The 71393-nt window shown below is 33.7% G+C and overlaps 7 protein-coding genes and 1 pseudogene across 9 annotated transcripts; 4 read left to right on the top strand and 4 right to left on the bottom strand.

The window, feature by feature from the left end:
- Positions 1-1071: 1071 nt before the first annotated feature.
- LOC21400835 (thioredoxin Y1, chloroplastic) lies at positions 1072-4696 on the bottom strand. 2 transcript variants are annotated; one of them, XM_024173637.1, is made up of 5 exons: positions 4398-4696; positions 2738-2826; positions 1753-1930; positions 1480-1549; positions 1072-1382 (listed from the first exon to the last, which is right to left on the bottom strand). In XM_024173637.1, the coding sequence occupies exons 1-4, from the start codon at positions 4587-4589 to the stop codon at positions 1484-1486; spliced, it is 525 nt and encodes a 174-aa protein (XP_024029405.1). In that variant the 5' UTR covers positions 4590-4696; the 3' UTR covers positions 1072-1382; positions 1480-1483. The 2 variants fall into 2 exon arrangements, with proteins under 2 accessions (XP_024029405.1, XP_010108619.1); XM_010110317.2 differs by having other exon boundaries at positions 4395-4696.
- Positions 4697-6015: 1319 nt separating this feature from the next.
- LOC21400836 lies at positions 6016-10729 on the bottom strand. Its single transcript, XM_010110318.2, has 4 exons — positions 10366-10729; positions 7414-7808; positions 6806-6999; positions 6016-6718 (listed from the first exon to the last, which is right to left on the bottom strand). The coding sequence occupies exons 1-4, from the start codon at positions 10668-10670 to the stop codon at positions 6320-6322; spliced, it is 1293 nt and encodes a 430-aa protein (XP_010108620.1). The 5' UTR covers positions 10671-10729; the 3' UTR covers positions 6016-6319.
- A 4059-nt stretch (positions 10730-14788) lies between these two features.
- On the top strand, positions 14789-17730 carry LOC21400837 (citrate-binding protein). Its single transcript, XM_024173644.1, has 2 exons — positions 14789-15114; positions 17013-17730. The coding sequence occupies exons 1-2, from the start codon at positions 14833-14835 to the stop codon at positions 17391-17393; spliced, it is 663 nt and encodes a 220-aa protein (XP_024029412.1). The 5' UTR covers positions 14789-14832; the 3' UTR covers positions 17394-17730.
- Positions 17731-19555: 1825 nt separating this feature from the next.
- LOC21400838 (citrate-binding protein) lies at positions 19556-21055 on the top strand. The gene is made up of 2 exons (XM_010110320.2): positions 19556-19765; positions 20675-21055. Exons 1-2 carry the CDS (start codon positions 19556-19558, stop codon positions 21053-21055), a joined length of 591 nt encoding a protein of 196 aa, XP_010108622.2.
- Positions 21056-26200: 5145 nt separating this feature from the next.
- Positions 26201-27441, top strand: LOC21400839 (citrate-binding protein). Its single transcript, XM_010110321.2, has 2 exons — positions 26201-26413; positions 27049-27441. Exons 1-2 carry the CDS (start codon positions 26201-26203, stop codon positions 27439-27441), a joined length of 606 nt encoding a protein of 201 aa, XP_010108623.2.
- Positions 27442-28410: 969 nt separating this feature from the next.
- Positions 28411-36996, bottom strand: LOC21400840 (sterol 3-beta-glucosyltransferase UGT80B1). Of its 2 annotated transcripts, none has more exons than XM_024173623.1 (14): positions 36169-36996; positions 35025-35146; positions 34168-34410; positions 33551-33662; positions 32908-33078; positions 32654-32717; positions 32211-32268; positions 31912-32089; positions 31432-31562; positions 30667-30769; positions 30003-30079; positions 29510-29557; positions 29181-29330; positions 28411-28843 (listed from the first exon to the last, which is right to left on the bottom strand). In XM_024173623.1, exons 1-14 carry the CDS (start codon positions 36404-36406, stop codon positions 28631-28633), a joined length of 1908 nt encoding a protein of 635 aa, XP_024029391.1. In that variant the 5' UTR covers positions 36407-36996; the 3' UTR covers positions 28411-28630. The 2 variants fall into 2 exon arrangements, with proteins under 2 accessions (XP_024029391.1, XP_024029390.1); XM_024173622.1 differs by having other exon boundaries at positions 33551-33665.
- Positions 36997-41954: 4958 nt separating this feature from the next.
- Positions 41955-43492, bottom strand: LOC21400841 (UPF0496 protein At1g20180). The gene is made up of 2 exons (XM_024173634.1): positions 43456-43492; positions 41955-43027 (listed from the first exon to the last, which is right to left on the bottom strand). The coding sequence occupies exons 1-2, from the start codon at positions 43490-43492 to the stop codon at positions 41955-41957; spliced, it is 1110 nt and encodes a 369-aa protein (XP_024029402.1).
- A 13329-nt stretch (positions 43493-56821) lies between these two features.
- LOC21400843 lies at positions 56822-58818 on the top strand (annotated as a pseudogene).
- Positions 58819-71393: the final 12575 nt, after the last annotated feature.

Genomic DNA, 71393 nt, shown 5'->3' on the forward strand with positions numbered 1-71393 from the left:
GGAGAGAAACAGTCTGGTTCTTTAGAACCTGGAGCGAACAAACATCTCCTTCATATCTCCGAGGGACAACTCCTTCACACACATTTTTTTTAATCCATATAGAGTGTTAATTTTAATGGATAATATGTAGTTTTTTATTCATTTGTTGTATTTAACTTTTATTTAGGCGTTAAGAAATATGAAATGTAGTTCTTGTGAGTTACTGACACAATGGCTACTCATCAGTTTTGTTTTAAAATGTTCCTCGTTCTCTATAAATTTATGAAACGTAAGTGCATTTAGAATTCGTTCTAAAATAATTTTATTTTTATATGAAAATAAAAACGAAAACGTTTTTAATTTCAAACAGAAATCATTTTTAAAAATATATTTGATAATTTTATTAAGAAATTATTTTCAGTATAAAAAAACTCATTAATATCTCTTTCTCTCTCTCTCTGCTCAAGAGAGAAAAAAATAAAAAATGAAAAACGATTAAAAATTATTTTTTATTTATCTCTCATTTTACACTAAATCAAAAAATTATTTTCATTTTCGTTTTTTATCTTTATTGCGCCAAACACCATTTTAAAAACGTTTTCATTTTTTTTTACTCAAACAAACGTAAAAAAATAAAAACGGGATCAATTCCAAACACAACAAATAAGCCACAAATGGTAGTACCCCATTTTCCTCTTCACAGGCCAAAACCTCCCCTTCACTTGCCCATCCCTGGAAGAAAAACGACTGCCACATGAGCGGTACTTTTAGAAAAACGACATCACCTGTGTTAGGCCAAGGGGAATCTCCATAGGATAAAAAAATATTCCACAGATTTACAATGGGGAAGAGAATGATGTTTCTGCAAATTTGTGATAGTTACATATGATGAGTAAATGAGCACTCCTATGTTGCCCGAAATGATACGAAATTTCACATAATTCCTGTGCAAGCTCTTAAAAAAAAAACATCATTCAAAATTTGATTATCAATTTTTTGTTTGTGATTCCATTATATTCATTCATAAGGACTGGAGAAAAGGAAATAGGACGAAATTGCACCTTTCCATTATGAAGCTATATTACTGCTCTATGATGAATGAAACGGTTCGCTTCCTTTAGGAGCAAAATTCAAAGGAAGAACTTTGGAAACAAAACAACATTCCCGTCGAAATAGTGCAAACTATCAGCAAATTCATCAAGAAAGAAGCTGTCCTGAAAAAGTTGTTTTCTTGACTTGATCTATCCACTGAAAGCAAGTTTAGTCATAATTTGGGTATAATGCCAATTACATACGGAAAAAAAATATCTAGCACAGGTTCCTGAAACGAAAGTTATGGTCTTCCTATGCATTCTTGATTGATCAAACGAAAATCCAGTTTCCCATCAATGTTCCTCACAAACCTGGTCCATAGTTAAATCCGAGCTGTTCAATTAACAAGCAAAAATATAAAAGTATAAAGGAGAATTTTGCTGAAATAGGGAAGACTTAAAGGCTCACCGGTCTATTGCTTAATCTTCAAAGCATCTTCAATTCGTTGGATTAGCTGAGCAGCAGTCATAGCACCCTCCTGAACACAATCAAACCAACTTCTTCTAAATTTAGAAGTTTTAAGGAAACAGTATTTCGATTCTATCGCTGTGTTGACAAGACACTCGCGACTTGTCACTACACCTACACAACGATAGAATAAGTTATAACTGATTACGTTATTATAGAAACATAGGTTGTTCAGAAACGAGGAGAAAAATACGGAACAAAAATTCAACTTACAAAGCGATCAAAAGGTTTTGCATCCTTGAAAATGATGAATGTAGGCAGAGCCTCTATATTGTATTTGTTAGCGATGCTAGGGTACTTCTCGGTGTCAATTTTGACCACTTGGATTTTATCGTTAAGAGAAGCACTGACCTCATTGAGGATGGGAACCATAAATTGACATGGGCCACACCTGTCCAATAGCAATTACATTAATCCATCTTCAGTTTTATGGTTTTAGATATCTGCATCTTCAACACGAGAAATGACAAGACAGAGGGCACATGAGGATAAAAGAATTAAAGCAAGTCATTCACATGATAGCCAGAGGGCTATAATCTTCTACCCGATATTATCATCCAACACTTTCAAGGCACCATACGCCTCTAAGAGAGTATAAAACTCTAAAAAGCACTGGGATCATACCCATCCCACAAAGAAAGACAAATCTCAATAAAAGGTGCAAAATATGTGTGTGTGTGTGTGTGTGTGTGTTGGGGTCTGGTTGGAAGGAACTAGTAGAACTTTTGAGGGGAGTGAGGAATAATGTGGTGTCATATGGAACAGGGTTAAATACTCGACCGCTCTTTGGGTATATCAAGAGAAGGAGTTTAAAAGCTTACTTTTCTTTGATCTTAACAACGGATTGGGATTTTTGATCTAGTGTCAAGTGAGTTGTTCTTCAGAGGAAATCTCTTCGTCTGATTACTTTTGTACATTATTTTTTGTCATTAATGAAATTTTGTCTCTTTTTCAAAAATAAAAATTACTTTATTCGGATCTTCAGTTTTACTTCCAAGGTAATCAAAATTTATAAAGTGAGGAGAAGCTAAGAGCCTCAGACATATTCGATTAAGCTGATTATACAGGCTTATTGGGGAAACAATCTCCCAAATGATCCTCTATTTAGATAAACGATATAATTTTGTAAAACCAATAATAGGGAACATAGTAATTAAAAAAGAGGGGTGAAGTTGGATAAATAGGTGGAAGATCTTACCAAGTTGCATAGAAGTCTACTAGCACAGGTTTATCAGACTTGGCTAGCAAATCATCGAAAGAGGAAAAAGTTTGCTTCTTTGCTTTGACCTACAAATTTCATTCACCAAACATGAACGTAAATCTTTATATCCCAAAAGCAGTTCAGAATTCATGCCACACTTGAATACGCAGAGCACACGAACAGACAACAACCTAAGACAGCTTGAAAAGTTGTGAAAACTCCATTGACAAGTGCACAAGGGGTTTACTGCAAATCAGCCTCTTGCCCTCAAAGCTCACAAAGTGGGCTCGGGGGATTTCTGAGTATCAACAAAAAAAAGAAAAAAAAAAGAAAAAAAAAACGAAGGTATCAAATCTTAAAATGTCAAAAAGTTGGCCACTTCGTGTTCATGAGGCAGGGAGATAGATCAAATCATCATGGTGAACTTAAAATCGACATTATCAATTTAAGATAAAGATGAAAGAGAAAGTTATACAACTTATTAAGCAACATTTTTATTAAGTAAATTCATTGCAAAATATAAGATCCACCTATTGGTTCCAATATACAAAGAAGGGGGACAAAGGTGCTCGTAAACAGTAACAAAATAAATAAATAATGCGGTTGGAAGGTAAGTAGATCATGGGGCAGCGGCTGGGCACTAGAAATTTACAATACTGATACAATCATACTTTAATTCGTTCAATGGATTAGAAGAATATCGAAAAGTTGTTTCCTTGAGTTGATGTATTTTAAAGTAATTTGAACTAATAGATGTATTCTGTCATTTTTTTAACATGAAACACCATTTGAAACAGGAAAATTTCCATATCCAAACTGAAGCATCAAAAGATATCATTGAAATAAGAGGGCAAATCCTTCCCTTGCCCATGTGACAGAGATTGTGTAATTGATTAGTTTTAAAATTTAGTTCTTATTTCTGTATTTCATTAGGAGTTTTATGGAATTAGGCTGGTTTCTCATTATCAACTTTTTCTTCTTTTACTTTGGTTTAGTTTAATAGTTTGTTATTTGATTTGCCCATAAACATGATAGTTTGTAATTTGTTTTCTTCTCTCCAGATTCAATCTTTTCTATCTTGGTAGTACATACTGTCTTAGTTTGATTTATAATTTATATTTTTCTGCTAATCCTCAAAAAAAAAAAAAAAAAAAAAAAAAACCATATATTTCTTTGGACGGTGTAATGGGATTTTCACAATATTATCTTAAGATTAATCTTGTGAGAGCACAGCAAACATATCTACCAGTAAACTTATTGATGTAATATTATGGAAAATGGCAATGGGGACTAATTTGGTTAGTTGACTTTGCAAATTTTTCCTACATAATCAGAAGAAAAAAAGGAACAAAACCAATTCCAGCAAAGCGTAAAGGAAAACGACAATAAATTCAAAGAAACTGAAACATGAGGATTTTAATTCATAAAAAAAAAAGTCAGACCAAAAGTTGAGCTTCACAAGAATTATACGTATTTCACATTAATCAGCGGTGGGAAAAATGAAACCTCCAAGCAACTGAAATTCCGCAACAAAAACACACAAAACTCAAAACATTTGACCTAAATATTAAGGAATATATATACACACACTTTTCTCGCTAATTTCCTCGGCTAATAGAAAGTAATCTGAGAAGAGAGAGAGACAAAGTGCTACCACGGGAAGAATTCTTTTCCTTCGCGAGGAAGAAGAAAGTCCTCCGGTTCCAATTCGCAGGGGAAATAGCAGAGAAGAAGAATATGAGGACAATCTCAATCCCGGTGATGAAGAAGAAATAGCGGAAGTAGCAAAGCGATTTGAACGGTCAGAGTTGAGAGAAGGAATCGAGGAGGTCGATACAGATACCGCCATTGGAGGAGCTCAAAAACAAGGCTTTTCTTTTCCCTTGGATAATCAGGACACAGGAGAAAGGGAAATATCCGGTTTTTGTTTGTTCGGTAAGAATCAAAATGTGAACTGAAAACACAAGAAAGAATAATAATAATAATAATAATAATAATAATAATAATAATAATAAAGGCTCCAAAGAAAAAGGAGTAACACGTAAGCAAATATGGTGTACAAGTTTACAGGATGTTTTGCGGAGTTTTTTTGTTCTTTTGAAGTGTAATTTAAGCGTAATTTTTGAGTTAAATTTGAGTTATAATTTGAGTTGAAGTTGAAATTTGAATAAAGTTGAATAAAGTTGAATAAAATTAAAACTTAAAAGAACGTAAACTTGAATAAAGTTGAAACTCGAGTTGTCTTTTTTTGAGTTTTTTAGACAAAAGAACATGCCCTTGATCTTCAAACATGGGATTTGAGTCTCCTTATTTTATCGAATTTAAATTTTTAATTTAAATTTTATTACATTTAAAAGTATTTATAAAAAATTACATTTAACTTTTTTAATACAGTAAATTTTTTTTATATAAAATCACATCTTAATTCAAATTAAAAACTTAAATTCACAAACTAAATGAAACTGAAATTTAATTAAAAACTTCGTTCAATTCGCTAATTCGAGTTGAGATGTGATGTTGTGTGAGAACTTTTTACTGTAGCAAAAAAGTTAGATGTGACTGTTTTTGAGAGCTTTTTACTGTAACAAAACTTGAATTCTAAACTCGAATCAGCAAAAAGAACGAGGCCTTAAATCCGCGAACTAAACGAGACCTTAAAATTTGATTAGACGTTTTTTTTTTTCAATAAAACAAAGTGAAGTAGAACAAATGTCGTTTAGCAAGGGATTTGAACACAAATGTCGTCTTTTAGGAAGATATTAAAAGAACGAGGCCTTAAATCCGCGAATTAAACGAGACCTTAAAATTTGATTAGACGTTTTTTTTTTCAATAAAACAAAGTGAAGTAGAACAAATGTCGTTTAGCAAGGGATTTGAACACAAATGTCGTCTTTTAGGAAGATATTATCTAAGCTCAAGTAGCGTTCAAGTAGTATTTGAGATTGGTCATTATCGCCATCTTCAATCAAATATAGGAATTTTTTATTGGGACTATTAAGACAGAATTTTTATTTTTATTTTTTTTCCTTTTTGCGCTGAAAGAAAACAGAAATTCCGTGGATTAGAAGGATATCTACGCTCGTGCAAGTCATAATAGGCATGTAATTCTCAAAATATACATGCAAGAATAAAAGTTCGTATTGTATTTTACAATTCCACTGCTGGCTTAGCAACTATAATCAAGTATGACAGAGAGAGAGAGGGAAGTAAAAGCTCACGGAAATAATCAGTTATTTTCCCACACACAAGTCACCAAATACAATTCCACTGCTGGCTTAGCAACTATAATCAAGTATGACAGAGAGAGAGAGGGAAGCAAAAGCTCACGGAAATAATCAGTTATTTTCCCACACACAAGTCACCAAATGAATGGTCAATGAACTGAAGTAACTAAACATATCCCATGAAGAAACCAGTTTTTACCAAACCAGTAAAAGCGTGTAGAAAAAAAAAATCTAATCATAAAGAGAACCTATAAGATCGTAATACTCAAAAACTTATCACCAAGGAAGTGTGAATATCTCATTGAATTACAATGTCTACCACCTAATTCGTGGAAGGAAAACCTTGGCAGAAAATTTATCCGTCACTCGTCCACGTGAAGGCCAAAAGAACAATGGTGATGGAGAAGAAAATGGTCGCACAAGCAAACAACCACATTGCCCTGCTTGGATCTCTACTCTGGTTCTCTCGGCTGCCCAGCTCGATCTCCTGCAGAAGCTCTCTCACTTCATCAATGTCAGAGTCCTTGGCAGCATGAGTTAGTTGACCTTGAATCTTCTCGAGCATCTCTAGCCTCCTTTCTTTCACGGTGTTCTTCGCTGGCCAGATGAAACCTGTCATCTTCCAAAGGAGGATTCCCACGTAGATGGCCACGATACAGTCCACAGTGTAGTGATGGCGTTCTCGTACTTCCCTCTGCGCACTATGCAGCACGAGCAGCCATATGAGAGCCGAGCTAAAACCTCCATAAGCTTCCTGCACAAGTTAACTTGTCCTTTAGAAAGCCACAGTGGCAATAGTTATTAGAAATAGATGCTTCAAATTTCAAAACTGTAGGTATACCGTCCATGCCATAGCAGTTAATACAGCAACCAGCATGTGGCCACTGTATATAAGGTCATTACAGCCACCGCCGGCTTTCTTCAGCAAACTGTACCAAGAAGATCCTTCTGATGCCGTGGGTCGCAGAAAATTGATTAGGAAACTCATTGAGCCCCAATCTGGTCGAAAGTCAGTTAAGTATTCTCCAGGATCAGCTGAGAAATAAAGGAAACAGGTTAAACAGTAATTAAACACCACCTTATTATACCAATTTAAGGGACAAATGCAGAAGAGTGTTTGTTTCTATGGACTAAAGAATCAAAAATTCAGAAGAATGAACATAAACTTCAAACCTTTTACCAAAATATCGCAACTATAAGAGGAAAAAAAAAGTGAAAATATTGAGATGCTTTAAATTGCCAGATGACATAGAGGGGAAAAACAAAAAGAGAATGCCAATTTGATATGGGAATCATGAGAGGAGATAAAATCAATAAATACTAGGAAAATATAATTGGCCCGAATGAAGGGTAAGGATTAAGCACTATTTTTTAGCTTAAAGTTGCATATCAAATAATCCAAAGAAATAATGTCCAGCAGACCAAGAACAGAAGGAACATCAACCTTACCATAAGCTACATCCTCTCTTATAATCTGGTGTATAGCATTAGCATCTGATGCATAAGGGACATAATATTTTTGAGCCCAGGGATGAGGATACGCAGGTACTCTGAACCGAGCATTTGCACACCAAGGCCTGGCTGATGGAAGAATTGTTGATACAAAAGTTATGGCACGAAGAAGGCGGCCAATAGCCATGGTGAACATGTATCTTGCACCAAGTCCAAGTCCAGGAGCTTTTACGGAGTCAAATAGAACAGAGAATGCCAACATCATAAACAACATGAGAAAGTGGTGCAGTCCGATTATACGGGCTCTCAATATCTCAACTATTGCATGTGGAAGTTTCTCATTAAGAGCAAGGAGCAACCACTGGCCAGTGTCTGGAAGAGGAGGTGTGTCACTGTCAAAGATTACAAAGCTGTCAATAATCTTTTGTGGTATTTTTAGCAGAAATGAAGACCCGGTGTAGCATGTGTGGAACAGGTATTTTTTCAATCAACAAGTTTAAATGAGTGAATGCCAGGCATTTTACAGGTAATGACATTTACTATAAATCAATCTATTAATATTAACACTTTTCAAGTTGGTCCAATTCCATAAAGGGTATCTTTGTGAGGTGGAATATAAGAGAGGACTAGGATAACATAACAATATCTTGTATTTTGGGCTAAAAGAATGAACTTTTGGATTGGAGCAAAGTACTCCGTCCCACAAGAACCTGAGTATCTCGTCAGAACTCATCCCACACCAATGTCACAAATCCGGCAACATAATGCAACGAATATTGTTCTTTTCAGTAATTATTTTTTCCTTTTCTTTTACTAAATATGATTGTTGATGTTTTGCAAAAGCCAAAACGTTTTTCTCTGATTTCTCATTATAGGGTGGAATCCCCTTTACAATGTGCAACTTCACACGCAAATTATCAAAAACATCTAGATTAAAATTGCAATAGAAAGAAAGATTAAAGCATTTTTACGCAGACTTTGATAAACATGGTGAACAGCAATTTCACACACTTCAAATCAGAGTTTCTTGTAGTTCTTTTTGTGTTCAATTAGAATATACACAACATTAAGATAAAAATTAGAAATTAGATAATCAATTTAATATCCCACCACTTTGGATATGTAGGCCTCGATCGTTTCGCTTGTTCAAGTTGAGAATTTGAGTTAAAAAGTGAATTTATGTGGGAGAAAATACTGTAGCAGAAAAAGCCAAATTTGAATTTTTGTGAGAGAAAACATTGTAGCAAAAAGTTGAATTATAGTTCGAACTCGAAACAAATGGGGCCATACTTTCTCCCATCCCTCAATCCAATACTGCCAGTATTAGGACTAAGAAATATCCATTCCCCTCAGTATCCTAAGTCCCAGTCTTATCTAATGCCATGTAATCCTATCAAACCAAATACAGCCAAAGTGAATCACGAAAGCAGGGTAAATTTGAGTATTTTCTCCGTCCCTGTCCCTGCCTCTCTTCCTTCTACTATTATATTTTACTTTATTTTTCATTTGGCTTACTTTATTAAGCAAACAACTCAAGCGGAGCAAACCTTTCATCTTGTAATAGCAGTTGATATTCCTAAATGAATTCACAAGGCCATAATCCAAATACGAATACAAGACACAATCATAGCAACAAACAGAATTACACGCTCAAGAGCTTAAACAAAAACTAAGGAAGCTGCTAAATTAGGCCGGACCTACCAAAAGTAAGTGCAAAAAGATTCACATGCCCGAGAGCTTAAATAAAAACTAAGTAAGCTGCTAAATTAGGTCTAGCCTACCAAAGTAACTGCAAAAAGATTCACATGGCAAAATCTACTAAAAGTTCTTTCGGAAAAAATATGAATGAACCTCTAAGGAAGACTTCATTCTTTTAATTTTTACACTCAGCAATTGAAAAACTAATAGATTACATATAGATTACATGTTCAAGAGCTGGAGCTCAAAACCAATTGGTCCAATTCAGCAGCTAAACTTAGGTTTGACCAACCAAACTAAGAAGGGTAAAAAGATTCATTCACAACTATAAACCTGAGCCGCTGAGCTATAATCCCATTTTCCAACACTGAAATCAAAATCTATAATTCGAGCATATTCCTAAGAGTTTTAAGCACTTGTCACTTTTTCTCGACAATTTTGTACTTGAATTTCCAAAGTAGCACCAGTCAACTCTATAAAAGTGTCAAGTTACGGATGTTCACAAGACACATGGGCTACGAAATTAAAACTATTCCGTCCAAAAGTTGTTTCTCGTTAGCATTAGTGTTAATTTTTCATTATTCTACATCCAATAACTAAATTTTAACCAAAAAATTAAATCAAGGAAGAAAGTGCCGCATCATGAGAAATTCAGTGGACACGAAGTGCTAACAATCCAATTCCTAAATCCCAAAACATCAGATCACATAATTTAACGACACTTAGTCAAGTGGTTGCGTGTGTAAGTGACTGATCTGGAGTTCGAATTCTAGTGGCTTCATTTCGTCTTAATATTGTGCATGTGTCATAGACCCCAGACCGTATTCAAAAACAAACATCAGATCACATAAGTCCCAATCAATGTAATAGCATCCCTAAATTAACAAGGGCAAAAGGATCCATTCGCGTCACATGCCTAAATCTGAGCTACATTCCATATCAGGAAATATTCAACTCAAAATCTACATTTTGACGACAAATTCCTAGCTCCCAAAAAATAAAATCAGATTCATCCAATCAATGCACTAAGCGAGAAACTAAGCTATAATTGAACTTCCAAATCAACAAATAGCCAAACAAAACTCCACATTTGGACTATAATAATTTCCAAATCAGCATCATTTTTCCCAAAAATTTCCAGTTTCAATCAATGTAACAAAAGAGAAATGCACAAAAATCAAGAAACTTGATGAAACAGAAGGACGAAATTAAGCTGAAATCGAAATTCCAAAAAGCTACCACTAGACCTACCTGTGCCAGTCGAGGCCGAGCACGGCGGTGACGAAGCGAACGGAGAGAGCTTCGAAGAGGAGAGCGGAGAGCATGAAGATCATCGAGGCGAGGAACGGCAACGCCGATCGGAGCTCCGCCGACCAGTGGCGGTAGAACGGGACTCGGCTGACGGCCACCACCGCTAGCGCCGTCCAAAGCAATGGCTGCAGCCGCGCGTGCCACGCCGGAGACACGTGGCGCAGGTAGTCGACTGCCACGTACGAAATGGCGGCGGCGCCAAGGCCTCCGCCGCCACCGGGCCTCGACGCCGGCGGCCACGGCATGGGACAAGGAGTAGAGTGGAGTGGAGTGGAGTGGGGGGTCTGTTTGCTTTCAAGGAAAGTGGGAGTTTGTAAGTTTGGTTTTTGGTCGGGGAAGGTGGGCTTTTTATGGAAGTCACAACTCACCATAAACATTACCATTAGAAATTATCTGTTTAATTAATATTGTTCTTATTACTATTATTATTTTGTAAACTTTACTAAGTAAAAATATTTATAAAATAACTGAGTATTAAACGATATGACTTGTTTCATTTATAGGTTTGAACAAAAATTTAAATTTTATAAGAAAAAATACTGTAATAAATAAATTTAAATAATAGTTCGAATATATGAAATAAACAAGTTAATAATAGATTCTATAGAAATAATGACAAATAAACAAAACAATTTAACCACTATTTTTAAGGGTTACTTTTCTTTTTATACATTGTATTTTAAATTTATTCAAAAAGTATACATTTGATTTTATTTCATAAAAGTATTTCTTTAGATTTCATTTAATATATAAATTTACACATTTTTTACCAATCAACACTTAATTTTGACCTAAAAAATGTCTAAAGTACCCTTAAATACGAGAAAGAAAAAAATAAAAAAATATTTAAATATATATAAAAATAGAAGATCTTCAAAGATGCTCTTTCTCTCTTTACATATGTTAGTTGATAATAAGTACAAATTTTACATGCGTTTAAAATTTGAATGTATAATCTTGAGAACATCTAGTTGATCAAAGTGATTCGGATTATAAAGAAAAGATCGAGCCCGTTTGGTTCATGCATTAGAATCATGATATTAGAATCATTTTCGATTTACGTATATTTTTTGTGAAAGAAAATACTATAGCGAACCATGAACCATGATTCGAATCAGAGAACGAATCCTCCAATCAAACGGGCTCATGATCAATACGAGGGATCAAAGAAGAATGAAGAAACGAGGAGAAATATTTAAAAAGGATGATAATATTTTTTTTGTTTAGATTACAAGAGACCAGGCATGATTAGAGGTCCAATTATGACAACTCAAAAAAAAAAAAAAAACAGAGAGAGATAGTAAGAAGGGCAAAAATGACGTACTAAAAAAAGGTTCGTCTGGTGTGTTTGGTTGGTGGATTCGTGTCATGATTCGAATCATGATTCGTGGTTCGTTACAATATTTTCTCTCACAAAAAATACACGTAAATCGAGAATGGTTCTGAATCATAATTCTGAATCCATAAATCAAACGTCTATAAATAAATTTGATCTTGAAAAAATCCGACGACGAAGAGCAATGAAAAATTTTTAACTCGCGTGTGTTTCATGTTAATTGATAATCATGAGATAAGATCTCTTTAATATCTAATAAGGCACCTACCTCAATTTTAAGTAGGGCTCTTCATAAACCCGCAAAACTCGCAGGTCAACCCACCCCATCCCAACTCAATTTGAAAAATGTAATTTTTAGTATTAAATTTTTCTTTTCGGCCCATTCAATGTATGACCCGAAGTTTTGGGGCCGGGTGTGGGTTAGGCCTATAATGGTCCGCACACCCCAACTTAATCTGCGCTCTAACTTGCCTCATCTAATATCTAACCTTAGGCAGGCAACTCATTTTCACTCTCTAGTTTTTTCATGTTTGAATTAAACATCTATGTTTGCTTTATGTTAAGACTAATTTATGAGTGTAGACTAATTTATATTTGCTTTGTGTTTGATGTTGGATGGACCACTTTGCTTCATGTTTGATGTTGGATTGAACTTTGAATTTCTATCTATTTGAATATTGGAGTTATTATTTCTATTTGATGATAAACTTTGAATGTTGGATTAAACTTTGAGTCTTTGATTCTTTAAATGTTAAAACCGACCACCCAATCCATCCCTCACCGCCCCAACCCAACCCAAACATCATTGGGTTGTGAAATTTTTATAACATCGTTAGGACCAAATATGTGCAACCCACATCCTTTGAAGCGAGAAAAGAAAAAACCCTATCCTACCCTAATACAACCCATGAGCGGCCCTAATTTTAAGGCATAAATACCTAACAAGTTTTTTGCCTACATTACATTGATTTTTCTTTTCGTAATTAATTTTGCTTAATATTTACCATTAATGACGTTGACATGACTAGTACAGGACGTGTTGTTTTAGGTAACAACTTTAATAACTAATAATTAATGCTATTAAAATTTGATTTGAAAAGAGAACTTATTTCATAATTTCCTCTAGTAAAGTAACTCAAACTAGTTAAGTGGGATGCAAATATACTAACTCATACGTATTTTCCTATCGGGAGATACATGACAAAATTTTAATAATTGAACCAATGGTACTTATGCACATGTACCCTTAATTAATGAATAGCATAGCGTAAGATATGATTATGATCATACTGACAACTCTAGCTTCTACTAAGTTCGAAAGAATATCTCCAAACATACACTAAGAAATAATAAGGAGAGTAAGAGAATCCATTTTTCATACCATTAAATCAAACTTAAAAATAAAAAAAAAAATAATTTCATGGTCCGTTAAAACTTTTATCTTGAATTGTAAAGTAGCAGCTGGCTAGCTGATAGATTTTTAATTTTAATTGCTTCATATTATTTTTTCAGTGGTTGAAAGTAAAACAAAAATACTTGAGAGCCGCGGGTGCTGAACACTACAACTAGTTATAAGAAGTGATTATCTTATATGTTATGAAGCTTACTTTCTATTAAAATGTTGCTAAGATAGGAATCATTTGAAATTGGTAGTTTAATGAAGATTAATAATTATACTCTTGCTTAGAAAGAGATAAAAAATAGTCTAGCGCTTACGCCTATTCGCCGAAGCTTGGATAAAATTAATTTGCGAAAAAGCTGTGCCTATTTGATTTCCCCCCCAAAAAATAAAAATAAAAATGCTCTTCATGAGTGCAAAGAAATTCAAGCTATTAAAATGGTCGTGTTAATTATGACTAATAATGGTGGCAAGAAGATGAGTCTCATATGTCGAATGTTGCTTTTGCGAGTGAAATTATCAATCAATATTAGTTTTATATGCAGTTATGCACGTCCTATTGTTGCTTCTGATCAGAGATTATGTACTCTTTTATCTGGGATGAATTTGGTTTTCATGCTTGGGTTTTGATCATGAGGATGCCTTTTCCGTTTATTCAGTAACGAAGCAAGAAAAAATTTTCAGGGGCTTGAGTTAAACTAAAATTTTGAATTCAATTAATTGTATAATAGAGTATTTTAAAAAAAAAAAAAAAAACTATGGTTAGATGCAAAAGTTAAGAGTGCAAATGAAAAACTTTTAAACTCTTGCATAACATCTAGAGTCAGAAAATAAAACTTTACAATTAAGATCAAAATTAAGGATTTAAGTGAAAACTATTATAACATTCAATATAGAATTTAAAAATAAAAATTTTAGGGTGGCTAAACAAAGAAAAAATGAGGTAAAACAAGAATTTTACTGAACAAATTAAAAGAGCTAGCTTGGCTGAGGGGGGGCCCCCTAGGCTTAAGCTAGCTTCATCTCTACGTTTATTAATTAAATTTAAGAGAAAAATGATATCTTGAGAGATTTAACCAGTTTTTGCTTCATTAATTTTAATTTATGTCTAATTTGTAAGTCTTTTCGGCCTGGTTAAGCTTTTGATACCCACGTAGTTTACTGTTTCTTTTGATTCATTATTATATCTTGAGAGATTTAACCGGTTTTTGCTTCATTAATTTTAATTTATGTCTAATTTGTAAGTCTTTTCGGCCCGGTTAAGCTTTTGATACCCACGTAGTTTACTGTTTCTTTTGATTCATTATTAGTTTTGTGATTTTCTTTAGTTTACTTGATAATTTTGATAACGCTTGATGTGGGATTAAAATTTTAGTATGTGGCAACATTATTGAGATGTGCTCTCTAATTTCTTGATATCAATTATTTCCCTCTTTTTATATTGCTTAGGGAAAAAAGAAAATTCTGTCTAAAGCAACGTCTGGCTTTAGACGTCAAAAAGTCCACGACTATGGGGCAAAACCGGCCACTTGTAGATAATATCTTATCTTTGAATTTCTTTTTTGATCAACTTTATATTAATTATAAGTTGTGTCTTCCTTATCTTCGACTTCTCAAACTCCTATATAAACATATCTCATTAAGATAGCAATATATACATGATTACTAGAAAATGATGTTGAACTATTTCTGCAAAAACTTTCTGGTTCAGCTCGTTTTGAGCTTCTTGAATGGCCAAGACAATCTTTGTGTGTTGGCCCTTCCTACGGATGGATTCACAAGGGTGAACTTGTCGCCGAGCAACTTTCAGTTGCATAAGCCATGGGACCAGCCTACCGGGAATCGCTACAGTCTTGTCGATGAAGGCTCTGTGGAGAAGTTCTGGGTCTACCGGACTGACCAGCCCTTCAAACAAGGCAGTCCGACCAAGCCGCGCACCGAAATGCGCATTTCGGTATGCATATACAGTCTTTTCAACTTTCACGTAACATATAATTATTAGAGGTATAATATATATGACATTTATTGTTCGATACGTATAATATTGACATTGTATAATAATAGTTTAGACTAATTAAATTTTTTAATTTTACATCTTTCTAATGTAAATGTTATAATTATTAGAGATATAATATATATGACGTTTATTGTTCGATACGTATAATACTGACATTGTGTCATAATAGTTTAGACTAATTAAATTTTTTGATTTTACATCTTTCTAACGTGTTTCGCACTTTTATATGCTATTTGTAAGTACAACCCTAGCAATACTTCTTCTTTCCCATTTTCACAGACCATCATTTTGGACTTATAGTGCTTGCAGTAAATGTCTAGGTATTTGACTTATTACTGCACCAATATTCTTGCACTCGGTTCCCATTTACATCATTATACATATTAAATATAGATATATTACTTCTGTACCAACAATCAACGCAAGTATTGTGCTGGAAATCTAATTTAATGCCTGCCGAACTTCCTAAAGATTTATAAAGAGATATAGATAATCTATCATTTTAATTTGAGTAACTAATTACTATTTGGGTGTAAATTTAGTTCGCATGTTTCCTAACTACGTTAATTTTATTCTCTTACATGCAATAGTTTTTTTTTTAAATCACTAATTTTATTCTGATGTTGGGCTTCATCTTTTCTGGCTGGAAATAGCATGTATAGAAAATTCAATATTGCAATTTTTTTTTTTCAGCATTGGATAATAATCTAATTAGCATTAATTAGATACTTTGAGTTATAGCTATAATATTAATCTTGATAATTAATTGTTTTTTCTTAGGATATTTACATTTTTATACCCTCTATTTTAGGTTAATTCAAAAAGTATACATTTGGTTTTTGATCTCATCAAATATATATCTTTAGATTATGTTTATTACACAAATTAATACTTTTTTAAAAAAAAAAAATTTGACCCGAAAATACCTAGATTACCCTTAAAACAGTAAACTCTAAAAATAAGGAAAAAAAAAAAAGAGCATAGAACTGAAAAGGGATTTTCCTCCCATGTTCATCTCCACGCACAGCATCCCAACCTCAACAAGCAAAGCCATCTCGTATACTTCTCAACCAACATATCAAAAGACCATAGTTCTAGACCCAACAGATTCCCCATAACATTTAACAACACAAAATCCAAAACATCAAAAGGAGACTTCCATATTTATCGTGCAATCAATAACGTCATCACCTACAAGGAAGAAAGAATTCGATCGAATTACAGAGTTAAGCTGATCGAGTTAAGATCGCCGAGCTTTATAAAGACATTGACGATGAATATTGGAAGGGTTTCTATGAGGCTAAAGACGCAATTGTTGATTACAGTCCAGGAGTCAAACTTAACCTGTCATTTGATGCTGCAATAAAGGGTGCCTCTCGCTGCGGATCACCTGCTGTTCAAACTCCTTCCATCCCTTCCTCGCCTGCTGACAACCTTGAATATGAAGGTGATCCTGAAATGATTGAACCTATGAAAGAGCTTCAAAGATCATTTGGTGTTGACCCCCATCTGCAGACTTTGGTTGGCGGGAGTTGGGCGAGATAAGGGGGTTAGGTTTTCTTTAAGTTTCAAGTTTTTTAGAGCTCTTTTTTTTAAAATTTTTTTTAATTTTATAGTTTTTCTAATTTTTTTGTTTGTTTGTTTATTTGACGGTATTCTGGGTATTTTTAGGTTAAAATTGAATGTTGACCTAAAAAAGTATGAATATGTGTGATAAATCTAATTACTATGAATGCATATATTTAATAAGATTAAAAACTGAATGTGTACATTTTGAATTAACTTAAAACAAAGGGTATAAAAATGTATATAACCCCTTTTTTTCTTTTCTGTAGGGACATGACTATACATCTGGAGTGTGGCAATTCGAAGGCAACTTTTACGTGCCTAGCGGGACCACCGGTGCATGTATAATGCAGGTGTTCGGTGCAGCCAGTCAAGCCACAACTCTGCAATTAAGAGTGTATGATGGTAACCTGAGAGTTTACCAGAGCCAAGGGGTGGCTTCTAACATCTACGACAAGTGGTTCAAACTGAATGTGATCCATGACGTTGGTAATTCTAGAGTTACAATCTTCATCAACAATGTGCAAAAGGTTGTCGTTGGAGGCCGAGGCCCGTCTACCTTTTACTTCAAGTATGGAGTTTATGCTCAGGATGGTTCTAGTAACTACATGGAGTCAAGGTGGCGTGGAATCAGAGTCTTCAGAAGATAATTATAAGGGTCTTTGATCCTATTTTAGAATAATATTATTTTTTGTTTGTAATAAAGTGTGTGGGTATATATACGTATACATATATATATATATATATGTACTATCATGACTAGGGTAAGACCCTAGATATAGGAGCATGGACATGCAGAAGTTAAAACTTAAAACACAACTATTGCTGCTTGATGGAGACATGAGAAAGCTGTTTGTGTCATTACTATGTATTATTTTCTGCTAGTTAAACCTTGTTTGTTTGTTGCCTATCTATCAGTTTCTTTTAGCTTAAAGTAGAAGAAAGGATTAGAAATCTAAACGTGATATAACAAGCTATTTTTCATTAGTTTCAAGTCTATTTATTTAATTATTGTTAAAAAAGTCTATCTATTTATTTTTTTTTTTTAAATTGAGAAGTAATTAACATAGGGTTTGTTTGGTATTGTTTATGGGGTTAATCTCACTGTCGCCACTAAACTTTGAGGGTCAGTATTTGGGTAGACATTTTGTTTTAAGACATTAATATATTTTCATAGGTAGAAAATTATATTAGACCAGATTAAAGTTGACTTGTTTAAATTAAAATTTATGTTTAAAGAAAAAAATTCACTTTAAACAATCATATGTGTTCATCTTAATCTTGAAATGGATTATAGAATACATATTCTTGACTTATATTTTTCATGTACTAAAAGTGACGTCTTGATAATAAATTATAAGTGATAGAGGTAAAGTGATATTAAAAAAAACTTAGGACCCGTTAAACAACTCATTATATATTATCAAAACCTCATTTCAATTTATTAATAACAAGAAAAAGTAAAAAAAAAAAAAAAGAATAGAATCTAGTCATAAGGGCTAACCAAACAAGAAAATAAGAAGAAAAGCTTACGGAAAAGACGATTAAACAACGGGAATCAATAATGTTAGTGTAAGACCTAACATCAATGTTTTATATTGGTTATATATAATCAAACATTGTTTATATGGAATCAATTTTGTATTATATGTATATTAATAAAAGTACTTTTAACATATTGATTATGTATTCAAATCAATGTTTGGTTTTAGCTAGTGTCAGACCTAACGAATATATTTCTATTGACTAAAAATGAGAGGCAATTAATCAGATAATCAGATTCTTCAATTAGAAAATTACATTCTTTGATAAAAAAAAATAAAATTAAACAACCATACGAAATAAAACGTTTGATGTTACTCGAAGCCTCTAGCTCGGCTTTACTCCAACTAACCTACTCCAAATAAATTATTTTGAATGCTCTTGAACTAGGTTAGAATTATAATTCTATTAAATTAGAATAACTTTTCTTAAATTTATTAGTCCTCATAGGTTCGACCTCCTTCTCTATTAATTTATATTTCAATCTATTTGTATGCTTGTGATTATAATTAAATTTGCAGAACACCCACACCGATTATGTACTAGTTAATACACCATTAGTTAAAGGTAACATTGCTCCAAAATAAAAATATAAAAAAAAGGCAAGGTGACAGCGCTTAAAAAAATAGCGAAAATTACACTATACTCCTTAACTTATATCCAAATTATATTAATAAAAACATATTAATCCCCCGCGCAAAATAAATAAAAAGAAGAGCCGTTTTGGCCACTAAAATATGCACAAATATTTTTATTTGTATTATTGCACATAACAGTTGAGTTGTATAAAAAGTTATATTATCTAATCACTATAAATGACTTGCACGTTAAATCGCTCATCAACTATAAGTTCTTGATTCCTGTTTACATTTACTCATGTTTAGGGTTGAAATCTAACTTGGACATATATAGGAAAATTACGCAAAGTTGAAGACAAAAGGATCAAACTTATGAAAATCTGTCAACATTATTGAAATTCAACGTGACCCAAATATTTCTTCCTATAATTATATAATGGTGGTGGTAATGTAAAACTAAAGGAACCACACAATGTGGAAGCAACGTCATTCAATGCAAAACTCATATATATATATATATATATATATATAGCCACGTTATATAAGGAGTACTTACCAAAAATATAGAGAGAAGAAATTAAGCTAACAGCGGAAGAAGAATAATAAAAACAAAAATGAGACTGGATTGGTGTCTCAATGACTGCAAGAAAATAGTATTTGTGAGTTTGTTCCTGCAGTTATGGTTATCGATGATGAGGATTTGTAGTGCACACGATCCTACTGATGGATTCACTCTTGTTCCGTTAACAGCGCAGGACTTTAGGAATGATAAACCTTACAATGAACCTCTCAAAAATCGCTACAGCTACAAAGATGGAGTCAGAAGGTTCTGGGTCTACAACAACGACAAGCCTTTCAAGCCTTCTAGTACCACCAGACCGCGTTCTGAAGTACGCATCAAGGTAATTCTCTCTCTCTCTCCCTCCTTCACTCCCACCACCGGTGGTCCTAATGGACTCTTCTAGTGGGCACTAGGTTAGGAGTGTGAAGATACTTATTGATTTTTTTTTCGTCTCCCTCCTTTCTTCACTCCCACTACCAATGGTCCTAATAGACTCTTCTAAGAGACGCTATGTCAGGAGTGTGAAGATACTACTAATTATTTTTTTGAGAAAAAAAAAAACAATATATATCCATATTAAAAAATTCAAAACCAAACTTAATATCCATAATTTCTTTTAGTACAACTTATGCCTTTTTCTATTATTATAATTTTTTTATGTTTTATGACAATTCATGTTAAAGGATCATGACTACTCTTCTGAAGTTTGGCAATTCGAAGGCTATGCTTTCGTGCCCAAAGGTACCTCCGGCGTTACCATAGTGCAAATCCAAACGCAATATTCAGGTGGAGTCGATATATAGGGGCTTGAGAGATTCGGGTGAGGGAGGATGGGAGCGTCATCACGCATCTAGGTCGGTTGTTGTCCGTCGCAGATTGGGGGGTTAAAGTATGGGTTCACTGTGATGGGTTACAATGAGGGCGAGCTAAGGCGGTGGTGGGGGGTAGGGTTGGCGGGAGTTGGGTGAGACAAGGGTTAGGTTTTCTTTAAGTTTCAAGTTTTTTAGAGCTCTTTATTTAAAAAAAATTTAAAATTTTAGAGTTTTTCTAATTTTTTTGTTTGTTTATTTGACGGTATTCTAGGTATTTTTTAGGTTAAAATTTAATGTTGACCTAAAAAAGTATGAATATGTGTGATAAATCTATTATGAATGCATTTAATGAGATTAAAAACTGAATGTATACTTTTTGAATTAACCTAAAATAAAGGGTATAAAAATGTATATAACCCCTTTTTTCTTTTCTGTAGGGACATGACTATACCTCTGGAGTGTGGCAATTCGAAGGCAACTTTTACGTGCCTAGCGGGACCACCGGTGCATGTATAATGCAGGTTTTCGGTGCAGCCAGTCATGCCACAACTCTGCAATTAAGAGTGTATGATGGTAACCTGAGAGTTTACCGGAACCAAGTGGTGGCTTCTAACATCTACGACAAGTGGTTCAAACTGAATGTGATCCATGACGTTGGTAATTCTAGAGTTACAATCTTCATCAACAATGTGCAAAAGGTTGTCGTTGGAGGCCGAGGCCCGTCTACCTTTTACTTCAAGTATGGAGTTTATGCTCAGGATGGTTCTAGTAACTACATGGAGTCAAGGTGGCGTGGAAATAGAGTCTTCAGAAGATAATTTTAAGGGTCTTTGATCTTATTTTAGAATAATATTATTTTTTGTTTGTAATAAAGTGTGTGGGTATATATACATATACATATACATATATATATATGTACTATCATGACTAGGGTAAGACCTAGATATAGGAGCATGGACATGCAGAAGTTAAAACTTAAAACACAAATATTGCTGCTTGATGGAGACATGAGAAAGCTGTTTGTGTCATTACTATGTATTATTTTCTGCTAGTTAAACCTTGTTTGTTTGTTGTCTATCTATCAGTTTCTTTTAGCTTAAAGTATAAGAAAGGATTAGAAATCTAAACGTGATATAACAAGCTATTTTTCATTAGTTTCAAGTCTATTTATTTAATTATTGTTAAAAAAAGTCTGTCTATTTAATTTTTTTTTTTTTGAAAAGTGAGAAGTAATTAACATATGGTTTGTTTGGTATTGTTTATGTCATGACTGAGAAATTTATCGGAATTATTGTATAGGATAATATTCTCTAGAATCCTTTGTATCATTAATATAAATACTTTTATGATAAATATTTACTGATATAAGTATGGAATAGCAAGTTATATGCTAAAGTTCAGAAATTTCAGACTTTTATGATACGATGCAGTTACCCTTTTTTAGATTGTATTTAAGAAAGAAGTATGGAATGTTGTGTTAAGCCCACAAGTGAGTAAACACATGAATGATAAGTTTAAGAAATGGAAAACGATTGAGAGACATCAATTCTTGGGTTTTAGAAACAATCGAAACGAAAAACGGACGAAAAAGGGGTTCGGAAGGCCGAACCGAGAAAATTAGGGTTTCGACTGATTTGAGTTGACCGAGTCAAAATTTGTTAACCAAGAGTCGACCAAAACGTCGCCCTCAAAAAGTTAGTCAAGAATGGTCAAGGTTGACTAAGTTGACCATTTGTCCGAAAAACACGTATAAAACGCGTACCAGATATGAATTAAACTAAACCAAAATAGGATAATTATTAAATGATCAATGGTTGAGATTAAAAGTGAAAAATTGGATGAAAGGTTGAGATTGAGCCATGTGGCATCTAATGTGGCCGGCCAAGCTTGGAGGAGAGGAAAAGGAAAGATATTTTTGGGATATTTTGTAAAATTTTGTAAAAAGGTCATTGGAAAAGTTAAAATTTCATTTTTGGACTTTTGCTTTATGTATTGGTTGGTTCATTAAAGGTATATTAGGTGAGAAATGGTCATTTCTCATGCATAAGAATAGAGAGCATCAGCCAAGAGAGAAAGAGAGGAAAAAAAATTTCAAAGTGAAGAAAAATGAGATTTAAGTGGAAATCGACGGAATTATCGAGGAACAGCATCACCGAAGCTTGTTCTTCACTCTCTAAGGTGAAATTTCAAATTTTTCCTCTCATTTCTTCACTATGGCTGCACGTGGGATGTTGTAGAAAGCATGAGGAAAATTTCACTTAAGTATGGTAGTTAGTTTTTAATGGTTAAGGAACTTAAAAATTGATGAATCAAGGATAGATTCTAGGTTAATTGACCTTTGTTTCTATCAATTTTTGGTATGGAGAAATTTTATGGAAATATGAGGAAACCCTAGAAATTGTGATATAATTGAAAGAGAAAGTATGTGAATGGTGTTTGATGGTGGAAACAACAGATAAAACGAGCTAAGGTTAGCTCGAAAAACATGTAGAAATAGGCGGAACTCTACCGAAATTTAGTTTGAGTATTTTGAACTAAAACCGGATTTCAAGAGCAATAAGGGATTAAAGTATGAAAAGAAAGGTGATTCGATAATCAATGATGTGTAGAAACCGAACACAATGAGAATTCACAGTTCTGGACCGAAACTGAAAAATTAGGCCCATGACTGAGGAACGTGCACGATTTTAGTGCAAATTCTTGAGATATGAAATATTTTGGGATTGAATACCAAATATAAGGATTGTAGACCTTTCTGAAGTAAATTTCAATGTAATTATTGGTCTTAGATTTTGAATCTAATGATAAAAAATTTATGCAATAGGATCGATTAACGATCGAAGTTGGAAAGCATCAAGTGAGACAACGGATGCATCGTTAGCGAAACTTTGGTAAGTATCAGTAGTTTTTCTTGTCTACAACACGAGTAAATTTATTTCTCTATGTTGCTCAATCCGAGCATATTGTAGACAAAATGTATGCCAGAATGTGAAAGATGACTCCTGAATGTTAGATACAATGTTATGTATGTATCTACAAGACTTAAGTCGTCGTAGAACTTGATTCTGGCAAAAGTATGTGTCGATATTAAGTCGAGGTCAAGTTAAGAGAAAAGTTAAACTTTAACAAAAAGTCAATCTCATGATAAATTGCTCAAAAAAGCACAAATTCATAAGATTTAACTAAAGTTACCGTTTCAATGAGAAAATTGGTAACTGGTAAGAGACCAAACATCCTGTTTGTACCAGCCTTCGAAGGAAAGGTTATTATGAGACTATGAAAGAAATGAAACCGTGACTGAGTTGGATTGGTTAGCTACTCCACTCCTCACTAGTTATGCACGCTATGGTACAACAAGACAGAGCCCATAAGAAGTAAAAGACAATAAAATGAAACACAACAAAAACCGTTTTATATAAAGGTACGGTATCTGTAAAGAAGAATGAAAAGAATGAGAAACACAAAATGAAAGTCGTTCAGAACGTAAAAATATAATATGAACGACTAAAATGAGACGAAAGCTGAAAAGTATGTGATGAAAGAAGAAGAACATAAGTCATACATGTTTTAGTAGTATAGAATGTAATAGGATATATGACATGAATGCATATATGGGTATGCATAATTATTACATCTATTATGACCTATTGATACTTGCTGAGTGAAAGCTCATTAAGTTTGTTCGTGTTGTAGGAAGCTCGGGTAAGGCACCGGCTCCCTGAAACTTGTTGCTGGGCATGCAGAGAGGATGTAGTAACGGAGTGTGGGCAAGTGGGTTGTAGATGCATCACATGTTTTGTATAAAAAGTAAATAGTATTTTATGAATATAGATGACTTATGTAACAAAAGTTGAGTTTACGAGACAGTGAGGCTATGCATAGCAACCTCTAGTCACAATGTATGATTAATGTAATAAAATGCTAGCTAAATGCTACAACATTTTACGAATGGCTGAAAATAGAATGCTAGCTAAATGCTACAGCATTTTACGAGTGGCTGAAAACAGAATGCTAGCTAAATGCTACAGACGTAAGAATGAAAAAAAAAATTGGCCTGAATTTTTAAGAAGTTATAACTGGTAAGTAGTAGAGGTTAAGTAATGTTAAGTATGAACATAGAATAATGATCAAATATTAGGGTCGTCACAATTTATGGGGTTAATCTCATTGTTCCCACCAAACTTTGGGGGTCAGTATTTGGGTAGACATTTTGTTTTAAGACATTGATATATTTTCATAGGTAGAAAATTATATTGGACCAGATTAAAGTTGACTTGTTTAAATTAAAATTTATGTTTAAAGAAAACAATTCACTTTAGACAATCATATATGTTCATTTTAATTCTGGAATGGATTATAAAATAAATATTCTTGACTAATATTTTTGATGTACTAAATGTGACGTCCTGATAATGAACTATGAGTGATATTAAAAAAAACGTAGGACCCCTTAAACAACTCGTTATATATTATCAAAACCTCATTTCAATTTATTAATAAAAAGAAAAAAGTAAAAAGTAAAAAATAAAAATAATGGAATCTAGTCATAAGGGCTAACAGAACAAAAATATAAGAAGAAAAGCTTACGGAAAAGAAATGATTAAACAACCGGAATCAGTGATGAATTATAAGTCGCACTCTACTCTTTTCCCGCCTATCAAAGAAGAGCGCTTTCCGGATGACAGGCACGTTGTGTTAATCAATGTTTGATGTTATTGTAAGACCTAACATCAATGTTTTATATTGATTATATATAATCAAACATTGTTTATATGGAATCAATGTTGTATTATATGTATATTAATAAATGTACTTCTAACATATTGATTATGTATTCAAATCAATGTTTGATTTTAGCTAGCGACAGACCTAACGAATATATTTCTATTGACTAAAAATGAGAGGCAATTAATCAGATAATCAGATTGTTCAATTAGAAAATTACATTCTTTGACAAAAAAAAAAAAAAAAAAAAAATTAAACAACCATAAGAAATAAAATGTTTGATGTTACTGCTCGAAGCCTCTAGCTCGGCTTTACTCCAACTAACCTACCCCAAATAAATTATTTTGATTGCTCTTGAACTAGGTTAGAATTATAATTCTATTAAATTAGAATAACTTTTCTTAAATTTATTAGTCCTCATAGGTTTGACCTCGTTCTCTATTAATTTATATTTCAATCTATTCGTATGCTTGTGATTATAATTAAATTTATAGAACACCCACTCCGATTATGTACTAGTTAATACACCATTAGTTAAAGGTAACATTGCTCCAAAATAAAAATATAAAAAAAGGTAAGGTGACAGCGCTTAAAAAAATAGCGAAAATTACACTATACTCCTTAACTTATATCCAAATTATATTAATAAAAATATATTAATCCCCCGCGCAAAATAAATAAAAAGAAGAGCCGTTTTGGCCACTAAAATATGCACAAATATTTTTATTTGTATTATTGCACATAACAGTTGAGTTGTATAAAAAGTTATATAATTATCTAATCACTATAAATGACTTACACGTTAAATCGCTCATCAACTATAAGTTCTTGATTCCTGTTTACATTTACTCATGTTTAGGGTTGAAATCTAACTTGGACATATATAGGAAAATTACGCAAAGTTGAAGACAAAAGGATCAAACTTATGAAAATCTGTCAACATTATTGAAATTCAACGTGACCCAAATATTTCTTCCTATAATTATATAATGGTGGTGGTAATGTAAAACTAAAGGAACCACACAATGTGGAAGCAACGTCATTCAATGCAAAACTCATATATATATATATATATATATATAGCCACGTTATATAAGGAGTACTTACCAAAAATATAGAGAAGAAATTAAGCTAACAGCGGAAGAAGAATAATAAAAACAAAAATGAGACTGGATTGGTGTCTCAATGACTGCAAGAAAATAGTATTTGTGAGTTTGTTCCTGCAGTTATGGTTATCGATGATGAGTATTTGTAGTGCACACGATCCTACTGATGGATTCACTCTTGTTCCGTTAACAGCGCAGGACTTTAGGAATGATAAACCTTACAATGAACCTCTCAAAAATCGCTACAGCTACAAAGATGGAGTCAGAAGGTTCTGGGTCTACAACAACGACAAGCCTTTCAAGCCTTCTAGTACCACCAGACCGCGTTCTGAAGTACGCATCAAGGTAATTCTCTCTCTCTCTCTCTCTCTCTCTCTCTCTCTCTCCGTCCCACCACCGGTGGTTCTACTAGACTCTTCTAACTCACCGATTTTTCTTTTTTTCCTTTTTTTATTTTTGAGAAAATTACAGAATTTACTTTTTAAAGTATATGGATCTAAATTTTTATCCCTCATTGATTAAATACTTTTTTACTAATATAATTATTTAATTAAAAAATTATTAATCAAGAGAAACACCGTGAAAATCCTGACCAGGGTATTTGTCTCTTTCCTTTTTTTTTTTTTTTTTTGGCCTTTCCCTCCCTCCTTCACTCCCACCACCGGTGGTCCTAATAGACTCTTCTAGTAGGCACTAGGCTAGGAGCGTGAAGATACTTATTGATTTTATTTATTTTTTTTTTTTTGCCTCTCCCTCCTTTCTTCACTCCCACTACCGATGATCCTAGTAGACTCTTCTAAGAGACGCTAAATCAGGAGTGTGAAGATTCTATTAATTACTTTTTTAAGAAAAAAGAACAATATATATCCATATTAAAAAAATTCAAAACCAAACTTAATATCCATAATTTCTTTTAGCACAACTTATGCCTTTTTCTATTATTATTATTTTTTTATGTTTTATGACACTTCGTGTTAAAGGGTCATGACTACTCTTCTGGAGTTTGGCAATTCGAAGGCTATGCTTTCGTGCCCAAAGGTACCTCCGGCGTTACCATAGTGCAAATCCACGGCGCACAACAGGGAGCGACGACACTGCAACTAAGGATCTACGACGGCGGCGAGGGCGAGATGAGATACTACAAGTACAATGTAGTGGCTAGTAATCTGTACGACAGGTGGTTCAGAGTGAACATAATCCACAATGTTGATGAAGGCAAGGTAACGGTTTTCGTTGATGCAGTTAAGAAGTTTGTTGTGAATGATCAAGGACCTGGTGACCTCTACTTCAAATTTGGTGTCTATGCTGCCCCAGCTAATTCTAGTAATTACATGGAATCGAGGTGGAAAGATATTAAGATTTTCAAGAAGTGAATGTGAAAATCTTTAAACATTTTCTTTTTTAAGCAAATAAAGTGCTATTATAGTTTTAGCTATATATATTATTAGGTTAGTTCACTATATATTGAAGTACTTCGCTGTACACTCTTTATCTGAGTTATCATTTTGTTACCGTTTTGTTTACTGCATGCAATTTTATGTAATCTTACATTTATATATATATATATATATATATGTATATAATAGGGAGAATGAACAAATAACAGGTTTATAGTAAATACATGAAGTAAATAATAAATTTTGAAACTATTTGAAATAAATAGTAATTAAGTAAAAAAATTTAGATTGGATGGATGTTAATTTTTTACCCTTACTCTTAATGAATACCCACTTAATCAAATACTATATTAGTTAAAAGAGTATTAATCAATAACAAGGAATAAAATTCTGAACCCATACATTTGTAAAGGTAAGTTTTGTAATTCTTTCTGGTTTTTTAAAATTTGCTGCAGCTTGAGTGGTTCATGTTCTAACATTTTTACTTGCGGGTTTTTTAAACATACGACACAATTTTACGAGTCAAATACAAATATTACAAAAAAGTTAGAATATTTACAAATAGCAAAATTTAATATTATTAAAATGACCACAACGTCATTTTATAGTATAAACATTAATATCTTTCAAATAATTACTGTAATTTTTGTTGTTCCTAAAATATTAAAAAAATTGCTATGTTTCAACTCCACTTTCGTAAATTTTCCGAGTAGTGTAATTTTTACTTAGCGCTGCCCTGCCAATTCTAAGAGCCCAATAATACAACTTCTTAACTTGGAATCATATAGAGATAATATTGAAGAAATTGAAAAAAAAAAAAAAAATTAAGACCAAATATTCATTTGAAATAGAGAAACCACAAACAGTGAAAAATTGGATCAATGCACTACTCTTCTTCTTTATTTTTCTTTTTAATAAAAAATGTACTACAATGACATGCAACCTCTCTTAGTTCTTTATTTTTCTAAGTAAAGAATCAACACTATATTGTTAGATAACACCAAGAACAAAATACTTTAAAAAAAAAAAAAAGCCAAACCCTATACAGGAGAGCCCCCCATGAATAAAATGAATGAGATGCTAAACCAAAATTCTATGAAACCATTAGAAAGAAAAAAAAAAAAAAAAAAAAGGAAAAAAATCTAATGGACAATTAAGAGATACATCAAGAAGACCACAAGCCACCACATGGCAGGCAACACACCATTCCAATTTTAATAAAGAACCGCTGCAAAGGGTTGGGAGGTTCATCGTCATCCGATGATGCAGATGTTATCGGTATCTCGGATGGTAAGTGCCGATGGAATGCATCCACTGCAGCCGCAACGCCGTCTTCGTTTTCTATCAACTTCGCTACCTCCAGCACTCGAGATTTAACCTAGGAGAAAGACAATTAGAATCCGATTAGAACAAGAACTTGCCTTCTTGGATTGTTTCGCAGTGGACGATTTCTTGTGTCATGAAAGTAAAACCAATAATGACAAAGTGGCAACACAAAAGTACCAATCATACGTTCTCTGGTTCAAATTAGATTGGAAAATTGCAGAATATAATAATTACCAATCTTCAAGAATAGCTAGAATAAAAACATTACTTGCAAACATATGATCATTTTCATATGACATAGTTAATAAAGAAAATAATTATGCCGGTGCCATATAATTAAACAAGATGATATTCAAATAAGTTTAAAGAAAATTGCACTTCGGAAATACCTCTGGCTGGAGCATATATCTTATAGCATTTGAGAGATTCTCGACGCTGAGTTGAGATATCGGTATAGGTGTGGGTCCCAGTCCTTTTTTATTTATTCTATCACCCCAAAAGAACTGATCCCCAAAGAACGGAACTATGGTTGTTGGACACTGCATTCATAGTCTAGATGTTAAACAAAACCAACGCCTAGAACAGAATCTTACTTTACCATATAGATTAAAACAGAAGATGGGTTGTCTTGGCAAAGATCATTATCCATTAAACTGTTTTCTTAAGACGACAAATATCTTAAACATATCAAAGAAACAAAAATTGAGAAGAATATTACCCCAGCTCTTAGTCCTGTAGCCGTAGTTCCGGCACCACCATGATGGACCTGCAAATTTGTTACAGTAAGGCTTTGCAATTTCAGTACACAGAAGACCCATATAGTTACAACTGCGAAGTACATTAACACATTCTGCTCCACTCAAAGTTCTAACCTTAATCAGCCCGTTTGGAAGGTATCAAATCATGATTTGGGTTCATTGGCAGAAACTTTGTGAGAGAGGAAATTAATTTAAACTCTTTGTGAGAAAAAAAACATTGTAGCAGAATCATGATTTGGGTTTGAGATACCTTCCAAACAAGCCATAAGCAATTTAACTAGAGTTTCAAAGATTATAAGGATTTAGAATGACCAGTTCGCAAGTAGTATCATTTCTCTTAAAAAAGAACGAAAATGGAAGTGTATACTGGCAAGCAATTTAAGTTCCATTTTGATATGTTGCCTGACACCTAAAAGTTCTCTTCCCACAAAAAACACGAAAAATAGGACTTACCACAGCTGAACATTGAGGAAACAGCCAATCATGAGGGCAATCCTCCAGAAGGAAAACATCTACCGGGACTTGCATTACTGTACGGCACAAAGCAAATTATAAATGAATGAGAATCAGACTTTCTATTTACTATATAAACAGCTAAATATCTGACTAGGTTTTTTCCTTTGTTTTTCTTTTTCTTTTTCTTTTCCTTCCTGAAATGCCTAGCTTCTTTCTCTTTCCTTTTTTTGTTTCCCTTACTGTTTGGAGTTGGAGGGAGCATTAAATTCATTAAGATAAACTATATTCTAAATAATGTCATCTATAATTTTGTCACATTGTCAATCATAAGAAGTACTAAGATCTCCTTTTAGATTTCATTCTCACAATGATCCAAGAGAAACTTAAAAATTTATCTTTTTAATCAAAAGTTCAAAACCATAAGATTATCTGTCATACTAAGCATTTTCTCTTTCTAAATATAAGCTTTGCAGGCATGAGTTGGTGGTTCTCACAACATCCCCAACAACTAGTTTGTTAAAGGCCATGCAGAGAAGCAGGCCGTCTCCATCAATTTTGATAAAGATTTGTAGAAACAAGGACAGGAAACTTCTATAAGCAGTTCAACTTGAAAAAGTGTGTGCAGATGGCAAACAAAATTAGATCAAAAGATGACACTTACAAGTTCCGAGGTCCCCCCAACCACGGTCAATTATTCCTCGTTGTTCTGTGTCCTTCAGTGCCTCCAGAATAATACGCGTGGTTTTCTGGGGATCTTCTAGGGGCTTAATGATCAACAGATGATTAGTTAGAGCCTTTCAAAAGTTGGAAAAGAAAGACGAATTTATCCACCAACAATTCAAATCATGTGAAAAAAAGGGAGAAAAGGAGGGGCCAAATCAAGATATCAAGACTCTTACTCATCATGAACGAATGCATCAGACGCTTATGCATAGTAAATAGGCTCCCTTTGTATTTTTTGCTAAATAAATTCTACATATGTGTCAGGTGAAAGGTGGAATCTTTCTAGTCTTTTCGTCTTCAAAATATTAATTGTGCATGGTTAATTCCTAAGAAATCGTCATTAAATCCCGAATAAACTTGCCAAACCCTCTGTGATAGCAACACTTTTAAGGTCCATTACTCCGTTGGAACAGAATGGTATAAAGTCAGATTCTATACTATACAGTTGTGACCAGCACATTGAAGAACCATAAAAATGATTGCTATAGAAGATCAAAATGTTAGAATAGGAAAAGAAATGTTGACCCGCCACCTTAAAGCCTAAGCTTTTGGGAGAATTTGAACTAGCAAAAAAAAAAAAGTTTTAAAAAAATCTATATTAATTCACCATTTAATTATCAAAAGAAAACGCCTATTTTTGGTTGAACAAAAATTAAAACTGTTCAACAAGATATATATGCATGGCCTAGTTAGATCAGCGTACCATACTTCCAAACCCAATATATACGGGTTTGGGCCCTTTTTGAATCCACTGAACAAACTTCTCTTGTGGTTGATACTTTGACCCAAGGTTTAGAAAACAATACCCAACAACATCAACCAAAGGTCCCCAATCTGCAAATTTTTTTTAGCATGAAGTCAAAATGTCTTTCTAAGAAGACCAACACAATACATGAACTCATGTTCCAAAAGATTTATGAAATATAATTAAGAACATGAATCTAAAATAATACACACGGCAATAATTCAGTTCATTCTACAAAGATCAGGTAATAGAGTGCCTAAGACCTCTTGGTCTAGTTGCACTGGGGGGTTTTGGGTGAGGGACTGCAGGTTCAAGCCCATCTTGTATTAAAGATCAGGTAATAGAGTAGAGCGAAATCAAAGGAGATGACATGACTAAAATCACCGTAAAGCAACAACTGATGGGTAATTATCTCAAATATAAAACAAAAGGCCTTACCAGAGGGCTTTGGCACGACATGAGGACTCCACATATAGCCTGTTGGGAGATGAGATATTGATCCGTGGTACGTACTGAAATATGCAATGGGAGCGCTCTTCAACTTTCTCTTTCTGAAGTCATTAATATATCCCCTGATGCCCCACCATATCAATAAATCCACAACGATATATGAAAGCTGGATCCAGCAAAGACAATTTTGAGAAAAGAAAACATTGCAATTGTCAACTCAGTTGCAATGTTTTATTCACAATGACACCAATATTAAGTCAAAAGAGTGACGTCAAGCGAGAACATACCCAGTAGCCAGCAATCTGAGAAACACGTGCCAGTGGATGGGGAAATTCATATGTCGGCCTGCCTATTGAGAACCGATATGAGATTGCATATTCCAAAATCAAAGACCGAAAATAAAGAAAAGCAACCAAAAGCAACCAGCATTCACAAACATCAACAACGACATGCTTCTAGAAGTTTCAGTATTTAGCTTGGTTTTTTCCTTCTATTTCATGTTTGTCTCAAAATGTTAAAGCATCAATGTATCAAGAATCACCATGACATCCATCATATATTCACATTACCTCATTCCAAAACATTTACCCTTCTGCAGTGTTCTGAGCATCGTTACTCATGGTACACATTTATTTTTATTTAAGACAAAAAAATATTGCCATAAACGATAGGTGCATGTGAATAAGTCCAAAAGTAATAAAAGCTAAAGAGAGCTTTTCGCAGATCATACGTCCATGGCATTGTGAAGAAAATGTGAAGAGGTACACCAAGGGCTTCAGCAACATGTGCATGTCCTGCAACCCAAAGTAAATAATATTTTTGTTCAACTAAACCCAATAAAATAAAATAAAATAAAATAAGAGTTACTGAAAACTTAATAAATAGTTACCATCTGCCACCCAAATCTAAAAATCACTTGAGACGGGTACATAAAAAAATAATAAAATTATAGTGCCGTAAGATATTCAGCTTCCAGATACTCACCATAAGCAGGAGGGTTTGCAATAATTGCCTGTGCTTTAAAGGGAACCCCGGTTTCCAAATCTGGTTCTGTGCATGCCGGAAGAAGCGATTCGATGATGGCCCTCAACTGCTTCCTTTGTAGTGATATTTCTTTTGGTCCAGATGGGATGAGACCTTTGTTTCTAGCCATATCTAAAAGTAATAAAATAATCCATGTCATAAACTTATAGTAAAACAATCACAAGATGAGTTCGACGTGATAGCAATACTCGAGTTTCTCCAATGATCAGGAGAACGGATAAGAAGAAGAGTGGCAACAGAGAGAGAGAGAGCATAACCACCAATAAAATGATGTTAATGCATTCCTATAATTTAATGGAATTCAGAAGGCGACAAGAGAGAGAGAGAGAGAGAGAAAGCATAACCACCAATAAAATGATGTTAATGCATTCCTATAATTTAATGGAATTCAGAAGGCGACAAAAGTTTAACTCATGACGACAAAGGTTCACAGAATGTGATCTTATAACGACATTTGAAGTTTGAAGCAACCAATACAAAATTTATTTGCAATACATGACCAGGAGAGAAGGAAAAACCAGAAAACAAAAACATAATAATAATGATAATAAATAAAAAAAGTGTCAAATTAGGGATCTCTTACATCCTGCCAAAACCCGAGGATCACCACCCAAAGGATAGAAGTCTACTCCGGCTGATTTTACAAAAGTGCTGAAGTTTGAGTGAGTGGCCAACCTAACATGATGACCGAATTCCTGCTAGTTAACATTGAAACAAATGTTAATGAAAAGTCAATTACCACAAACAATAATGACTAATACATTATTCTTTTGAATTAAGAACAAATAATACTTCAGAATTTTAGTACTTCCAGCAAGGAGGCACAATCTAGTTAACAACACAGAAAAAGCAAACTATCATATTCCAGATTAGCAAAGATTGTAGCCAAAATTTCAGAATAGTAGTAATTAAGATTCAAAGCACTTGTATTACCAGTAAAGGAACATCTAAGTATGATAACATCAACACTATCCGTAGATGTACCCAATTGACTAAATATAAGAAGAAAAACTAAGAATAACAATCCCTTCCATTCGACCAACAGATGTTTGTTATGTGTTTTTATGTCTGTATGAGTCACCATTCAACATATACCGTAGCTTAGTTTGAGTGGCATTAAGTATTAATGCATCATATATAGATCTTCTTAGAAATTTGGTACATTTTTTCCAATAAGAATGATAACCAGATATCACATACCTGAAGCCGCTTTGCCATAGCCAAGAAAGGTTGAACATCTCCTCTCGTACCAACTACAAGCATGACAATTTTCAACCTTGGAATTGATTTACCGGCTTTGGAATTCGTACCAGCAATAAAGATAGGTGCCCCTTCAATGCTCTGAAGCTCTAACAACTCACAAGCAACTGGTCCATGTTTTTCTAAATCGACTTCTACAGTTCCATCATTTTGTATCTTGACTAGATCAACAATAAGTTGTTGCTGAGGACCAATCGGAGTGGTAATTAGCATTTCAGAAAAAAAGATAAATAATAACACGCGCGCACACAAAAAACAAAGGTTAACTTCGAGAAAAAGTTAGGAGAATAATAAGACTGTGACCATATAAATAAAACATTGGATTGACTGGCTCCTCAAGATACCTTTAAAAAGTATAATGTGCAAGAACAAAGATGACCCTCCATTATCTGTCATAATTCTATTAACAACATCTAAATAATTATATTGAATGACCAGAAAGATATACAAAAATTATGCTCAAGTAATCATCTAGCTAGTCTTGTTTGAAAACCAGACAACAACAGTAGTATATAATGCTCACTAAAAAGGAAATTGCACACTCTATATACAAACTAGAAGATTTCATGTCAATAAACAACATGTGGCTTCATAAATAAGACCATCACAAATGAGCACATTTCTAGTGCGTGTTACTTAACAACTCTAATCTACATAGTACATACGAAAATGTTACAAGCAGATAAGCGTATGAAAACTAGGGAACGTTTGTCTAGGTGTCACATGCCGTTGAAAGAAAAAAACAAAAATATAACATACAAAAACGTACAACGAATGCAAATGGTTTTGAAATCTACCTTTTCACGCTCTGACAATCTATCTAGCTTCTCCGTCATGGATCGAGAGAATGTAATCCCATGATCATCATTTATTAAACATTTATGGGTTCCAACAGGTGCAGTGACGCAATGATCCAAGCCTTTAAGAAGAAATGATTCCAACATCAGTCAAAAGAGCCAATAAGCTTCATAATACAAATAATATAAAAGCATTCAGCCAATACAATCCCATCATTACAATAAACATAAAAAGCATTCAGTATCAACAAATATATCTTCGTTCACTGGCATGTAGAGCATGAAGTTCAATTGATACCATCAAAGTAAGAGAGAAGAAAACCACCCACCTAGCACATAATGCAAGACTAAACCAAATTGGCACTGCAATTTCGAACTCTAGTATTTGGGAAGGCGTGGAAACTGCTTATACATCAAAACTATATACGATAACTCTTTTACTGATACATTCATACACATAGCAGCACACTTTTTAAAGATATGAGGGCACAGTAAGCAATGATATGAATATGATCAGGATTTAAGAACTCCTAATTAGTGGCTCTTCCCATTTTCAAATTAAAATCTACCTTTACAAGAAGTCCAAAAACTGTTGTAACTAGGTATTGAGGCAGCTCCAACTTAGTATCTTGGTATAATTTCAGAAGGCTGAAATACAACTGTTCACAGAGCAATATTTTTATATTGTTTACCAATGAGCTAGGATGTTTTTCAGAATCCTACTATACCTTGATATCCACAAGCAGATTCATACATAAGCTACCATCTATTTCCAATATACAACGAAATATTCAAGGAGAAAAATCCAATATAATATCGCAAATTTTTTCAAAAAAAAAAAGGCAAAAAATAGGGCAACAAATAGGTTAAAACATCAAAGATTTATACAACAGTAAAGAGTTCTGTTACACCTAAAGAGTTGACGTATATTACGCAAAAGTGTATCACATACTTGAAAAGTTTCCCTATGCATAAATATAGAAAATACGTCTATTGTATAAATGAGCATCCCAGTCCTGTTAAGCTCAGATCATTTGGCTATTGAACAACAAACTTTTTTTTTTCACTTCTAAGCTTAATTTTCAAGTCCCCTTCTGCAAAACAAAAAATTCAAGAACCGAGATTGGCCGGCGGCAGGCCTAACCTCTCCGAGGCGAAGAGCTGTTGTTGAACTCCTTTGACAGAGCCATTAGGACTGACGAGCGCTTCTCCTCCGATTTCGTCTTCCGATTTTCCGCATCAGATTGTTCATTTCCAGAGTTATTATCACCACCACCACCACCACTCTGCTGGTCAAAATGATTAACACTTTCTTCCAAATGCTTCATAGGATGATGATCCAAATGCTTCATAGGATGATGATCATCCCCATTACTCCCCATTTCACCAAAACACAAAACAAAAAACAATTGAAACCCACAAAAGACTATTACAGCTTCAAGAGCCTTTTCATTAATGTCTCAACATTTCTCTACTTCCTAATACTGCAAAAAAATCCTTAATCAATTGTGATTGAACACAAATGGCAAGTAAAATCCTCCCACAAGACCCCAGAAGTTTAAAACCCTTATCCCCAAAACCTCGAAAATCTGAGGAGATTAGGAAAGAACATAAAGGCCAAAAGCCAACTAACACCTAAAACACAACAGACCCAGGTGCTGAAAAACCTTGTACAGAAAAACCCAGCTTCGAAATTATCGAAAAATTGCACAGAAAAAACAGGGTCGCAAAAGCCGAGTATGATTAAGCCCCTTTTTTCCTTCTCTTTTTTCTTTTTTTTTTTTTTCCTCAAACTGGACCAAACAGTGTCCCCACCAGTTAGTCAAACCACGCAGAAGAAGAACGTTTGATGGGTCAACAAGACACGATGAAAACTACAAGAAAAAAAAAAAATATGGATTCTGAAATCGTGTTTTCAATTAGAAGAATATCCCCAGCAAGTAGAATAGTTCAGTGGTTGGCACTGTTACAATTGGACACTGAACGGCAACTTGGGAAGCTTCACGCTGGTTGGAGTCGAAGAGGCATTCCCCAACACACCAAACGACACGTAGCTCTTTTTTTCGATTATTTGTATAATTATCCTCTAAATTATGTACCTTAATTTAAAATGTTCTTAATAATTTTAAATCATTTAGAGCCCGTTTAAAAAAATTTATTCTCTGATTTGAATCATGATTCATAATTTATTATAATATTTTTTCTCATAAAAAATATACATAAATTAAAAATAATTTTAATCTCATTATTTTAATCCATAAACTAAACGAACTCTTAAAATATCTCTCAACAAAAAACATATCAAAACACCACTCTCTCCATATTTATAAATCTAACCGGAATACTGACGTGTCATTATTATTTTACATTGACTGATATATTAAATTCTAATTAACTTTATTAAAATGATTTAAGTATTAAAAAATAATAAAGAATAGTAAAAAAATATTAAAGAAGAAAAAAAAAGCTTGATATACTAAAATTAATAGAAAAAAAATAAAAAACCTGAAAACAAGGTCGTCTCCTTCCTCTTGGTTTTAGTTGCAGACCCAAAAATAACCCACACCCCCTAATCAGTTTTCATGGCCAAACATGTAAGCCCTGCCCATCCCCACTGGAGATCTTGCCAACTATCCCCATCCCCTACTGTGACCCACTGCACCTAAGCGAACCCAGTTAGGAATGTTAATTTGTGTCACGTATTGTGTTCATGTCGTATTTTGATCGTTTCTTTTTAAATTTACAGTCAACCTGAATATGACCCGTGATACGAAATTTTTTAAAAACTGCAACACGAACACGACACGATCACTTTACAGGTTGACACAACACGACACGAAAATAACCCGTGACACGAAATTGACACATAAATTAGAAATTGACACGAAAATTATATATATATATATTTTAGTTTTTTATATATTAAAAATAACTTAAAATTCATAATACACTAAAATACAATAACATCCATCAAAATTAAGCAAATAATAATATATAATTTTGAATATAACTATTATAATATCACAAGTTCATAATAAAATCTAAAATATTTAATGAAATATATATATATATATTAGTTTTTTATGAGTTTCGTGACGTGTTCGGGTTTAGTGGTCCAACCTGAAATTGATTCGTGTTTTTCATGTCAATTTCAGATCGACCTAATTCTGACCCGAATATCTTTTTTCTCAATCCTAACCCGTGAAATTCGTGTCATTTTTTAATTATGTTATTGTGTCGTGACTCATGTTACTGGCCCTAAACCCAGCCAAGTCTCATCCTAATCACGTCGCCCACCTTGCAAACCCCAGCCTAATCGCGCCGCCGACCTCGCTAACCCAGCCATTCCAATCGCGCCGCCCACCTTGCGAACCCAATCAAGCCACCTCCCAATCGTGCCGGACCTCCAACCTTGGCTGTTGTGAAATGTGAATGAGAGTTGGATTTTTTCAGTTTACCAAATAGAGGAGAAGAGGGGTTGAGAGAAAAATGGTGGTTTAAATTTTTGGTATTTACTTTCTTTCAGTAAACAGAGAAGAAGAAGAAGAAGATGGAAGACGGGGGGAGAATGAACTGGGAAGATTGGTTTTACGTTTGTTTTGTTTAATCAGTTTGATCCATTTTTATTTTTGTTTTGGGTGTTTTTTCATTAGTCTTTGGAATTTTGAATTTTATTTGATTGTTGTGTCATTTTATATTAAGTAATTGATTTTTTATTAATAAATAATATTTATATTTTAAATACTTTTTATAAACTTTATTTAATTACTTGTCACGTTAGAAATCCGTTAAAATTATAAACAGAAGAAGTATTTTGAACTATTTTCAATAAATCAGAGCTATTTTAAATGATTTAAAAAAATTAGAAGGTATTTTAAAACGGAGTACATATTTCAGGGAATATTTATAAAAATTAACCTTTTTTTCTTTTTATTTTGTGTGACTTTAATTAGAGTTTAGCCCTTGATTTAAAAAGAAAAAAGAAAAGAAAAACATGAACTAGTCATCCTTGAAGAAATAAGGTGACATTTGAGCTAAAAATGAAAAAAAAAAAAATTCCTCTGATGTTATTTCTTTTAATGGAACAGAAACACCAGGGTTTTTTATTTATCAGTCGTCAAATTTATATTACTTTTCAATTTAATTTGATTTCTGATCACATTTAATACAGATTCGACGGTTAATAAATAAAGAACACTAGTGTTCTAAAAAAACACCAGAGAAAGTCAAAAAAAAAAAAAAAAAACCTTGAACATCCTTGAATAAAAGTCCTTTAACATTCTTTTTCTCTCTAAAATACCCTGAGTTGACATATTCCTTGTTAATTTCTCTTTAATTATGTAATGTAATGATCATATGGGTACTCATTAAATTAAACAATGCATTCAACAACTCTATACAGATTGACAGGATTAAGCAGGACTGCTCGTCAAGAGATCAAGTTACCATGACATGTAGAAAAAGGAGAAAAAGGTTTCCAGTACTCCTATTGTTTTGGTTCGCTATGATATTCTAATTAGGTTTTCTGTTCTGGTTAATTATATATATGTATTGTTTTCCTAATGTTCGTTTTTTTTTTTCGTTTTTTAATTACCACTTTTCATATTGTTAGAATGAAAATGCCAGACTTGATGACCAAATTAATAGCATTCCAGATGATGTTTTCGGTTCCATTCAATTACATTTAAACATGAGAGGGGCAGTGAGGACTAGCATTCTCATAAAAAGATGGAGACACTTGTGGAAATCCTCGTTGAGAAAAGCTTGAATTTGATGATACAAATTGGTTTATGAGCCGATCCGATATGCCGCGACTTGAACAGAATGTTTCCTTTGTGAGATGGGTGAATCAAATTTGAGCAGTTCATTTGGGTACCATAGACTCCTTCAAGTTGAAACGTCGGATCCGTTTAGTTCGCTGATTCGAGTTGATATGTGATTTTATGTAAGAGTTTTTTATTGGTAGCAAAAAAGTTAAATGTGACTGTATCTGAGAGTTTTTTACTGTAGCAAAACTCAAATTATAAACTTGAATTGGTGAAATGAATGGGACTGTTATTTACCACTAAAATACAGTCATGAATTTGAGAGGTGGATTAAACTTGCTGGGGCGGGGATAAGAATGTTCAAAGAGCTTTACATATGCTTTTCTAAAAGATATGAGAGTCTAGGCCGGAAAAATTGGATGGTTGATTCATTTCCTTACTGGGTATTTGCTGTTTGATCACGGTAAATTCGAGCTTAAGGCACTTATCTTTGAGCGCTTGTATAAGTTAAGTCTCCATTCAAAGTTTAGAGGCTCTTTTCCTTTGGTCCTAAGAGATACTCGTGTGACAAAAGAAAATCTTATGAACATCTTGTCCGTTTGTTCATCCCTTGAATGGCTTAGTATGATTGACTGCTATATACCAAGATGGTTAAAGTTTACAAGTGGATCATGTCCGTGTCAAGTTGAAACACTTGAACATATCTTCTTGTGGGATTTTGGAGGAGATTGATATTTGTGACATTGTAAAAAGTCTTGTATCATTTGAGTATCAGGGAAATAGATTACGATAATTTCTGTGCACAAAAAGTTCATCAGTTAAAAGACTTCGGCCTTGTTCGCTTCATAAATTTGAGTTTTTAATTTGAGTTGAGATGTTACATTTTTTGAGAGTTTTTAACTGTAACAGAAAAAGTTAAATGTGATATTTTTTTAGAATTTTAACTGTAGCAACTTAAAACTAAAAACTCGAATGAACGAGGCTTAAATTTTTCTTCCGATAGGAATCCTGGTGAGAATTATGACCTCAGCAATATTGCAAGTGATTTTTCACAACTTGAGATCTTATTTTTGAGCTACTCACCTGGTATTCAGGTAACTAATTTTCAAAGAAATAATATTGAATATTTTTTAATTATTTGTATTATTAGTACCATCAATCCCTAAATTATCATACTTTGTTTATTGCGCAGCTGGTTTACATGGACAGCTATTTTTTAGAGTTTTGTTATAGTAAAAAGTTTTAAAAAACAGTCACAATTAACTTTTTTATTACAGTTTAAAGCTCCCACATAAAGTCACATATCAATTTAAATTAAAAACTTGAATAATCGAACTAAACGGCCCTTAGAATTAAAAACTCGAATCGAGTTTTCTTGCAGCCGGCCTCGTTCATTTCACCGATTCGAGTTTAGAATTTGAGTTTTACTATAGTAAAAAGCTCTCAAAAATAGTCACATCTAACTTTTTTATTACAATAAAAAACTCTCACATAAAATTATATCTCAACTCAAATTAAAAATTCGAATCAGTTAACTAAACGGGACAGCTATTAGGATTTTAATTAGACGCTAAAAGAGGACAAGAGGAAACCAAACAACCCAAAATATGGACAGCTGTACAAGTTTTTAGTGATGAAGGCTGAAGCACAAAATCTTTAAAAGACAAACATGCCCTTGGTTGAAGTACAAAAGAAAACAACAAGCATACCCCTTCTATAATACTAAGAATATTAAGAGTCCGTTTAGTTGGAGGATTCGTTCTCTGATTCGAATCATGGTTCATGGTTCGCTACAGTATTTTCTCTCACAAAAAACACACATAAATCGAAAATGATTCTAATCTTATGGTTTTAATCCATAAACCAAACGGGTTCTTATAGATTATAGAACTTTGAGTGAGGGGTTTGTGCGGGATGGTGGGACGGCAGAGGGTGCCAATTTAATTGAGATATGTTGTCCTGTATAATACTAGTTATATCTTTTCTTTATTAAAAAAAATTACTGAAAAAAAGTATACATGCATTACGAAAGAATATATAACTGTATATCCAGAAAATATTTATATATATTTACATATATAGTAACTGTATATAATCATAGTATTTGCTAAAACCTGATCACTTTCACTAAAAAAACACCTGAAAATGATAGAATTAATCCTAGCTATAGTTCTTCTGCACATGCTGTACTAGAGAACATTTCCTTAATTACCAAAGCTCTAGCCCTATTAATAGTCACAAGGCTCAGAATAACATGCTCTTCTAACTCCTCCATTTGCTTTCTGAACCCAAAATCACCCTTCTTAAGCTCCTTCACCGCCTGCAAACAAAACCTGTACTCTCTCCTCACCAAGCAGGATTGTATCATCTTCTTGTTGTGATCAAATGTGCCGCCCAGACGCGCCACAAGCCTGCTCATCGTGTCGAAATCTCTGTTCAGAATATAAGTTCCCTTAGCTGCTAAGTCCAGCTGATTCCCCACTTTTCTGAGAAATCCACTTCTCAGAAATGAGAAATTAGAGAGTTTGTTCACCAAGCGTTTCAATGGAAAGCCGAAAAGCGCAGGTCCCATGAAAAGGGCGGTGAGAGTATGTGCTGCTAAAACAATGGCTGCTAGAGCTACTAGGCCACAAGCCGCTGTAATGCAAATCCCAGAAGCCTTTTGTAACCCTTTGATGAGTTTTATCTTCTTTCTCACCTTCTTCCTCATTGATTTAAGGCACTGAAACACTGCAGAGTACTTTTCGCGTATCATCTTGAAATCGTGGTCGTTTGGATTCAAAAAAGGGTTTGTCCCGATGAACAAGTTTAGCTCAGAGATGATCAGCTTGAAATTCTCAGGAGAACACTCCTGATCACGACTTATATCATCGATGCCGTCGAGCAGCCGTTGGATGAAGTGATGATTGGATTGTATTTGGTTGATGCTTCTGAGAAGGTGGCTGCAAATTGTTGAGGCCTCGGCGCTGATGTCAAAGTACTTGAGCATAAGAGTTTTGAGCTCCGGTAGTTTGGAAAGAATTAGAGCTGATTCTAGTATGCCGGGTATCGCTTCTTGGCCCGGTTCAAGTAGGGTTTCCGAGAACTTCCGATGGCAATAAGACGGAGAAGATTGCTCATGGTTTACTAGTAATTGAGCTTTGTTGAAGAAGTCGGCGTAGGATTTGGTTCTTAATGCACTCACATATTCCTCATTTATGTTTAGGCTTTTGCGAACTTCCCTCAATTCCTTCTCAACTGGTGTTAATTTGGAGGTAAATCTACCATGAGTATATATGTTAAGACATTAAGAAAAAAAAATATAAAAAAAAAAACGAAAGAGAGCAGTACATGACCTGAATACATCAATAATCCTTAATTCTTGAAAAGAAAAAAGAAGAAAGGAAAATATACCCTTGAGAGAAGAAAGCATCAAATATGATATGAAAAAACAAACTAAATAAAACCAAAAATAATAACTATTAACTAATTATAGCATCTTACGTTGTTTTCTGTTATGAAAAATATACTTGTTTACTTTAGTAACATAAGGCACGGATTTAATTATCTTTATACTATCAAAAGACATGTATAGTGATCTTGGAATTTCTTTTTCATTTTATTTTTGGTATATTATGATCTTGGATGTTACAACATGATCACATGTACACATTTAAATAGCATACCTCGTTTGATCTTTAGAGCTCTTATCCTTGCCCACATATTGGGTACAATATAGCGTAAAATTAAACGAGAGACAATTGATGGATATCAGACTAGCTAAAAGAGGAAGAGAGAGCTCTAAAAATGACAACCACTTCGAACTGAGAGACTTTGATAGGAAGTTGACAAAGCTCAGGTTAATTTTCTGAATACAAGCACACACTGTATGATATATATATATATATATATCTATATATATGTATATATATATATATAATGAAGGGCTTTGATGATTACTTTAACTTCCATTCTCATCAATATATATATATATATATATATATATAGAGAGAGAGAGAGAGAGAGTTACTTCTGCAAGTTGTTTGCAAGATTCATCAAGGCTAAATTTGCTGAAGAAGCCCCTCATGATGCCCTTTTGCTATTTGTATTTTTTAGACTTCCTTTCCTTCTTATCCTTTTCGTATTTTGTCTTCACTTAAGTTGTACAGTCTTGTAAGCATTCCATTTAAAGCCTAAAGGAACACGCCAGCAATATTGATTTTTCTGAAACATTATATGGGCAACAGGATCTCCTTTCCTTCGAAAAAGAATAATTATCTTTTGTTTTAGGATTTTGATTTTTTTAAATGTTTAAATAAATACTTTTCAGAAATTATTTTAGGTTAGTTTTGGCCGTTAGCCTTTTTTTTTTTTTTTTTTTTTTCAAAAAATGCATGATTGATGAAACTGAAATACATTTCTTATTATTCTTATATCTAAAGGACATCGTTTTAGTTTTGAAAAAGAAAGAGAATTAGAAGGTCTATTTTTTCAAAACCCCTAATAATATCCCTATTTTAAATTAGGAGGAAAAAAAAAAGGGATGTTTCTCACTCATATGGTTGCAAATTGCACACCAATCCCAAATGTGGTAGATGATTATTTTTCGGCTTTGATATAATCAATGGTTAAGTGGCAACATAATTATTTTGATTACTAAAAGCACTTTTTTTTTTTATTCGTTTAGTGACTTCTTCCAATAATCTATTTACAAGTTCTAAGCGACGGACAGAAAGAATTAACTTATAATAACTGCCAATTCCTTCAGCAATCTATCATTTTGATATTTATTTTGCGAATTTTGTATATCCTACAAAAAAAAATCTAATTCTAATAATAATAACGATTATCAGTAATAGTTATAATAATGATAACAGTAATAATTTTTATCAATATATAATTATAATAACAATCATATGATATTGGCATACATAAAAATGCTACCAAGTTTATTTTCATCATTCACGCTGCCTCCGAGTTTGCATTTGTTAGATTCGCATTATTTCGCGTTATTTCACGTTCCCTACTTAATTATTATGGAATTTCCCTTATAGGGAGTTTCTTTTTTTATTTCCCCAATCAAAAAGCGATCGTATTCAAAGTGGTCGGAGGGTAAATTGGTCACCACGGAGGTGGGAAAACATACACTTAATTGCGTAAATAAATTTTATAATAAAAAAACTAATGATAGTTTTTTTTCTTATTTTTTTCATAGATTTACTGCTTGTGAATCTTTGGACGATTTGAGAATCAATTTCAGACTTTAAAGTGATGATTAATGCAATGAGTACTTGTAGGATAGAGATATCTACAAGCTTGTGTAGTTATTTCGAGTTTTTTTGTTCATAATAAAGTTTGATGAGCTAAGGATTGTCACAAGAATATAAGAAATCGGTTTGTTGGGATAATTTATTAGTGCTCGAGAGAGATTAGCAAATAGGTTAGAGAGACTCGACTATCAATAATGAGAATAGGCTTAATTAGTTCATTTAGGAATTTCATTTCTAATTAGTATGGTTAATTAACTCTTTAAAACGTTATTTCTTTATTGCTTGTTTATTTTAAATTCTTTTTCTTATTTAATTTTATCTTTTACCAATCGTTTAAATAATTTATAAAGTTAATCATTTTAATTCTTAATCTAAATTAACACAATCATCTCATGATGATCGAAACACTACTCACACGGCGAGTTATCATATGATTGAATTAGAGGCCACTAGAAAACGCTAAAAGTGAAATGACTGAATTCTGTAATATAGGTTCAAGATTCTTTATGAGTTAACAATTGTGGGGCACGTACGTACTTGCTCGTGAACCCATGTTGATATAGTATATTATTTCTTCCAGTAATTACGGGTGCGTTTAAAATTAATTTTAAAATAATTTTATTTTTTTATGAAATTAAAAATAAAAATATTTTTAATTTTAAACAAAAATTATTTTTAAAAATATATTTAATAATTTTATTAAGAGATTATTTTCAGTTTAAAAAAAAATTAAAACCCAATTTGGTCATATATTTTTTCGTTTTCAGATTATTTTCACGGACATAATATAAATGAATAAGCATTGTGTTGCAGAAGCATTTATTTCCCTTCCCAGTTTCTATCTTCTAATTCTAAGAACCCAAAAAAAAAAAAAAAAAAAAAAAAACTGGTTTTTGCTAATTTTCTTGGCCTTCGTATGTCCTCCACGATCAAATCCTTAATCTAATGAATTTGTTTTGGCATTTTTTTGTGGCATTTTGATTTGGATATGAACAAGACAAGAATATGGCTGACCCCTCCAAGAGATCAAGCTCCTTCCCACATCATCAGATCGAGCCCCCTCCCCATCGCAACATTGAGCCGCCTCCGCCGTCGCAAGATTGAATCATCCTTTCGCCGCCCAACGCGCACCCTTCGCCACCAGATCCAGCCCCCTTCTCATCATTCTTAATCTGGGTTTCGAGCATCTTTCAAATTTGTTTGAAGCATTTCGTTGCGAGAACCCATTGTAAATCCAAAAATTTCATGAAACTCCATCGCACCCATAACTGCGCGACCAACCCTCCATCACGCCGGCGAGAACGCCGCCCTTGTTTGAAGCATTTCGTCGGAGTTGGAATCGAAGACGACGTCGAAAAGCTTGAGCACTGAAGATCCCTCCCAGCTGCCGGCAAACCTTCCTCAGTCGAGCCACCCATCCTCGCCATCTTCGCCATGTGAAGCCCATCCCCACCCGAGGGGGCAATCCCGGGCGCATCTGGAGGAAGCCGCCGGTGGCGGCACCCGTGATGATCGAGTTCCAAGATCTTCCTTTTGGCGGACGTAGACCATGGTGCGGCGAGGAACAACAAGGAAAGAAGAAAAATAGAGTAGAAGAAAATGGAAAACGAGAAAATAAAAACGAGTATAAACCGTTTTCAGAAATGTAAACAAAACATGAAAATGGTCATAAACGTATTCAGTTTCAATTTTTAAGAAAATACAACCCAAACGCGTTTTTGACATTATTTTCAGTTTTTGTTTCTTGAAAAATATGAAAAACATTTTTGAGATTAAAACCAAACGTGTTCTACGTTTTTCTCTTTTCCAAAATTCTTTTTTGTTTATTATCACTTGTTATCCAAATTAATTTTATTTCAACATAAAAAAAAAACTTCAAAAAGAGCACAAAGTCAAAATCAAATATGTGTAGCTAGCATGATATGTATTGAAATAATATCACCATTTCCTAAATAGACTTTGAACGTAATGGCATTAAAAAATTTTAATTTAACCTTATGGCAAAATGTAAAAATTTTCACTATCATGTCAAAATCGTACAGCCAAGAAAGATGTTGGTAGAACTTGCAACCTTGTACAGAACCTATGTAAGGCCTCAAGGGAATAAGCAAGCCACGTGAAACCTTTTAGGTCACTTAGAAAACCATTAGGGTTTAAACATTCATTTTTTACTACAAGGATAAAATAATCAAAACGAACACGAGTTTTGAGTTTTAGTTCACGGTTTTAAAGGACAGTATGTTGCCCATGTTGCCCATAGTAAATATCTTAGTGGTTGTTTGGTTCATGTATTCAGAACCATTTTCGTTTTACGTGTGTTTTTTACGAGAAAAAAACACTGTAGAGAACCATGAATCATGATTTAGAATCAAGAATGAATATAAAAAATAAACATCTCATTAGTTTCATGTCATTAAAATGGTCAAATCTCGCTAGCGGTAAAATAATAATTTTATCTGAATGTAAGACCGTCAAAAGAAACCGGATACTCCAATTCCAACCCGAACAATTCAAAGGAACCAGGGATAGCACCTTATTAGAAGGACCAAATGGGCTGAGGGCTCGAGTGAGACATAAGATAAGCTTTAGGATTACTCAGAATAACGTAATAGGTGATGTAAGGTCCAAGATCCATATTTAAGGCCCATACACTAAATTATGGAACTCGTAACTAAATAGAATACATGGATTTAAATTAAGGTTTAGCTTAATTAAGATTAGAAATTAATTTAGGGATTAATTAATTAACTACTTATTTAATTAAATTAATTACGTTTAAAAATTAAATAATCAGCAACATTAACTAATTAAGTCCTGTAATTAATTAATTAATTTGTTTTCATGAAATATCAAGAATTTTATAATAGGATGATTAATTAAACTAATTAGTGTTTGAGTTGTCCTTAAGGCCCAACTCATGAGACATATGATGTGGATTAATACTGATTGTGTGTTCACTTTTAATAAGAGGCTAAAGAAAAGAAAATAATGTTAAGTGTCGTTCTAATTTCCGGCCTAATGAGAGGGTAATAATTCTCGGACTACTTGGAGAACCGTGAAAAGATAAAGATTATGACCTTGTGTTTGTCGGATTAAATGTTTGGTTCACTCGTCAACACTTCATTGGTCGCGCACAATTGGTACAAGTATAGGGCCCATAATAATAAAACATGCTTTAATAATGAAGCATAAGATATCATGCATTTTTATATGATTTCATGTGTGCAAACGTTTTTGTGAAGATGTCTTTACTTGTTGAGTTTTTGCTAATTAAGTTTGTTTATGTTGTAGGTAACAAACCTACAATTCAATAAAAGTGATAGGCTCGCAACAATCATGGATGGTGGAGGCATGGATTTGGAGACCACCATGCAAACGAATATTTCTGCACAAGATAATTAAGCATTTTTTTTTTTATAAGAAAAACAAATACAGTTACTAATTTTTATAAAGTATATTATATACGCAAATCCTTATTATGTTAAAGTATTTAGATTTTAAGTATTTGGAACTTGTTTGTAATTTTAACAACATAACTGGTTAAGATCTTAGTGAGGTTCCTCCAGCGTAGGTTACAAAACTCTATCTCATAAATTTATGAGGATAAACACAAGAAATATTTTAGAAGACTAAACAAGTTTCAAAAAAAAAAAAAAAATCCCAAACTTTTGATACAATAATTAAAGGGATTTCAGTTAAGATAAGGATAAGTCATGATAAATAATAGTTCAGTAAGCCGGGTCGTTATATAAATAGGGGTAACAAAAGCTATAGAAAAGCATATCAAACACAAGAACTTCTTAGCGCATTTTAAAAAATTAAAGATGAGATTCACCTTAACTTCAACTTTAAGAAAAAGCAAACAACACACTCATATTTTAAGGCATCTTCGTCTATGTAATATGTATTTAATATTCATAAGTTGTTAATTTATATTATTAGTGGAACATAGAGAAACCTGTAAGGTCTTTTCATGTATTATCTTATAAATTTATCGAATTTATTAATTTAACCCATTGACTCCAAGTTAGGACCGATAAGAAATATTATGGCCCATGTTGGGGCGTACAAAGTGCATCAAGAAACTAAAAAGAGATTAAAGTGACGTTGACTTGTGAATTCTATAGTATAGATGCAAGGTTCTTTACTAGTTTTCCAGGGTGAGTGTGACCAATGACCATAGGCCATAGGGCACGTACGTGCTTGCACGTGAATCGATGTTGATGTAGGGTATATATTACTTCTAAATATTGTGTCGTTGGTTTAAATTGTGTTGATTTAAACTTTTTTAATTAAATATAAAATTTAAACAGTGTGATTTAAATAATAATTTAAATTGATGTTTGGTTGTGCATTTAAAATTTTAATTTAAACAGAAAATATAATTTAAATTAGCGTTTGGATTGAAAACAATTCTAAACATGAAATTTGATTCTAATTGAGTAAAACAAATAATTTTTATAACTTTAAAAATAAAAAAAAATGATATTGCGTGAGAAATAATACAACACTTACAAAGAAAGGAATATCATGAAGACTAAAGGTCCGTTTAGTTCGTTGATTCGAGTTTTTAATTTGAATTGATATTTAACTTTATGCGATAGCTTTTTACTATAACAAAAAAGTTAGACGTGACTGTTTCAAAGAGCTTTTTACTGTAACAAAACTTAAATTCTAAACTTGAATTAGTGAAATGAACATGACCTAATAGTGAGTCAGTGCACGTGAGGTTTGCTTTGGCCATTATCCTATAGCTCAGCCTAAAGTTTAGTATTTTATATAAAAAATAATAATAATAATGGAGAGGAGCGAATCTTAAGTAAGGGAATAGAGTAGAAACACTGTAGAATATGATTTGAACAACATAACTAATGGGGGAATAAAACTCAGAATTGGGCCGTTTAATTTAAAATAAACTGTCTATTTAATTTAAATTTAACACCTTATTAAACGCATATATAGACTAAGAGACTGTTGGAATTAGGTCAAATTGAATTGAACTGCCCAACCAAACAGAGGCATTGTTTGTTACGTTTTTCTTTTCTTGCCTTAGAATTCTTTTGTTTATTGCACAAAGCCAAAATCACATGTCTGGCTGGCTACTATGGTGTATATATATACACATATTTCTTTTAAGGGGAGTGTTTACAGAGGCTGAAACATCTTTTAGTGATAATCCAATATATATTTTAGATTAGATTGACTAAAATATCTTTAAGGAATAGAAATTAAATGAAGTTCTTTACTTTATTGACTAAAATAAAGCAAAGGAGGCAAGAACATCTCATATATATATAAATATATGTATATATCGATCATTGTGGAAAATTGCTTTACTTTATATATTCAGTTTTAGAGTTAAATTATTAGATTAGATTAGATTCAGGAATAGATTAGATACGAGATGTTTCCTTACTTTTGGTTATATCGATCATCGTGGGAAAATTACTAGTTGGAAACTAAACCATAAGGAATCGGAACTTCATTTACGATTATTTCTTTTTTCTTTTTCAAGGATTCCGTGAAAATTCCCACAAACATTTGTGTCCATTAAAAATAATTATTTTTTAGACAATCGTACTGATTTTAATCTATGTAATTAGTGGCGTGACACGATCAATTTTTTTTTTTTTTTTTGGTTTTAAAAGAGGGAGATAAGAACACACAAATGGTTATCTTGTCCATTCTTTAAATATTTTCTTCGTTGTATAGTATATATGTTGTGGTGTATAGTATAGTCAATAAAAGGTTATCTTTCTAGATATTGCAATTATATTACTATTTATTAATACTAACCTATTTTAACTATTCAAGATAAAAGAAAAGGTTAATTGAAAAAAAAGATGAGAAACCTCCGTCGTCAAAAAAGAAAGAAGAGAAATTATAAGAAACCACTTGTGTGTTTAACTTTTAAGCGCCCATATTCATTTCGATGGGGTTAAAACCCTACTACTGATACAAAGTGAGTCGCGCTAAGTGAGCAGGTGAGACTCAACCTAATAAGACCCACTACTTTGTGAGTATGGAGTTTTATTCTCATCGGGATAAATATCATTTTTCTTAATTTTTCCTTCTAATATCCCCATACTTTGAATTACAAAAGGCACCTTCAAACTGTGGTATGATCCATTCTTTTTAACAATTTGTAGATACTAAGTACTGCTATTTTAGCTGTTGGGTTAAGTTTTCAACGGCCAAATTTGTGATTGTAATAATGTTGTAGCATGTGCTGTAAATTTTTAAGGTGGACACTCACATATCAGACTGTTGAAGGCCTCGCTCCTTTCGTTAGTTCGAATCATAACTAAATTTTTGCCACAATATTTTTTCTCACAAAATGTCAAATTCAACGTTTTCTACAAGAGTGTTTCTATCACATGAATTCACTTTTTAACTCAAGTTCTTAAGTCGGAGGAGTAAAACAAACGAGATCAAAGTCTTAATCCAATTATTGAAACAACGAATCATTTAATAGCTAAAAAAGACAGTCCCTACCATAGAAATTCCTCAAATTTTAAGTTGATCAAGGCCAAAACCAGATCTTTAGCGACGACAGTTGTCGTCAATATATAAAAAGTGTCGTTGCTAAAGGCTGTGGTAGTTTCAGTTTAGGGTTTAATTGTGTCCAATTTTTTAAGCCTTTTTTTCTTTTCAAAATTTTGATATCTAGAATCAACGACGTTGGACAGCCAACCTTCAATAATAAAAAGGAGATAATACTTATCTAACTCTCAAATCGTTTTCGCATTGGACAGTTCGGCAATGACAGCAATGTGTACTGTGGGGATCATCATCCTTTACGTATAACGTCCATAGAAGGAATTAGTGTTGGCCGGCAAAATCTCCTTATCAACTACCTCTTTAGCCCCATTTCCCAATAAAAAGAAAGATCAAAAGAAAACGATGGTGCAACAAATTCAACCATAGAAGATGTGGACATTAACTCGATCGCAATATGGCCAGATCTGACCTTTTTTTTTTTCTTTTTTCTTTTTTGTCCTTTTTTTGGCTGAATATATGGTCCTAACACAGGAGCTTAGTTCTTCGAAAAGGATCCTTTGTGTTCGCCGGAATCTCAGGATGGTATTTAATTTGGTGGAATAATAATAATAATAACCCGTTTGATTCATGGATTAGAACTATGAGATTAGAACCATTTTGATTTATGTGTATTTTTTGTGAGAAAAAATACTGTAACAAATTACGAACTATGATTCAAATCAGAGAATGAATTCTCTAACCAAACGGGCATTTATAATAATAATAAAGGGTCGCAATAACTGGCAAATAATAAGAAGGTGAATCAGAGCAGAAAAATAATGTGAAGGCGAAATTAATGCAAACCCATATAAAAATTGGACTAGCAGGTTTCTGAGTCATGAATTATGAAAAAGCAAGCTGTAGAGGAAGGGCTCGGATTCCAACTAATTTTGGTATGTATTTAATATGGTAATTTTTTTTTTGTTAAGATTTAAAATAGTATTTAAACAATCATATTATGCCATGTCATTTAAAAAATTTAAAATGATTGTTTTAGTATATTAAATAATGTGTCAATATAATATGATTGACTAGATACTAGATAGCATATGGGATATCAAAAATTAAACGGACTGATCTCACTAGGTTTGAGGAAAGGAGGTCGTTGTGAGCACTCGTGGGTGAACTTTATGTATTTTTCTATTCTTCTGGTCCCAACAATAACAAAAGAAAGTAGAACGCATTAAAACGAATAGAACTTTTGGCTCACCGTTTAGGCAAAAGAGCAAAAAGGAATTGTCGGCTTACTCAAAAACTGTAAAAACAATATACGACCAATTTTCAGATTCTGTCCCTTTCTTCGTAAAAAAAAATATCTCCCACAAATACATGAACCAACCATGCAAGCCATTAATTACAATACCCTCCTTCATCCTCCCTTTCTTTTTGGAAAGAGGAATTCTGACTAAAGTTGACAATCTGACTAACGACACGATGACGCAATTCTAAATCCATACAAAGTTAGTGGGTTTGAGTCTACTATAAATAGATTTGAGTCATAATTAGGTTGACACGATTAATACGATTAATAAATGAGTTGTGTTAGGGTTGACTTCCTAATACGAAGTGACACGAATTGACACGATTAATTATATGTGTCATCTGTAATATAATGATATGTGATATAACATGAAAGTTTATATGACATATTAAATACAAATAATGTGAATTTTAATATTTGTAGGTAAAACTCATTTATTTTTCTTAAAGGAAAAGATAAATTGACCAATAAATATGTTAAACTTGTCTTGACCATGTTAAATAAGTCATTATTATATTAGTTATTTATTCAATATATTAATTTAAACGGGTATTACGGGTTTACACGATTAACACGATTAATAAATGAGCCGTGTTTGGGTTGACATTTTTGACACGTTTAATAAACAGGTCGTGTTTGGGTTGATATTTTCTGGCACGATTAATAAACGGGTTGAAATGAACATGACCCACTAACACAAATTGTCACCCTCAGTTATGAAGATATTAGTACACATTATGCTCGGTTTATCATATTCTATTTACTTCTAATTTATTTTTAAGTTTTCAGCATAGTTACCCCTGAACTTATCGTGGTTAAACGAATTGCCTACCAAATTTTTAGTTTTGACACTCAACCCTCTAACCTTATAAAATTATTGCGATGTGCCCAATGCTCAAACTTTTTATCAAATTTAAGGGATTAAAAGTTTAAGAATTAAAATATTTGTGTTGCATTTTAATTGTGATGTTAGAAGTTTTCATCAAATGTGCTTTCTTGACAATAATTTAACATAATATTGTTAAAATATGGCATATTATAATAATTTTATAAGTTAATGAACAACTTACTAAAATTAAAAGTTCAGAGAACAAATTGTTAAACCCTTATAAGTTTAGGGGGTTGAACTTGTAGAATACCCCAATTCATCTCGTATTCGAAACTTATACGTTCTGCCAGTTATTGCCAACGTTGTACTTGTGATTTCGTGTCGTTATAAAGGTAAGGCAAGGCTTATAGTTTAGCCCAAAAATGAAAAACAAAACCCTAGCTAAAATAGAATAGAACGACATGGGCATATATGCAACAACTTTATTCTTTTGCTGTGGTTTTCAAAGCCATGTATGTATCTGATCGGCTTTTAGAAATATTGGTTGAAGTGCTTTGCTTTGATGTGATTCTTTGTTGGCGACCAAGTTGTTGTTAACAAATATTAGATCTTTCTTCATCTTTGAGAAATGCATGGACTGAAATTAGTTCTTAAATTGACACAAAAGCTTTCCCTTATTTATTTATTTATTTATTTTGTTGTGTATGCCCTGGATATTCTTTTTCCTAATATTTAGGATAATGTTGGAATACTTTTCGAGTTATGATTACGTTGGTGACATGATTTTCTTCTATCCACGTGAATTCCTTTTATCATGATGGTTCTAATATGACAATAGAAAAAGTAAATAGGTATACTAAAACTTGAACACGGCACTTTAAGTAATAGCTCGTTGGACACTCTTGATTGACCGACTTGTTCATTTCGTGGATTTGAGTTTTTAATTCGAGTTGAGATGTGACATTTTCTAAGAACTTTTCACTATAGCAGAAAAAGTTAGATGTGACATTTTTTGAGAACTTTTTACTGTAAAAACCTAAAACTGAAAACTCGAATCGGTGAAATGAACGAGGCCTTAGAGACTTATAACATTAACGCCACTAATAATCGGCATAGAAATATAGACACGCTGCAAATCTCAAAGGCTGATAAAACCACCTTGATAACTCTATATAACAGAGTTATTTTTACTTTTAATTTATCTTTAATTTAGCTTTATTCTCGAGATTTTTATTCGTTTTTATTTAATTTTTAGTCTAGTTTTATTTTATTTTAGTTGATTTTATTTAGTTTTTCTGTCTAATTATTTAGTTAATCCTCATCTGTGTCTAAATTAGGTGAAGATTGCAATTTTGGAGCTCAAATTAGGATGACAAATTGAATTAAAAAGTCTTAACATAATCCGGAATAGAAGCCCCACACTCGCAGAGCCCAGACGCCGAGAAACTCGCTTGTAAATCCGTTGATCAGCTTCTTGGATGGTTCGATCAGCGAGTGTGAGACTCTCTCTACTCCGAGCGTATCAATCAGCGTGGATGAGCATCCACAGGTGAATGCCGGATCCCGTGCTACTCCACAATTGCTTCCTGTGCGCCTCGATTCTCGCCGAACAGAAACGCGCCACGTCGCGTCCTCTTGCACTTAACCAATAAATCCTAGACATGTGGCTGATGAGATCAGCAACCATTTCTTTTTTTTTTGATAATTGATCAGCAACAGCAACGTTATTAGATGGTTGAGAAAATATTCAAAATAAAGAGAGACCCCCTGCGCATTCTCCACGTACACATATATTCAAAATACTGACGCTGATTAAGAAAATATTGAGCGGGTCTACAACTTATTCTAAAATATTTAATAAATTATTTAATTAGTGATTAATTAATTAAAAGTATTAAGAATAGTGTAGAATACTCAATTTTAAAAAATAAAAATTAATAATTCAAATAAAATAAATTAAAATATCAGGATACATCATAGGCCTAGCAAGAAAAACTAAAACATAATTAAAATAAAATAAAATAAGGGTTCTAACATCTTAAATTACAAAAATATAAGAAAAAGGAAAATTAGAAGGAAACACATATGGAGGTATCGCAGTCTACAAGCTTGACTCTTCAATCTTCAATCTTCAATCTCTAATTCTTTTTCTTCAAAATATTTTCTCTCTTAAAACACAAAAATCCTAAATAAAATAACCCTAAAATTCCACAAAAATAAATTCTAAGTCATTTTTCATTTTTTGTTTCTGTTTTCTTCTCTCTCTCGAGACATCTGTCAGGTTATAGATCATAACCTGATAGACTATGGCCGGCGCCGGCGACCTGCATAATCTGTCAGGTTATAGATCACCTGATAGAATAGGGCCGGTAGCCGACCAGAGATCCGCCGGTGGCCGGTGTAATCTATCAGGTTATGGATCGTAATTGGTCAGGTTATGGCCGGAGACAGTTGGTGTAATTTGTCAGGTTATAGCTAGAGCCTCGCCGGTGTCCCGTTGGTGGCCGGTGTAATCTATCAGGTTATGGATTATAACTTGTCAGGTTATGACTGGAGACCAGCCACCAGCTGATGTAATCTGTCAGGAGACGGGAGGCCGCTGGCATATCTTATAATTTACTAATAGGCCATTAAGGGTAACTTTAAAATTTAAAAATGTTTAATTTAACTATTTTCATTATTTTAATTATAAAAAGGTAGAGATCAATGAATTAATTTTTGGGGGTTAGAAATAGATAGGGGTACCTATTTAAGGGGTTTTCCCTTGTTTTCTCATTTTCATAAGAGATGACATCATGTTGCAACCGATCAAAAGCAGTAAACTTGGAAAAGATACCTTAGGACCAAAATATGCACATGAAGTACTGATCCACTTTACAGTTAGTCATGTGAAGGAATTTCATATGAATCGACAACAGCCGATGGAAGCAGAACCTATTGATGTTACAGAAGCTAAAAAATATTCAGCACTCCGATAACTAAAACACCTTTTTTCTTTTTTTCTTTTTTTTTTCTTTTTTTGGGGTTTCTAATATAATAGTATAAATAGCCATTAATTGGTTTGCATGCATATGAGCAATTCACAAGCTAATAGTATATATATAGTACTTGTTTTTTTTTTAATATTTTTTTTTTGAGCTTTTACACACACCATGCCTACGGACCCTCTTGTAGTTGGCAGAGTAATAGATGATGTTTTGGACGACTTCACAAAGTCTATATCTCTTAGGGTGACTTATGGTAATTAGTTGGTCAACAATGGTTGTGAGCTGAAACCTTCACAAGTCCTCAACCAACCTAGAGTTGATATTGGTGGAGATGATCTCCGACACTTCTACACTTTGGTACCATTACATTACATATATATATATATATATATAGTTCCTTCATATATTAATACTGAATAATTTGTGTTTTTTTTTGTTAAATAAGATATTATATTATTGTTGACCCACCTCCTTCGATAACTTAGGACCCGTTTAGTTCGCTGATTCGAGTTGAGATGTGACTTTATGTGAGAGCTTTTTATTGTAGGAAAAAAAATTAAATATGATTGTTTCTGAGAACTTTTTACTGTAGCAAAACTCAAATCGGTGAAATGAACGGAGACTTAACTTTTTAAAAGCATTAATAAACCAACAATATTTTCATTTTTGAGCTAGTTAGATTTGGCTCTTGTATGTTCCATTTTTACTACTTCTAATACTCTCTCTCTATATATATGTATAAATCTATTCATATAAAAATACATATTCTGCAGCTTATGGTTGATCCTGAAGCTCCTAGCCCAAGTAACCCAAGCCAAAGGGAATACTTGCATTGGTACGATACATATCCCTATATATCCTGATTTTTCCTTTGAGGGCCATGAAGTAATTACGAGACGTATAGTAGTAAAACATTTGAACTCGTCATTATTTTCAATGTTTTCTGTGAACATAAAATATATATCGGTCCTAAGATGGAATTCCAAACTAATGTTTCTGAATGACCTTTCAGGTTGGTGATTGATATTCCAGCAACCACCGGAGTTGGGTTCGGTAAGTAGTTAACTATTTCCACCCGTTTATATATATATATATATATATATATATACACACACATATAAATATATATTATATACATATCTAGATATATAATATATTAGATAAATACATGAGCCAAACCTCAAATTTACACTATTACATGTCGTTTCACCTATTCGTCATTAACTGCACCTCAATATGTATACGTTAATAAGTATTACCTGGTTCATCGCAGCCATTCTTTATCATAGTTTCTTCCTTCTGAAAAAGAACGAACACGCTTCCAAAAAATGAGAACAAAAAAAAAAGATGTTTATTAGTTAATATACTAGTTGCTCTCTTTTATTAAAAAGAAAAAAGAAATTACTCCAACAAAAGAAGCGCATTTCGTTATATGTGGTTGTATTTAAATTTAAATTAGTTTGTATTTATTTATCCCTAGTATTTAAGATTAGATTAGTAGTTATCTTTTATTTTGGAGTTTGAATTATTAGTTATTAGAAGATGAGTCTCAGTTTAAATTAGTTTGATTCCTTATGCCTCGTTCATTTCACCGATTCGAGTTTTCAATTTTAGGTTTCTACAGTAAAAAGTTATCAGAAAATATCACATCTAACTTTTTCTGCTACAGTGAAAAGCTCTCAGAAAATGTCACATCTCAGCTCGAATCCGCGAAGTGAACGAGGCATTAGTTTAATCTATTTAGTATAATTAATTGAAATGGTAGGTTAAGCCCCCGTTCATTTCACCAATTCAAGTTTAGAATTCGAGTTTTGTTGCAGTAAAAAACTCTCGGAATCAATTACTTCTAACTTTTTTGTTACAGTAAAAATTGTTCACATAAAGTCACATCTCAACTCGAATCAACGAACTAAACGGGTTTTAAATATTAATTGTTGTAGGCCAGGAGGTGGTGTGCTATGAAAGTCCACGACCAACCGTGGGGATTCACCGGTATGTGTTCGTGTTGTTCCGGCAACTCGGAAGGCAAACAGTGTACGCGCCAGAACTTCAACACCAGAGATTTTGCTCAGATTTACAATCTAGGATTGCCAGTTGCTGCTGTTTATTTCAATACCAAGAAAGAAAGCGGTCCTGGTGGAAGGACTGCTATTAGAAGATAAAATAATTATATAGCCGTCATCCACTTTAGTAACCGCTTGGTAATTTATATCATGCAAGAATTGAAGAAGGGTGAAATAACCACTTCATATTATATCATATATATATATATATATATATGTTGTATCTTCAATTTCAAGTGTACCTATATATACACACATCGTTGCCATCATGTTAGATTAACCACTACGTAATTAAATAGCCAAGATGGTGTTTACGGAGACAAAAAACTAAGGGAATGTTTGGTTGGAGAATTAAAATCATTATTTGAATTATAGTTCATAGTTCATTACAGTATTTTTTCTCACAAAAAATACACGTAAATAAAAAATAATTCTAATCACATGATTCTAATCCATAAACTACATATCTCCTAAATCATGTGGGTTTATTTGTAAATTTCTCCAGTGTTAGTCAGTAGGATATCACGTACGTTAATAAATAGAGAAAGATGTTATTTCACACACACAAAAAAGCAAAAAAACAAAAACAAAACCAAAACAAAAACAAAACCAAAACAAAAACAAAAAGCCGTATACTTTAGAAGAAGTTTGTACAGTTTGGAAATGGGTTGGAAATGGGTTTAAATTGATAAAAAAGAAGAATCTATTTCAAGCTATATGCTCTTAGGCACGGCCATACAAAACATAGAAATCACACTTAGAAAAGGTGAACAATTAGCTAGAGCAACAGGACTGATTGCAAAAAATATAAAAAAAACAAAAAACAAAAAAATAGTGAAAGATGCTGCATTACGATTAATTCATAGTACTTATGAGCAGTACCTCTTCTTGGTTAATTTACTTTCATATATATATATATATATACACACACACAAATACATACATACATATATAATCACAACTTAATTCAAATCAGCGGGAGAAGCGCATGAGAAAGAGTAAAAATAAAAACTTTACTAAGATTGATGATCCACTTAAAATGCTGAAACTTAAGGCATCAAAATGTTGTTGATTTTCTCTAGAATATGCTAGAAACAACAGAATATATATTAGAGAAAACTCTCTCGAAGAAGAAACAACATTCAATATCCTCACTTCCATTAATGAAAGATTATAGAATCAACAACCGATGACGTTTCATCGAGACAATCTGATCGTTAAGTAGAGGTTAGAATCCTTTCATTTTATTCTTAATAATATTTGAGTTTGGGAATTGGAAATTTAGTATAAGATGATCTTTCTAATAGGTGCCAATGTATTAGTAAAATCTGATATCAGTTATCATCTCTCGTCATTCATATTTAAAAAATAAATAAAAAGATGGGTGTTGGAGAGGCCAGTGTGACTATCTCTGATGAACAAGAAGATGATCATATCTCTTACACACAGACGATGGAGGATATGTTGTTTCTGAAGCATTTCAAAATGCAATGAACCGTTGTCCAAATATAAATATAGAACATTAATTTTAGTTCCAAAATAGTATCTTGGTTGTTCAAATGTTGCATTAATGTAATTGTCAAAATTCGATTGGCTATAAAAATCTAACACATGTGGCACTAATTGAAAATTTTCAATTATTAAATTACCTATATCTAGTCGTATAGATATCCCTTGCATGCCTCTTTTGAGGTCGATTTAATTTTTGGTCTCCATTCTATGTTTCTTCATCTCCAACCTTATAAAGAAAAGGAAGCCATAGCCCAAAAAGGTCGAATGAAGGGGATTTTGGGCTAAAGTAGAACTGAAGGGGAAAAAAATAGCAAGGACGGTCAAGAGGTCGAGAAGCCACGAAGAAGACTGTAAATTTGTTTAGATTAATGAGGTTTATCCTCAAATCATTTTGGACGTTGACTTTTAAAGCGTTTCACAATTGGTTTCTTATGTTTTATTTTGTTTCAGTTTTGATTTTTCTGTTAATTAAGTGTTATATATTTGACGGAATCTATAAAAATTAAAGTCTGAAATTAGAAACATCTAAAGCAGAGGGACTAAAACAATAAAAAAAATAAAAGTTAACTTCTATAGATGGTCCCTGAATTTTAAAATTTTTCAATTTTGGTTCATAATTTAGATATTTTCTGTTAAATATTTAACACATATAGTTAACAGATACATTGAAATTGAAATAAAGTAAAACCCCAAGAACTAATCGTGTGACGTTTTAAAAGTTAAGGATCAAAGTGAAATTGAAATTATAAATCTCAAGAACCATTTGTGAAATTAACCCAATTTGTTATTACTAAATAGGAAAAAATTAAGTGATTATCATACAAAATAACATGACCCGATTTCTGGCCATTTTAAAAGTACGTAGTTTAAAAACCTATTCATCTGCACTAATCTTTTAACAGTTATCTAAAAACCCAAGTGATAGTGCTGGTAGTTCTGGTCTTATTGAATGTGGGGGTTTTTTTTTCAGTTGGGGAGATTTTTGTGAAGATTAATTTGCGATCCGGGTTGGCATTATTTATGCTTATGAGCATAATTACTTGGTCTGATTAACGTTATTTTCTTTCCTAAAAAGTTTTGTGTGGAACAATACATTCTGACTCCTAAACGGGTGGCGTGGAACAATAAAACTTTTCTTTTTTATTTTATAAATTTGAGTCTGGGTGGCTTAGGAGCTTACAACAAAATGACTTTTCTTTAAACTGGAGGGTCATGTAGGTCTCTCTCTCTCTCTCTCTCTCTCTCTCTCTATATATATATATATATATATAGAACATAAGTTGGACGTTTGATGATAACAAATAATATTAGAAAATGCTATTTGGCTTTTCTAAACCGCTAATGTGTTTCGTTCTTCTTCGTGGACTTTTCCTTTCATCTGATAATTTTTTTTTTTTTTTTTTTGTCCTTAGGGAACTTTCATGATCCGGTATATATTTAATAGCTAGTTTTGATTCAGTACAAACAATAATATAAATCTGGAGTTACCCTATACGTAGGTAAGTACAAAAGTGTGTGTGTAATCTTATTCCTAAAATGATTATTTGTCCAACTATGGTCCCATTTTTTTCGTTGATTCGAGTTTAGAATTCGAGTTTAGAATTCGAGTTTTACTACAGTAAAAAACTCTCAGAAACAGTCACATCTAACTTTTTTGTTACAGTAAAAAGTTCTCACACAACATCACATCTCAACTCGAATTAAAAATTCAAATTAGCGAACCGAACGGGTACCTTAACCAATAACTTCAATAGTCCTCGTTGTGTTGTTCCAGGCATGGCCGAACGTCAGAAAACAATAAATTTCTTGATCCTCATTCTATTGTTTATGTTCTTCATATATTCAGGTCAAATTAATTAGTATTTTCTGCCGAATCCATTTTTCCGGCAGTACTATATATAATTAATAATAAAAAAATGTTATGTAATTGAAAAGTATATTTCCCCTACTTTATCAAAATTAATAATGCTAGTGTTGAAGTTTTCCCCTAGTTTCTGTAGGTGGATGGATTTTATTTTGTAGACTAATACTCTGTCTGTTGCTAATTTTAGAACTTTATCGAATTATATGCTTTAACCAACCTAACTAAAAATACAGTAATAATTTTGATAAAGGGCTATCAGGTAATTTTCCCCAACAATCCAAAGCCAATGGAAACTAGAGGACATTATGTTGAAAAAAGTCCTCAAAAAGTTTGTGGAGAAGGGCCATTGGTGCAAGTATATCGTTGTTGTATGAAAAATTAACGTGCTATGCTAAATCTAATAATTTAAAAAACCGTAAAAGTTCTAATAATTAATTTTGACAATCTATTTTTATTTCTTCTAAAAAATAATTACATAGGTTTTATTTATCATTTTTAAATTTAATATCATATTAATTATTTGCAGTTTTAAATTATTAATTGCTATTTAAATGACATAATATTACACGACATATATATATATATATATATGCATGCAGTTGACGGCTTAAAAGAAGTGTTCTTAAAGGATCATCGATCATGTAACAGGAATGCAATTTATAAGAAGAAATGCAGAGATAAGTACCCGTCAACAGTTGCGGCAAAATGTGAGAAATGGAATCGGGGATCCTATACTTTCTGTACATGCTTCCTGTTAGGTTTTTGTTAATTGGCTGTGTTGGCAAAACAGTTTTTAGTTGTACATATTTAAAAATTAGGTTCTATAAGACATTATCCAGATAGCTGTTTTTGGAGAAGAAGAAAGTGCTGTCGTTTGAATTTGAGATCAAATTTTGTGCAGAAAAATCAGATTTGTTGACTTGAAGATCAGCTTGTGGTAAATCGGATAAGGCTAAGCTAATACGGATTATGAGGTCATCCTTGATCAGCTGTTGGTTTATCTCCTGAGGAGATTTGATTCATTGAATTTAAAAAAAAAAGGTGAATCCGTGAGTTTTGGTAGGAAAAATAAAAAAGGTGAGAAGTTATAGATAATGCTGAGGAGGATTTTTTGGTAACTAACACAGGTTCAAAAGTTGAAGATACGCGGAGTGGTTTTATATGGAAAGAGGCTCTGCAGAAAAAGAATGTGTATTGACCACAGAAAAGTCTAGTGACAGAGAGACAATGATTAAGGAGAACAATCTATGGTTTTGTGTTTGATGTTGAAAGTTTGATTAACTGAAGGGAGTTCAGTAGTGAAAAGTGAAGACGTGTGGTACACGCTAAACAGTGTCATTGTAGGAGTTCATCACAGCGGCGTCATAGTCTAGGAAGGAGTCCTTGAGTGATTAAGATCGTCAGGGTTGTAATTCTTAAAACATAGTGAAACTGTTTACTGTCTGGGCGTGGCCCCGCATAGTAGGTGTGCGCACCGAATTGCGATACTATATTGTGTGTTCATTTATTTTCTGTACTATTGGTTTTCCTGCGTTGTTTAATTTAATCGGTAGAGTAAATTGAGTAATTAGTGTCCCAGACAGTGTTCCAACGTCATCTGGGACATCAGGCGTAACATTAAGATCTAACAAGTGGTATCAGAGAGGTTCACTAACCAGAAGTTCGGTGAGATCTTGGAGAAATTGATCTGCCACGTCTAAGATGGACCTACTGAAGGAAGAAGGATAAGTATCGCGTCCACCTCTACTCGATGGCTCAAATTATTCTTATTGGAATGCTCGGATGAAGGCTTTCATCAAGGCTCAAGATGAAAGAGCATGGCGTGCAATCCTGATCGGATGGAAGCATCTAGAAAAGGAAAGGAGATTCTCGAGCCTGAAGAGTCATGGAGCACTGATGAAGACAGGTTGTCCAATTACAACTCACGTGCACTCAATGCAATATTCAATGGAGTTGATGTTAATCAATTCAAGATGATATTCACGTGTGAATCGGCAAAAGAAGCATAGGAGATTCTGGAGGTGGCTCATGAAGGAACAGCTGCGGTCAGACAATCAAAATTGGATATGCTCACAACCAAGTTTGAAACTCTTCGAATGCATGAAACTGAAACTATTTCTGAATTTAATTCACGATTATGTGATATAGCTAATGAATCTTTTGCTCTTGGTGAAAAAATCTCCAAAGCAAAACTTGTCAACAAGACTCTGAGATCACTCCCACAGAGATTTGCTTACAAAGTCACAGCTATTAAGGAGGCAAAAAAACATTCAAACTATGACACTTGATGAGTTGATGGGATCATTGAGAACATTTGAAATGAATCTGGACCAGGACAAGCAGGAGAAAGAAACTGCCTTTCAAGCAAAACTGCATAAACCAACAGTGGAAGAAGATACAGGAGATCCATAAGTGTTGGTAGAATCGTTTGCTCTTTTGACAAAGAATTTCAATCGCATTCTGAAACGAGTTAAAGGGAAAGGTTTCACTCCAAATTATGGCAAATTTAACAACTTTCAAAAGAATACAGATGTTGTAAGCAACTCAGAATCCAAGACATGAAACTGAGGCATCCAGTGTCGAGAGTGTGACGAATATGGACACATCCAATCGGAATGTGCAAATACCCTTAAGAAGAAGAAGAAGACATTCAATATGACATAGAGCGATGAAGAATCTGATGGCAGCCAGGAAAATGAAGATCATGTGAACAATCGTGTTGCTTTCAATGTATATCAGGATGTTCCCAACAACAGTGTCACAGATCGTGTCACAAACGATGTTGGAACATCATCTGTAATACAGGAAGTAAAACCAGAAGAAAACGGATATCTCTCTAATTCAGAAAGTTTCAGCAATAATGAAGAACTGACACAAGAGACTATTCAGGAGGCTTATGAATCAATGTTCAACAAATGGATTCAGGTGGTCAAGTTGAACAAGTCACTTGAGAATAAATTGGCGGATGCTGAACAAGAAAAGGAAGATCTAAAGATGAGGCACGAGTCCAAGATTGCTGAAATGAGAAAAAGACTGCAGGAAGCTAATGCATAGTTTGAACGTACTCAGAAGACCTTGAAGATGATGAATATCGGTACTGCAAAATTAGATCACATCTTATCTATGGGAAAATCCAGTCATGACCACTTTGGACTAGGCTACAGTGGAGAATGTCAGTCATCCAAGTCAGTCTTTGTCAAAGAAAAGACTCAGGCTGAAACAAAAATCCCTCACTCCAAGACCATTATCCATGCTCGCTCACAACAAAAAACATTCATTCCTATTTGCTACTATTGTAACTTTCCAGGACACATCCGGCCACGGTGTTACAAGTACCTGAATGCCTTAAAACGAGGTATGCATCTAAATTCACCAAATGTTGCAAGACAGACACCAAGGAGGAAGATTAATGGAGATAACAGAAGTACACGTAAGGTGTGGGTGAGGAAATCTGACTTAAGTTGTCATGCGGCTTACACATCTCTGAAAGCGAGTACTACCAACTCTTGGTATTTTGATAGTGGATGCTCTAGGCATATGACTGGTGAAAGAAGTTTTCTAAAGAATTTCAAAAGTTCGACTGATGGACACATGACTTTTGGTGACGGTGTTAAAGGGAGAATGCTTGGGAGAGGAACTCTAGATGTTGATGGATTACCAAAGCTGAAGAATGTGTTACTTGTGGAAGGATTGAAGGCCAATCTCATAAGTATTAGCCAATTGTGTGATCAAGAACTCTTTGTAAGTTTCTCCAAAAATAAGTGTCGTGTGTTGGATGAGGAAGAAAACTGTGTGATGGAAGGATCAAGATCGTCGGATAATTGTTACATGTTGATCCATCCACTCTCGTGTTTCAAAACCACTAAAGAAGAAATCGAGGTATGGCATCAAAAGCTCAGACATCTTAATTACAGAAACTTGAAGAAGATAGTTGATGCTGGGGCAGTAAGGGGAGTGCCGAAACTTGGATCAATTCCACTAGAAGTATGTGGACCATGTCAAGTTGGGAAGTAGTTAAAGGTGACACACAAGGTGGTACAATTCATAACCACAACACAGATACTCGAACTACTTCACATGGATCTTATGGGTCCCATGCAGGTTGAAAGCATTGGTGGAAGAAAGTATATATTTGTGTGTGTAGATGACTTTTCCAAATTTACATGGGTTGACTTTATTAGGGAGAAAGTAGATACCTTTAAGGTGTTCCAGAATCTGTGCAGTAAGGTTCAAAGGGAGAAAAACTGCAGTATTTGGAAGATAGTGAGAATTAGAAGTGATCATGGCAGGGAGTTCGAAAACACAATATTTGTTGAATATTGCAATAAGCATGGCATTGCTCATGAATTCTCTGTAACAAAATGGAATTGTTGAAAGAAATAACAGAACGCTTCAAGAAATGGCTCGTGTCATGCTGAATTCTAAATGCTTATCATACAGATTATGGGCAGAAGCAGTTTATACTGCATGTTACATAGTAAATCGGGTTTATTTCAGACCTGAAACAAGAAACACTCCGTATGAGATATGGAAGAGAATGAAGCCAAACCTCAGCTACTTTCATGTTTTTGGAAGTGTGTGTTACATTCTAAAGGATCGAGAACCAAGAGGAAAGCTTGATGCAAAAAGTGATGAAGGAGTTTTCCTTGGATACTCTCCTACTAGTCATGCATATAGAGTCTACAACAAAAGGACTCAAACGATTATGGAATTCATAAATGTGGTGATTGATAACTTTAATGATGAATCAAAGAGAATCACAAATGATGAGATATACAGGTCATCTGAAGAAGGCAACAAGATGTTTGAGGAATGGCATGTGGAGGATAATGTTGCTGATGAAGTTACACATGATGTTGGGACATCATCTGAGACGCAGTTGCCAGAGCAAGAGGTAGAAGGTCTAAATGCAGCTGATCAGATTACCAGAGAACCGTCATCCAGAATCAAGAAAAATCACCTAGCTGAGGAAGTAATTGGCGGAATAGAAGAAGGAATACGCACCAGAGACAAGCCAAGAATTAACTACCGAGAGATGGTAAGGTATGTCTGCTATACTTTTCTAATTGAACCAAAGAATGTTAAGGAAGCTCTGCTAGACGAGTACTGGATAAATACAATGCAAGAAGAGCTTGAACAATTTGTGAGAAATGATGTTTGGGTGTTAGTTCCCAGACCAAAGGATTCCAATGTTATTAGAACAAAGTGGATTTTCAAAAATAAAACATATGAGAATGGGAATATCACCATAAACAAGGCTCGGCTTGTAGCTCAACGTTACACTCAGATTGAAGGGATTGACTTTAATGAGACATTTGCTCTGGTCACACGACTTGAGTCCATTTGATTACTGCTGGCCATGGCATGTTTGATGAGGTTCAAGTTACACCAAATGGATGTGAAAAGTGCTTTCCTAAACGGGCGCTTGAATGAATAATCTTTTGTGGAACAACCAAAAGGCTTTGAGGATCCAGGACATCCATACTATGTTTACAGACTCAAGAAGGCTTTATATGGTCTAAAACAAGCTCCGAGGGCATGGTATGAACGTTTGACGGACTTTCTTGAAAAGAATGGGTATACAAGATGAGGAGTTGACAAGACACTATTTATCAAGAAGTTTAACACCGAAATCATTATAGCTCAGATATATGTGGATGATATTGTTTTCGGTTCTACCTCACAAGCCAAGGTGGATGAATTTGTGAATCAAATGAAAAAGGAATTTGAAATGAGTATGGTTGGTGAGTTGAGTTACTTTCTGGGGTTGCAGATAAAATAGTTAGAAAATGGCATTTTTATTTCACAAAGCAAGTATGCTCAGAATCTTGTGAAGAAATTTGGCCTTGAACAGTCTCAACACGTGAGAACACCAATGGGAACAAATGACAAGTTAACAAAGGATGATTGTGGCATTGCTGTGGATCCTAGTGTCTATAGAAGTATGATAGGGAGTATTCTCTACTTAACTGCTAGTAGACCATACATTTGTTACAGTGTTTAGGGTGTGTGTCAAATATCAAGTTAGTCCAAAGGAGTCACATGTAACAGCTGTCAAAAGGATCATTCGCTATGTTAGTGGAACAACTGACTATGGTATTTGGTACTCAAATGATACTAATTCTAGTCTTGTTGGATTTAGTAATGCAGATTAAGCAGACAGTGTTGATGATGAGAAGAGTACTACTGGAGAATGCTTCTATCTCAGAAATAATCTGGTTTCTTGGCATAGTAAGAAGCAGAACTCAATCTCATTATCTACTGCTGAGGCTGAAATATTGCTGCAGGAAGCTGTTGCACACAACTGGTGTGGATGAAACAAATGCTGCGTGATTATGGAATTCCACAAGAACTGTTGACTGTGTACTGTGATAATTTGAGCGCCATCAACATATCAAAGAATCCGGTTCAACACTCAAGAACAAAGCATATTGATATATGCCATCACTACATTCGGGACTTGGTGGAACGCAAACTGATTAGCTTGGAGTATGTTGCAATAGAAAAACAGTTGACTGATATCTTCACAAAGGCATTAGATTCAGTCAGGTTTGAGTCTCTAAGATCGGCTCTGGGAATATGTGTTGTGTAAAAAAAAAAGAAAAAAAAATGACAGTGCATTTTGATCCTCCGTGTATTTAACAGCACATTCTTCCTGAAATCACTATTCATTCTTCTTCTCGCAATCCCTAATTCCCAAATCGCCGAAGTCTTGCTCTCTCTCCACTATAACAATGGTGTCCATAAGAAGAACTTCAAGGCTTACAGAAGATTCTGAAGTTAAACGATTCTGAAAAGCCATCCAAGATTGTGTAATTACGGTCATGACGAGACCTTCTCGCCCTGCCACAGAAACTCCTCCGAGGAAGAAAACTCCAAAGTGGAAGTCTGCTGCTTCGCGTAATCGCCAATCGCAGACCACCGACATATCTCTGGTACCCCTTGCCGTGATTCAGCCTTGGGAGATGGTGATTCATACGCCGCAAATTGCAACAACTCAAGGAGATGAAGAAACTTCTACGCCCGACACTTCACGGGAAGCTTCTCCTCCACCGACCCAGTCCTCTCCATCCTCCAATTTAGTATTCGCTACTTCACAGGGTTCTCCAACCACCTCGAAACATCATCTCATTTCGGACGAGGACAATGTCTCAACCACAGCCGAAGATGAACAAAGTCCGCCAGACTTGATGATTGCTCCTCCACGACCTGGTTTTCCTTCTTGGAAATCCCAGTTTTTGGTGTACCCTGAAGACTTGAAACCGCGCTCACCCACTCGAATTACAGATGAAATTCCAGTGCAACCGTCCAAGAAGCGCTCAGTTCCTAAAGATAGTGACTCTTCGTTTCAACCCAAAGAGGAGCAGGTAGATGCTGAGAATTTAGATGGCCATATGGGTCAGTCTTTACCCAAAACACCAGGAGGTTCAAAGAAACAGAAGAAGTCTTCATCTCAGGTGAGCTCAAAGAAACAGAAGACGTCGTCGTCTACAGGTGGCTCAAAGGAACAGACGAAGCCTTCAGAAGTTCCATTGTGTCCAAAGCGAGCTACTAGAGCCGGGTTAACGTATTCAAATCCTGGTAAGTCTGCTAGTCCTACTACTGCATGTCTAACTCGTAATGAGTCCTTGTGGAATGTGATGTCACAAAGAAAAACTCACTCTGAAAGGATGTTGCATGTGGAAGAATTTGAAGAGATAGGGATAGTTTAACTTTTAAAGAAACAAAAACTGTTTGGTACTGTGTCTAAAATTTTACCATTCATCAAAAATATTGTGGTGGAATTTTATTCCAAGCTGCTTAAAGTGATTAAGGACCCACACTCTGCCACGTTTCACAAGGTGCTAGTGCGTGGAACAAAATTTAATTTCTCACTGACAGGGATCAATGATTTCTTTGAGAGTCATGTGGAGCCCTTAGACCTTGAAGTTGACTTTGACAAGGTAATTTTGGAATTAACCGCTGGTGTTTGATGTCTATGGAAGAATGAAACCAGTTTCCCAGCTGCGGATTTGAGTCTGAAATACTCAGCTCTGTACAAGATTGCTGTGGAGAATTAGTTACCCATCTTTCACACCACCGGTATACACAAACAGTTGGCCAAGGTCCTCTATTTCATTGGAACAGGTGTACCATTTGATGTTGGTCGGCTCATTTTTGAAGAAATTGTCAGCCATGCAGAAGTCACCTCATCAAAACCACCTCTCTCATTTCCTTCATTGGTATATGGAATTATAATGACTCAACATAAAATTAGGACTCCTAAGGATGTGCTGGAACCGCCCACCAAGCCAATTAGAATCTGTCAGAAGCTTAGAGAATGCAAGAACGTGAATGATGTGCAGGGCGAGGATGATTGCAATCAAGGAGAAGTTGAGGGGGAGAGTGTTTCTGGGAATGTCACAGGTACTACTGCATCGGGATCAGGTGACACTGCTGCTACTGTTCAGCACCAACGCACCATTCTGTTTCTACAAAGGGAATTGGCATGACTCATCAAGCAGGAGAAGGCCTTTACGCAAGAACAAAGGGAAATAGCTCAAAGAAAAAGGGAAACTGCGGCCTTCCTGGCAGATTTACTTACTACACCATCTGTTCCAGAAACTGCACCAGAGTCTGCTTCAGAATGATGTGGTTGTGTATGTTTGGCCGTGTTTTATTCAAAAAGGGGGAGTAGTTACTATGAAATGATGTGGTTGTGTATGTTTGGCCGTGTTTTATTCAAAAAGAGGGAGTAGTTACTATGAATATGTATAGCTTTATGTGTATAGCCTTTTGCTTTAGTGTTCTTTTGTTCGGTCTGTCAATTTGGAACTTTTGTGTGTTAAGGTTAGTTTTGCCAAAAACAGCCAAATGGGGAGATTGTTAGGTTTTTGTTAATTGGTTGTGTTGGCAAAACAGTTTTTGGTTGTACATATTCAAAAACTAGGTTCTAGAAGACATTATCTAGATAGTTGTTTTTGGAGAAGAAGAAGGTGTTGTCGTTTGAATTTGAGATCAAATTTTGTGTAGAAAATCAGATTTGTTGACTTGAAGATCAGCTTGTGGTAAATCAGATAAGGCTAAGCTAATATGGATTGTGAGGTCATCCTTGATCAGCTGTTGGTTTTTCTCCTGATTTGATTCATTGAATTTTAAAAGAAAGGTGAATCTGTGAGTTTTGGTAGGAAAAATAAAAAAGGTGAGATGTTGTAGATAATGCTGAGGAGGATTTTTTGGTAACTAACACAGGTTCAAAAGTTGAAGATACGTGGAGTTGTTTTATATGGAAAGAGGCTCTGCAGAAAAAGAATGTGTA

Source organism: Morus notabilis, unplaced genomic scaffold (genome assembly GCF_000414095.1).
Source record: "Morus notabilis unplaced genomic scaffold, ASM41409v2 Scaffold511, whole genome shotgun sequence".
NCBI classification, from domain to species: domain Eukaryota; kingdom Viridiplantae; phylum Streptophyta; class Magnoliopsida; order Rosales; family Moraceae; genus Morus; species Morus notabilis.

Coding starts and splice junctions, on each gene's coding strand:
- LOC21400837 (XM_024173644.1), top strand. CDS start 14,833: ATGATGTTGAACTATTTCTGCAAAAACTTTCTGGTTCAGCTCGTTTTG. Junction 15,115..17,012: donor GCACCGAAATGCGCATTTCG/GTATGCATATAC, acceptor TCTTTTCTGTAG/GGACATGACTATACATCTGG.
- LOC21400836 (XM_010110318.2), bottom strand. CDS start 10,670: ATGCCGTGGCCGCCGGCGTCGAGGCCCGGTGGCGGCGGAGGCCTTGGC. Junction 7,809..10,365: donor CTCGGCCTCGACTGGCACAG/GTAGGTCTAGTG, acceptor AATCTTTGACAG/TGACACACCTCCTCTTCCAG. Junction 7,000..7,413: donor AAGAGAGGATGTAGCTTATG/GTAAGGTTGATG, acceptor TTTATTTCTCAG/CTGATCCTGGAGAATACTTA.
- LOC21400840 (XM_024173622.1), bottom strand. CDS start 36,406: ATGGGGAGTAATGGGGATGATCATCATCCTATGAAGCATTTGGATCAT. Junction 30,770..31,431: donor ATATTGGGTTTGGAAGTATG/GTACGCTGATCT, acceptor TTGATCATTAAG/CCCCTAGAAGATCCCCAGAA. Junction 30,080..30,666: donor TTGGGGGGACCTCGGAACTT/GTAAGTGTCATC, acceptor TGTGCCGTACAG/TAATGCAAGTCCCGGTAGAT.
- LOC21400835 (XM_010110317.2), bottom strand. CDS start 4,589: ATGGCGGTATCTGTATCGACCTCCTCGATTCCTTCTCTCAACTCTGAC. Junction 2,827..4,394: donor GGAAAAGAATTCTTCCCGTG/GTAGCACTTTGT, acceptor TGAAATTTGTAG/GTCAAAGCAAAGAAGCAAAC. Junction 1,550..1,752: donor CAAAACCTTTTGATCGCTTT/GTAAGTTGAATT, acceptor GATTGTGTTCAG/GAGGGTGCTATGACTGCTGC.
- LOC21400838 (XM_010110320.2), top strand. CDS start 19,556: ATGAGGATTTGTAGTGCACACGATCCTACTGATGGATTCACTCTTGTT. Junction 19,766..20,674: donor GTTCTGAAGTACGCATCAAG/GTAATTCTCTCT, acceptor TCTTTTCTGTAG/GGACATGACTATACCTCTGG.
- LOC21400839 (XM_010110321.2), top strand. CDS start 26,201: ATGATGAGTATTTGTAGTGCACACGATCCTACTGATGGATTCACTCTT. Junction 26,414..27,048: donor GTTCTGAAGTACGCATCAAG/GTAATTCTCTCT, acceptor TTCGTGTTAAAG/GGTCATGACTACTCTTCTGG.
- LOC21400841 (XM_024173634.1), bottom strand. CDS start 43,492: ATGTGGGCAAGGATAAGAGCTCTAAAGATCAAACGAG. Junction 43,028..43,455: donor AGCTCTAAAGATCAAACGAG/GTATGCTATTTA, acceptor AATTAACACCAG/TTGAGAAGGAATTGAGGGAA.